General features: G+C 36.8%; 2 protein-coding genes across 3 annotated transcripts; both read right to left on the bottom strand.

Annotated features, from left to right (window-relative positions):
* Positions 1-4,823: 4,823 nt before the first annotated feature.
* LOC148954072 (uncharacterized) lies at positions 4,824-5,279 on the bottom strand. The gene has a single exon (XM_089086113.1). It carries the CDS (start codon positions 5,277-5,279, stop codon positions 4,824-4,826), a length of 456 nt encoding a protein of 151 aa, XP_088942239.1.
* Positions 5,280-33,159: 27,880 nt separating this feature from the next.
* LOC148954071 (uncharacterized) lies at positions 33,160-62,041 on the bottom strand. 2 transcript variants are annotated; one of them, XM_089085811.1, is made up of 5 exons: positions 61,914-62,041; positions 56,047-56,166; positions 54,389-54,591; positions 51,305-51,433; positions 33,160-34,022 (listed from the first exon to the last, which is right to left on the bottom strand). In XM_089085811.1, the coding sequence occupies exons 2-5, from the start codon at positions 56,139-56,141 to the stop codon at positions 33,820-33,822; spliced, it is 630 nt and encodes a 209-aa protein (XP_088941937.1). In that variant the 5' UTR covers positions 56,142-56,166; positions 61,914-62,041; the 3' UTR covers positions 33,160-33,819. The 2 variants fall into 2 exon arrangements, with proteins under 2 accessions (XP_088941937.1, XP_088941938.1); XM_089085812.1 differs by lacking the exon at positions 61,914-62,041 and adding an exon at positions 57,131-57,152.
* Positions 62,042-72,089: the final 10,048 nt, after the last annotated feature.

The raw sequence follows: 72,089 nt of genomic DNA, 5'->3' as shown, positions 1-72,089 counted from the left end.
GATCTGCGATGACCAGATCTGGTGCATCGACTGGTAACTTCTGGAAGGGTACTGAATGCCTCGTATTCTATCCTTCTCGGCGTAAAACACATAATTTTACGTTTCGCTAGTAATCTTAAACTGCAATACCTCAATGCATGTTATAATCGAAATGTTTTTTAGTTTTGGACGATTGTGTTGTTTCCTGTTTTTCCTGCTTAAAATGTTAGGAGTCTTAATTCACGTCTGAATGTTTACGGTTAAATAGTTTAAGAATTAGTTAAGTATAGTTCTGCTCATAGAGATTACTTAGTCAAGCCTCATAAGTTAGTTCAGAATTTGTTTTGATCCTCTGCCCTGAGTAAAAAATAACAGCAGGTGAATTCTCTGGATGTGATTTTTTGGCATAGGTTGTATTTCAGACTTCTTGCTTGAAATGTTGTTCTTAACTTGGACGAGGGCCTTTCATTCCAGAGAGAAAACTTTACAGACCAGTGATTTGTAGGTAAAATGATATCTACACCAGCGTTTTACTCTGTACAAAGCCGAGCACTCACAAAATGTAATTATATTCCACTCACTATATTTATCTTTACTTAACTATTATGACTTTTCAAGTGTTGTCAGATGTCTGATATAAATCAGGGAACCACTAAAGGTGACAAGGCGCAGTGGGTATTATTCTTCGAGCGACAATTTGCCAATCAGCTTGAAAAATATGCTAATCCGGAAGAATTGCATGTCCTGCCACCTCGGAAAGCACTAAAAGAGTGAAAATCTATCCTATCTGACAACACTGACTGGAATCTGACAAGTTACCTTAAAAAACATTTCTTTTTTCGCGGCTGCGGAAATGCTGACGTGTCAGCGCATAAAGGTTCTCTCAACGTCAACCCGCACTCTCAAGGCGGAGGAACCGGTGGTACTATTGAAGATGTTTCCTGTTCTCTCTTATCTGCAAATACAGGTCAACAAGTTGAATAACACTCATTTCAAAATAAAAGAAGAAAGTTGTTCAATTTCTTTGATTTCATAGGAGCAAAGGTGAAAAATTTTTGCAATATATTTATTAGCCAACAAAGAAAATGTCTTACTGAGGGAGAATTACCTGTACGCTTTTGACTGTTTGAGAATGCTGTGTTTGAATGGAATATATCATAATAGTTAGGTCGCAGGATGCTCTTTTTTTCTACGGGGTAAACACATGGCAAAAATCAATGCCTTGACCGGAACACGCTTCGAACGTTAATCTTGTATAAGTAAAAACGAATGTATGTCTGTTCAACTTGTTGAGTACACTCCTGCGGGGGTTTTGGGTATATTGCCTCCTCCCCCAAGGCCCTCTTGATCTTTCTTAATCTTTTATGCTGACAGAAACTAAATACCCTTGAGCACAAATACTTGAAAATGCTGTCGTTAATAATCATAACCTATTTTTCAAATGTTTTGTCGGGGTTTTTTTTATTTGGGGGGGGGGGAAGAATTTTTTACGGAGGTGGTCGGAAGGGAGAATATTCCGCGCGGGAATTTTTCAAATACTTTTAACTTTAAAAATACGATCTTCATAAATTCGCGTGGGAGAGAATTTTCCGTAGAGGGGGAGTTTTCTGGAGGGCAGAATTTCTGATAGGGGATTTTCCTTAAATTACTTTTCTTTTGAGATCCCAGCAACGCGCGGCGGGTAAGCTAGTTAATTAATAACAGAACGTGTAATTTCTGTCATAGGGTAACCTCTACCGCGGGTAACTACGGGAAAATTTTGCATCTAATGATGGATGGTGGACCATATGTTAGGACCCCCTCTTGGTTATCAAGCTCGTATTCTACCAGCCTAGCTAGTTTTGTGAATATAACCAAACCGTTATCAAACAAATAAGCCGGTTTTAATTCTATAAATTTAACTTTATTGTGGCCGAAGATATTGACAAAACTACTAATCAAATGGCTTGAGTGATCAGCATCAGTCCTCGGGGTCGATCTGCTATTTATTTCATCAATGACGTAAGGTTGTTTTTCATTCCAGAATTAAAAAAATAGCTTTTGAAATGGAATTGCAGTCCACCCTCTGGCCAAATCTCGTTGAGAAGAGTATAAGGTTCTTCAAAAATTAGGAGGCTCCTGTCTTTGTTTTACCCCTTTTTTGCCATTGAATTAACGACTGAAATGCTACATTTTTGAACATTTTAGCTTTATCCTCTGTCACGTAAACTCAAAATCCAGTCATTTTTCTTCTTGTCTGTATATTTTTAGGTAAATGGAGCTGTTCAAACTGTGGACGGAACTATGCTTGGAAACGGAACCTGCAAAAGCATGCCAAATATGAATGTGGTGGGAAAAAACACTTTGCCTGTGTGCGTTGTGGATGCGCTTATAGTCAGAGATGGAGTTTGAAAAGACATGTCAGGTCTTGTTATGGTTTAAATAGTAGCTAGAATTATTGTTGTATACATAAAATTTCCTGAATAAACTAATATATAGCTTAGCATAATATTTTTGAGAGGAGCCAGGTTCATGAAGTTTCACTAAAGGTTAATCTTTTAGAAATGATTTAGTTTTTTTTTCTTTGATCTAGGAGGCATGAGTAGTCTTTTTTTCTAATTCGTTGATAATACAAGCAAAGGCACCTGTAAAGTGGGGGAGGAAAGGGGGTCTTGAGGAAGATGATCGGGTTCTATGTTTCCCCTCGACCCTTTCCCTTTGGATGACTAACATCATACCAAAAGTGCAAAAATTTTCAGATTTGCCCTCCCTCTCCTCCTGGAAAACTTTGTGAGGGCGCTTGTGGCTATGAGAAGTCCCTCATAAAATTACTGCGTAAAATCGTGTTCCAAATATAGTTGAATTGACTGATTTTTTAGATTTTGTATGAACCTGTAAGAAATAAAATTGATTATCGCCTCTTGATTATTGAATATTTTTCAGGTAAATGGAGCTGTTTGGACTGTGGGCGAAATTATTCCTGGAAGCAAACTTTAATAAGACATGCTCGACATGAATGTGGGGGCAGGAAACAATTCGCATGTACACATTGTGGAAATACTTATAGTCAAAGATGCTATTTGGCAAAACATTTTAAGTTGTGTCACGGTCAAAGTAACAGCTAAAATATGTCTTCTGTCAAAGCAATTTATTTTTTTAGTTTTTTCCTTTTTAATAAACAATCTCAACATTCTGACTGGAATTCCCCAGTAACACTTTAGCTTTGTTTTTTTGTTGTTTTTTTTTCGTTTTGGGTTTTATCCCCATCGTAGTCAGATATTTATAGGCATGAATTCATAATGATTCAGAAATTACAGGTGTGAGATGGCTTGTATATGAAATTAATAGGCCCGTTCTTTTGCACTAAGATCTTATATCTAAGATCTCACATCTTTCTGCAAAGATTTCCGTTCTTTTAACTCATCTTTGTTTTAAGATCTTGCAGCTCGCTGATGTTAGCAAAACATGTGAAAGACGCCATCTTTCTGCCATATAGAACAATGATGAGAGGACTTTGATGATATACTCATCATTGTTCTTAGACCGCTGATCAGAGCAGAATGATGAAAGACTTTTGCAAAACAACGCTATAAGATGTAAGATCTTAGTGATAATATTTTACTTTTAAGCGTTCTTTGTCAAAAGATGTAAGATCTTAGCATAAAGATGAGTAAAAGAACGGCCCTAATTCTTGTTGATATTATGACATTGCCAAGTGCTGAAAACCGTGTATTGAGCAAGATTGTCCTATGTTCCCACATAGCCTTTATTTAACGTGTTGATCCCGGGGCTACTTGCTATCTGGTTGTAATCCGGCTTAATGCTTTCTGTAGCCTTGAAAAAGAGCTATTGATCACTGGCCCTCATTGTTGGAGTTTTTTCCAATTCATTTGACCCTAACGCTTTTAATGTTTGTTATAATAAGAAAATAACAGTGTGAAACGTTGCAACGTTAAAGTATAACTACCATTTTAGAATTATTAGCGATTAATTTAAACAATTTGAAGTGGACTCGTGGGATATGACTCACACCGAATAATAAGGCTTATACGTCTTGTTTAAGTTGGGAAGATTTCAATTATAGAATTCCAGTATAGGGTCATTGACTGAATGGAATGTATCAGTCGTAGAAGTTATGCCCTTGTAGAACCACCTGACGGAAACAGTAGTAACTTAGATGAATTTTGATGCATGGATTTCATCCCAGTCAACAATATCCTATTTTTATTATGTGACTTTGACGGTCCAAATCGTACAAATAGGGTTATATTGTATTGTTAGGTCGGGCCAATTTGGTGTAAGGAAAGAAGATGTAGCTATAATTAATACGGCATTATTATACAAATAGGGCTCAAGTTAACATGGTACTCACATGACAGCAAGACGGCTAAACTCTTTGATTACGTTATTTTTAAGCCGAAGATTGGTTTAATCAATTCAGGACACTTGGATATACCCTAGAAAGAGCGAGTAACAAGGCAGAAGGAAGTATCTTTTTCGACTCCAAATGAAGCTTTTTCGACGACTCCAAGAACTGTTCTTTTCAACTGTTGTACTGACCTTAACCCCGTTTTGTAAGCGAGCTGTTTTCACTGCCCTGGATACACTTCCTTCGAAAGGTTTTAGGGTCTGTCAGTTGAATGTTTATTCATATCTGTTGGATTTAGAAATTTCATCTCTTCTTTCCAATCGTAGTCAATGTTTGACCTAGAGTACATACGCATGCCCTTTCTTTTATTTATTTATTATTAATCAGAAATGGAATAAGGCATAGGCTTGTCTCATACAGCACAAACTGCATACCTTGAGCAACACTTATAAACAACGAAAACAAAAACGAAGATACCTTACAACAAATATACACTTCACGGTCCTAGGTACTCCCTTTCATAAAAAGAGGTCTCAACTAATGCTGTTTTGAAAGCCGCAACATTATTCACCAGAACTACTTGCTCGGGCAATGTGTTCCGTGATTTTACTGAATGATTTTCAAAGGAACTCTGTCCAACTTTCCTTGATACCCTTGGCTGGTACAATTTTAAAGAGTTCTGCCGCGTTGATGGATAATGACCGTACTCAAAGAAATCTTCCCAAGACACATGTTCTTTTATGATGCGGAAAGTATTGACAAGGTCCATTCTCTCACATCTGAATTGCAGAGATGGTGAGCTCAGGCTACTAAATCTCTGCTCATAAGGTAGGTATTTCAAATAGGGGACAAATTTGGACGCTTCTCTTTGCATCTTTTCAATCAACAGTGAATCAGACCTTCTTGTTGGATACCACACAGATGAGCAATATTCAACAATAGGGTGCACCATCGTCTTATACAATGTGGTAAAACTTCTCAGGTTAAACCTTCTGAAAGCTCATTTGACGCAAAGCAAATCATAGCAAATCTTTACGCGAAACAGCTGATGCTTGCTTGTCAAACCTCAGCTGATCATCAAAAATAATACCGAGATCCCTAATAGAGTTGACATGGTACACTGACACGTCACCAATCAAGTACCAGTATGCCACATCTTTTGCGAAGTAATGCATCACATGACATTTCTTCTGGTTAACAAACATAGAATTTAAATTACACCATTCGAACAATGCTTCCAAATCTCCCTGTAGAAGTGTCACATCAACTGGGGAGGTAACACCTCTGTATAGCTTTACATCGTCCGCAAACATTTCAATGGTTCTGTGTCGGATTACCTGCGGTAAATCATTTATAAATAAACAGAATAAAACTGGTCCCAGGCAGCTACCCTGAGGGACCCCACTTAGAACTCCACACCCTTCAGATAGTGCCTCACCAACCTTCACTTTCTGTGTCCGATTAGTTAGGTAATCCTTAACCCAAGTCATGCTTCTACATCCAACCCCATACTTTCGATAATTTTCGCAAGGTATGTCTCAAGAGCCTGATTAAGGCACAGGCGAATTATATGTAATTATAAATGGGTTCGGAAGCAGAGAAAATACTGCAGATCTAGTCTCTCCGGAAGTCGTATCAGCTTTAAGAGACCTAATGGATCTGTGAAACCTAGTTTGATTTGAACTGCTCGGTTTGTATTAACTGAACTCTACTTGTGAAGTTGGGTACTTGAAATTTTTAAGCCCCCCCCCCCGTTTTACTATGAAGTTTGAAAATTTAACGGCTCAGACTGTCTTTTACTGAGTACAGTACTGGAACTAAGTAAATAAAGGCGTCAAAGAGTTTCAGGTGTTGATATTTGACTTGACTCCTGAAATTTTTGTGGATTTGGTGAGAAACTTTTGGGAATCAACTCAAATATAAACTCCCGAAATCTTCTAAATTTACCTAGATGAAGTCTACCTTATTTTTAAGTGTTAAACGAAAAATTATGTGGAAAGTGGTTGACTATCCTATGTAAGTTTGTTCTAAAAGTGAATTTTTACCCTGCCATGTTATTCTCTGTAGATACTTTGAATGGACATAGCCAATCAGACATTAATAACACCTCTAGAACCAATCAACCCATTCACTCACGCAATTTGCCATAGATATTCCATCTTCTGCTTACATGTATCCATGCCTCCTTATTCAGAGCATTTCCTCAAAAATGGTTAGATCTATAGCCTAAATTAGGAAATTTCTAATAACCTATACTTATATTTTATTTGAAACCATTAAACAAATAAAAAATTAAGAATCGCCGGAGAAAGTTGTGAAAAACTTTTTTGTACAAAAAGAAAAAACAATGAGAATGTTGGTTTGAATTTTAGACTTACGGTGCAGTTTCCAAGAATGGAGGTTCAAGTATCATTTTTGGAGACTCGTGGTCTATAAACAAATAAGTACTACACGAATGAGGTTTGTGGATCACGTTCACAAACCTGTGTATGAACTGTGAGGCCCATACTCTGTAAATTCAGCCTTAGTTAAATTCTTGTAAAAATAGCGGATGATTAAGAGCAGCTAGCAAGGCGATAGCTTCCTTCAGACGATCGTATGCTCTAGGTTGTGGTGGTACATATCCTTCAAATAGTAGGTAATGTCTGCTTGCTTTGTTTTAATTATTCTTTGCTTTTAGTCCAAAAATGTCTTATCATTTTTTTTTCTGAAGGTATCCTGTTTCAAAGTTGATAAAATTATGAGCAAAAGTACTCGTAAGATGAAAGTAAACAGTCCCCCCTTACTCTTCTGGAAGACACAATTGAATGACATTACATGCGAAAAAATGTACCACATTTCTGGCAAAAAAAAAAAAATTTTTAAGCCTTTGCTCCTCGCCCCGTAACAATTCCCCAGGCCTGCAACTTCTCCCACCGGACAATTTTCTCTGGGTGCCTGTAATTACGAGGTGTCATTCCTCCAATCATTTGGTTGAAAGATACTTCAGTTCTATTTTAATTTGTGATTTTTCTCGAATGTTTCAGATAAGTTGAACTTTATTGTAAAAACAGTATCCATAGATATTATTAGTGATTGATTTCGTATTAACAGATCCTAGAGTACTGCGGAGGGATTATATACGTTGCATGGTTAAAAAGTGCTCGTACTCATTATTCATTTTTTTTTTTGTAATATAAAGATGTTAAAATAAGGGAACACTCCCTGTCTGGGCTCTTTTACCACTGTATGTCTTTATTATCAGCTTTACTCTTTGTTTACCAATTTCTTTATTGTTTTATTTCAGGTAAATGGAGCTGTTCAAACTGTGGGCGAAAATATTCTTGGAAGCAAAATTTAATAAGACATACTAAACATGAATGTGGGGGCAGAAAATTATTCGCCTGCTTGCGTTGCGGAAATTCTTATAGACAGAGATCTTATTTGGCAAGGCACTTTAAGCTGTGTCAAAATCAAAGTAACTGTTAAACTGTGCAATTTGTTGATATATATATGTTTCGTTCTCAATAAATATTCTTCTTATTTTGACTACAAATTTCAATAGTAACTGATTTTATCAAGGGGCTGACCACCAGGGGCGTGGCTAAGGAGAGAGAGGGGAGGTGACTCCCCCTCTCACCCCAAAGCTGTAAGGATATTTGGCGTCTTAATTTAGCTTATGTCTCCGCATTTGTTGGCACACTGGACGCTTTTGTCGCCACATTCTTTACCCCCCCCCAACTCAAAACCCTAGCTTCACCCCCGATGAGCATCCTCTGTCACCCGGTGCGAATCTTGATTGTTAGCAATCAATAGATTTACCAAGAATTTCCATTTTAGTTTGTTTTTACCAATGACAATCTAGGAAAAACATTTTGGAATGATTTTCAAGAGGACTCCCAATTTTAGAGTCAACAGAGAAAAGTTTTACAATTTCTAAGCAATCCCTACTTACTTTATTCTTTTTTGTTCAGCACTAGGAATAAAAAACTTGTTAGGGGTCCCTAATAAGAAAGTTTCTTTGACACCCAAATTTTATCTCCGGAAAAATAGTCTTCTTTTCCGGAAAATTTCTAGGGAGTTATTCTTGGTATTGAATAGTTTGATATCTTCTTATTGTTAAAAAAGGTGATTGTTTAGCCTTTTAATTATAGATGCCTGAAGCGAGTAGCAGTTTGAAATTTTCTACTAAGATAGATTTCGACGCCAATCTTCGGGGTTTCCAGAGTTTTTATTAATCACGAATTTTATCGAAGCCTATTTTCATTAACAAGGTTAATAATTCTTTTACAGTCTTGAAATGCAAAGACTTTGTTTTTCGTAAGAATACATGGCGTTTTCGTTGTCACTCGGGTGAAAAATAGAATATGAAATCTGGAACCATTAATTCAGGCGCAGTAATGTGAGGGCATGTTCATTGGCCAGTCTTTGGTCAGTTTTCGTTTCTGATTTATTAGAGCAGCTTTGGTCTCAAGTATGCTGATCGAGCGTATCCGACATACAATGTTTTTCTGTGTTACAAAATTCGGCAATTTTTGTAATCCTGTGACTATGAATATGTTTTTTTTTTCAAATGAAAGCGAAGAGCGATGTTAGAGCCTACAAAAGAAATAAATTATGCAAAGTATCAGAAGGTTTCGCACTGTTTAAGCCCCCGCTCTTAATGCTTAAGTTTGAACATATGCTATCAATCATAATCTCAATAAAGCATAAGCTAAGCATCTATAATAAAGGGTGGAAAAGCTGTTAACAGGTGGTATGCCTAAAGATGATATAGCCCTAATAGTGCTCACTGGCAAGAGTCACCTTTTATTTTTTTGTGGATCTTCAAAGGGATCTGTATGAGCCTTGCTGAGGTGCATTCTAAATTCTGATATATCAAACTTGCACTCTGCTATGACCACTTTCAACCTTCCTCCGTTTGTATTAAGCAATAATATCCAATACCAGTGCGATTGCGTATTGTCTGTTCGCATGCGTTGTAAGGCAGATATTGCAAATTGTACCATCTGTCTCAAATTTGAACCAACGGTGGCGTGGAATGGTCTTTGATTGGATGAAAGTGATTGCATGATATTAGTTTCAACTAATCAGAGGCGTTTCACTGACGTAAAGTTATTGAAAGTGCAAGCGGAATTTTGAACTTTTATTTATGACATAAATAGTGTCAAAGGGTCTCTGAAAGCAAATGAAAACCAACCTTTCATGAGTGAAGTCAGAATTCAATGCTACTGGCGGGTTTAAATTTGACGCAGATGGTTAAAACTTAGACAGGTGGCCAAAAGAGCGAGGGGGGCTACGGAAATGAGACCTGTGTACCACGTTAGCTATCCTAAATATATAGATAAACAAGGAATTGAATAGTCTTACTGAGACAAGGCCCAACAGATTTTCATTTAATCTTTCAACAGAGAGCCTTTTCTTAAAGTTTTTTTTTTTTTTTACATGAAATTTGTCTTTAGTGACATGAATTAGCACTGAAAGCTATGTAACCAGTGATAAGAAGGGGAAAGAGGACTTACCTATATAGCTGGTAAGTGTTCATAAATACCAGCCAATACCTTATCATCAGCATTTTAAATAATCGAGCACTGTTATACAAAGGATACCTGAAACTTGAATCCAGGCTAATGTTTCTCGTGGTGCAAACAGTCAGAAGGTTCAAAAGTAAAAGTGGTGACGAATTTTAAACGTAATCTTGGTAATTCTGCCCCGCTTTGTCTCAGGAATTGGAGAACTTTCATAAACATTTCCTTTTTATTCCCTCTTTTTTTTTGGGGGGGGGATAAGTAGGCTTCAAATTTTGTGTCTGGTGAAGGGGGTAAAAAAAAATTTTATCTTCACAAAAATTATATATGGTAAAATTTTTTCTCTATTTTATGCCTGTCGTCCACCTGGCTCTGCCACTAGTATGAAATTACCTGAGTAGCAGTACTGAGCTAGAACGGTTAATTATAAGGTTAACCGCATTCTAGGTCTTGCCTTTGATAAGTTACTAGCATTTCAGTGTTACCGGAATATTTTGACCCAATAATTTCTTAGGAGTGTTATGAGGTAAATGACACATTTTCAAAAAAAGGTCCAGGATATATATTTTCGTTTTGGAGTCGACAATTTGATCCAGGGGTACCTGTAGAGCTCATGTCCTATTCTGAGCGAAAAGTTATGATAACAAAATTCTTACTTCATTGCTATTAGACAATTTGTATTGACTGGCTATTCAAAGTCGCTTCGAGTTTGATTGTGTCCCAGCCCTTCTACCTCCTTAATTGCTGGATTTAGCCCTAGTCTACATATAAAAGTTTGCTGAATTTGTTGTTTTTGTTTTTTCAAATTAATATTGGGCTGACGGGACTGCCAATGTGAAGGCTACCATGGGCGCCATTTATGTACTCTGGCTTCAATATACTAAGAAATCTTGCTAAGTTTCACATAGACATGTGTGGTTTTGAATTCAAAATTTGGTCTATCCTTGTAGTCAAGCAATGGCTTTTCTTTAGTCTTTACCAAGACTTTTTTCTTTACCAAGCCTGATGGAACATCTTCAACATCCCAACAAGAAGTAGCCAACACGCTAAGTGAATTTTTTGCATGCATTGGAGAAGCAACCGTAGAGGAAGCTTATGGCCTTTCAACTGTCGTCAAGGATAATTACAAAAAAATACCTACCTTCGCCATCTTGCTCCTCTATGTTTCTGTCGCCAGTCACTGAGGACGAACTGCTGAAGATTGTTCAAGCCATGAAAACGGTCACTCCGAAGGTCCAGATGGGTCGTCAAATTACCTCATAAAGAAGACCATCGATTGCTATGTCGGTGTTATCGCACACATCGTCAATTCTTCATTAAAAGATGGCATCTTTCCTACTGTCTATGGAGGTTATACCCCTCCACAAAGGTAGCGACCCCAAGCTGCCTTCAAACTACCACCCTATCTCTATTCTCTCTGATTTTGCGAAAATTATGGAGCATTGCATCTACAACAGACTGATGAATTATCTGACTAAGTATAACTTCTTCCACAAGCATCAGTTTGGATTTAGGCCCGAGCACTCAACCGAATATTCTATATTGGTTTTGCTACAGTTTTTGAATGATGCGATGGACCGTGACGTGATACCAGCTACAATATTTGTGGATGTAAAAAAAGCGTTTGACACGATTTGTCATCTGATTGTTCTGGATAAGCTTGACAACTGCGGAATAAGTGGTAATGCTCTCTTACTCATCCAGTCTTACCACAGTGGTCGGAATCAATTTGTGGATGGAGGTGCAGTAAGATCGGTAAAAACGCCATGTTCTGAAAAGACAGTAGTACTACAAGGTTCAATTCTTGGACCACTACTATTTTTAATATACGCCAATGACCTTCTGGACACTATCACCGATGATAGACTTGCTCTACTATTCAAAGACGACACGGCTCATTCTGTCACAGGTACAGATGAATCACCCGTCAGAGAAAACCTCTGTTTTAGTCTAAAAAAGCTATTGCAGTGGCTTGCTGACGACCTCATGGAGTTAAACTCTTCGAAGACCCATTTTATCATCTTCTCTCGAATTTCACATGCCGTACCGTCGATTTCTCGACGGTACGAATTACCATTGCTAGGAAGGAGTCTTGTAAGTATCTAGGGCTAACAGTTGATGAAAATTTATCTTGGAAACTGCATCTTGATAGGCTAAGGATACAGCTAGGAAGGAATGTGGGGTTAGTGCGGTATCGAAAATTCCAGCTCCCTTTCCCTATTCTTAAGTCAGTTTATTCTTCTCTAATCCATTCTTATTTTAATTATTGTCCGATTGCTTATTTAAATACTTTCAAATCTCTAATTAAGCCCCTTCAACGTCTTCAAAATAATGCCCTTCGTATTTTGAAAGCACTCCTTCCTTTCCCTCCTTCCCTCCCCGATAAATCCCCTACTAAGAGCCTTTATACATTTTTAAGAATATTGCCAGTTGATCTAGTCCTTCCTGTACATTGTGTCCTTTTCAGACTAAAACAAATAAAAGAATTATTACCATTGGCTTTAAATTCTAGTAGCTTCTCTTTAGTTTCTTTTGTCCAGAATAATTACTGTTTAAGAAGAAGTTCAGCCAAATTACCATACCCTAGGATCCGAACTGAAAGATCCAGATTTTCTCCCAAAAATTCAATAATAAAGTTCTGGAATATTTATGAAAGTAATATAGATTCGCGTTTTTCTATTCCAGTTTCTAAAGCTAAATTCAAACTATATATAATAAGTAATTATAGATAATTATTTATTTATTTGAAGTCATGTAGGCCGGTGCTATTGTTGATAAATTTTTAATTATATGGTAATATTTTGACTTGAGGTGTGGGCTTTGGGTTTAGTGTGGTGTCTCACTTTTCTTGATTCCGAGTATATCTAAAGTATTATTATTTCTTTTCATCATTTGTTATTATTTTTTTTTTTTTTTTTTTTTTTTTAGGGTGCCTTTTTTCGAGTATAACTCACTGTTTAGGCACTCTCTGTAAATATTTTCTTTTGCATTGATTCATATTGTACAAGTGTTATTTTGTCTTGTAGTGATTTAATGAGAAATTAAAAGAACTTGAACTTGAACTAGTAAATTATTGTTCTTTATTCTTTTCATTTGGTTGACGAAAATCAGTACTTTACTGTTGTGATGACATTGAACTTACTAAATTAAAAAATCTAGGGCCTATATTTACGTCAATGTGAGCTGGGTGGAAGTCATCCGTCCCCCTGGATGTGTTCAAAGAAAGCATGTTTTTACATCCGCTCTTTTTGTCGAACTGGACGAAGAGCTCTAGCGCAACACTGTGGTGAGACCAGATTAGAACTGGATGGAAAATCTACATGTTTGTTGAACAAATGGCTGTTTTCACGAGAAAGGGAGGTGAACATAAATTTCAAATCCCATGCTCGCAAAAATAGGCCCCTAGTTTTGGTTTAGTTTTCGGCTATGCTCGCAAGCTAGATAATAAAATACAAACTATGCTTGTCTTTGCGCCTTTACCAAACTCTGTTTTGTGGTGAGACCAAAATGCCAATCGACAGGGGCGTCGTTTGGGGGTGGCAAGGGAGGGCAGTTGCCCCCCCCCCAAATAATGTGGAGAAAAAATATTATACATCCCATGCCCCTTGAATATCCAGATATGGAACTCTCTTGCCCCCCCCCCCAATAAAAATGCTGGAGATTCGCCCCTGCCAATCGACCATAATGGGAAAAACGAAGCTTGAAGAAATTGACAGCTTTATTAAAAGAATTTATTTATTAGCTACCTTTTTACCCAACTGCTATTCAAACGATCTAAATAGGTCACAACTTTAAGGAAAATTTGTATTTTCCCAGGGTTGTTTTATCGAACCTATGGTGACGCCATGACATCAAGAAGAGGATGTGGTTAGAAAACAAGCGACAATGAGAATCCATATATATACACGGCTACGCCTGCTGCGTAGCCGTGCCGGGGCCTGGTACTATATATATATATATATATATATGCCATGTTACCGTGAATGTCCGAAAGTCGACATTCACCGGTGAATGTGCGAAATACCTTGTTTTTCCTCCTTGGATTTAGTCAGCGTTGCCAGTCAGCTTTTGCAGTTTAATGCAAGGTTTGATGATGAGAGGTTAGGTTAGATTACGTTTGGTTAGGTTAGCTGAAGTTAGGTTTTTAACCCATTTCTGATATTTATAATCAAATTTAACATAATCTAACCTAACCTAAACTACCTAACCTAACCTAAACTAACATAATCTAAATATTTGTACCTTAAAAAGTACCTTTCAAGGCTTCAAACCCCCTGAAAGTGTCCCTATATGTTGAATTTTGCTTGGTGTGATTCTTAGAAGAGAAAATGGAAGCAATGTTTTAAATGCATTTATGTCTTTATAAAAAAAAGCAAAAACTGTTTACTTCAATCTTTACTTGCACTCGCAAGAGTTATGATAACATTAGGAATAAGCGTTAAAAGGTGCATCAAATGTTATGTTTGTCTCTTATCTAACGAATTCATCAAGAAAACCACAAATTTACCAAGATGGGGTTCCAAAGTTCTTTTCCGACACAGTTGAAATTTCTCTGTGATTCCTAAGGAATTCCCAATAGAAAATTGTGTCTGTTGCCACTTGTAGCTCATTAATATCTATCAAGTACTATGTACTATATGCGTCTGTTAACTCACAATGGAAATATCTTAACGAATTGTCGGGAATTAAAGTCATGGCCAAAACATGGGATTCCAATTTAAGTTTCTTCATTAAGTTCTTGATATTGTATGTTATAACTTGAAACTGTTCCTTATTTTGAAATCGTGTTCATTTCTTTTTGCTTTGATATTATCAATTGATAATTGTAAAAAGGGTCACTTTTAAGTTGCGCCACCCATAGAGAGAAAATTTTCGCCCAAAAGCTTAATAGCTTCGATATTTTTTTTACCAAAAGTTGAGGAGATGTATGCGGAAATAGGAAATCAAATAACATCTTAATTTGATTAGACCCAAAATGATTTCAATAGACTTTAAAAGCGGATAATTGTTGTTGCAGATCTGAAAGAATAGCCTTTGAAATGGAACTCCCAACAATGTTTAATAATTTGGTGGCATGTTGTAAAGGGGCAGTGTAACACTCATTCATTCATTTTTATTCTTTTGTTCTTTGTATTCTTAATCATGCGCTCGTGGCAGCCATAAAATATGTGGCAAAAATGCTGTTTTTGAATATTCTATTTTTTTCACTGTTTTGCAAGCCCCCCTCACTTGTTTTTTTTAGCTGTATTATCTTAGGTAGAAGGAGTTGTTCAAAGGTTGCTGGACAAAATTTGAAAAATGCCGATACTGTTGAAAAATCAATATTGAGATGTTTATCATTTTCGATAGTATGAAATTCACTTTTGAACTTCGTGACATTCATGTCGCTGAAACTAAAGTCGGTCCTTTGGTACCTGGGTAGGACCTCTCTGGATCTCAAGTTGGAACAGTTGCTTGCCAGCTCCGACACCTAAGGAATTCAAGGTGTCTAAAACTGGGGTGTCGATTACTATTTTCGGTGTCCAGGAAATTCAATAAAGTAATTTTAACGGCATGGTAGTATCTACGTACAGGGTACCAGTGCAATGATCCTGCCTAAAACCAGAAGCCAATAAAACAGACTGCTGCCCTTACAATAGAAGTCAAAAGTATAGATGGAAGAAAACTGGGGATTAATCTACGTTAACGTAGGACCTACACCCCTCACCTCTTAAGAATCAAGAACATAAGGTCCCAAGAATTACAAATTTATTTTTACTAAAAAGTAACCATGGCTATTGTACTTTGTATAAAAGGAGGTGCTACCATCTATTTTATTTATTGGTTTTCTTAAGGTACCAAAACAAGTAGGTTGCTATCGTCACTATAGATATTTTTTAGCCCCGAAATTAGCTAGCTACCATCCTAATGTTAGATTACAAGGACCACTGGCCAGGGTACCGAAGGTCAGTTTTTTGCGAGAATACATTTATATTATAAGATGTCCTAGCCGTCTTAGCCAAGAGGTTAGCACGCTAGACTTGAAATCCTTTGTCCGTGTGGACAAGGGTTCGAGTCCTGGTGTCGGTAGTTATTCGGTTTAGAACGGGGGTCAGTAACGTGACTAAGTTACTTCAGCCAAAGTCGACCCAGCTCTAAATGGGTACCTGGAGAAATCTGATAACGGTAAATAGGAAGGGTGTTCAAAAACACAGGATGGCTGCCCCCCCCCCATTGCACTTCCTGGCTGAAGGGCCGTAAAACAGAGATCAGTACCACTGGTAGGGACTTTAAAGTCCCATGTCATATTATTTACCTTTAAGATATGCTGAACCACCTTTTTGAAATAGAACCCTAAAACCCAAATAAAAATCTGAAAATTGACTGTCCATATTTGAGTTTTTATTGAATTTAGCTTCTTTTTTTTTTTTTTTTTTTTTTTGCCTGAAGAAAGATCATGGTTGCGTGGTTATTTGTTGTTGTTTTTTTTATTATTTTTACCCAGGTTGATCGTATCGAACCAGTGATCCTAGAAGATCGGCAGACGGCTCATTTGATCGGAAATCAAAAGTTCTAGTGACTAAAAAATATTGGAGGGCAGCTTGCCTCCCTCCCACGCCCCCTTTTCCCTAATGTTGTCCGATAAAAATTTCGAGATAGGCATTTTATTCAGCATAGTCGAAAGCTATAATAACTATGTCTTTGAGCATGACTTGACCACACAACTCCGGAGGAAGGGCTACGAGCTATCAACTTTGCCCATTGTTTGCATATATTATTGGTTATTGGGGAGTATACATATATTTTCGGGGGGGGGGGGCTTGTCTGTGGGGGAGGGGTATTTTCTACGGGAAGAATTTTTCGTTGGGAGGGAAGTTTTTGCGGGGTGAACTTTCCAGAGACAATTTTTACATGGGAGGAAATCACACTTTGGAACCTTGAATTATTCCAATTGCTGTTGAATAAATGTCTTTACCCTTGCTTAGAAAATCCAAGGTCACGATGGAAGCCTCTGCCCCTATGGAGCTCACACAAGCACAAATCAAGGTAAGATCAAGATAAGGCATCAGACTAGAACAGGCCTTCCAGATTAGCAAATACATTTATAAATTCTGCTCACGTTTTGGAACGTACCATAAACTGGGTGCAAAACTCATTAGACCGTTGAGAATGTAGAACCAATGGTTTAAAAGGAAAATTTCCATAGCCGTAAAGTCTTCTATGCCTACCATCCGAGAAGCATTTCAGCCGAGAGGCTACTCTCTGAATCCGTCCAGTTTATGTGAGATATTAGTCTGAAGCAGACTCTATGGACCAAATTTAAATTTGGTATGATTTCTCAATGGGAATATTTAACAGGAACATAACTTAAATTTGATGTTTCTATTTTTTCCCAGAACTTTCTGAAATTTCCCAAACAAAAGTCTCCATTACCTTCTGTCAAATTGGACTGTCAGATATTAGTTTTAGATGTCGACTATTGAATTAGAAAATATCCCAGTTAAAAAATTTAAATGGAAAACATTAAACGTTAGTTTGGAGGGGGGTTACTTGACCTATATGCGAGGCATATGAAATTTTAATCAAAAACTTGGTTTTGAATGTAGGTAGGGTCTTGTTACAATCAAAAGATACTTCTGAAGACCAAATCGGCTAATAATAAAATGAAAAAACAAACCAAAAAATAAAAGGATCGAAGATCCTAAAAATTTTCTAAAACGGATAAGGCCAATAGTAACAAATATCAAAATATTTTATTTGTTGTGAAAATTTTGGAAGCCTTACTAAAGCCAATTTTATTTTCATAGCCAGAAAAGTTTTACCACGTGATCACAGGTTTTACAGCATATATGTCTCGCTTACCTTCACGCCACTACACGGGACAAATATGTTCTTTTTTTACGTTACTGTGATGTTGCAAAAAATAAATAAAATACACAATTTTGTAAATTCATTCATTTCCATTGTAATAGTTTACTTTAAATGGAGTTCTTTATATCAGTTTTTCTTGTTTACCCACCTTACCCCAATAAGAAAATCATGATTGCCTTCCTAAAGGTTGACCTGTGTCCACTATAAATGTCTTTATTTTCATTTTCATACTATTTGTTTACTGACCCTTAACTATTGACTATTTTTCAGGTAAATGGAGCTGTGTAAACTGTGGTCGAAATTATTCTAGGAAGCAAACCTTAGTAAGACACGCTCGACATGAATGTGGGGGCAGAAGAAAGTTCGTCTGTATTTGTTGTGGCAATAAATATAGTCAAAGATGTAATTTAGCACGGCATATTAAGTTGTGTCACAATCTAAATAGCTGATAAACTTCTTTTTTTGTATATTTTGTGTGTTCGATAGAAGAAAGTCAACTCAGAAGTAAGTGGTTTTTATCTCTGGAATTGGTGTATTCCTTGACAACGGATTGACATAATTCTTTATGAATAGCTGAAATTCAAAACGCAAAATTTTGAACAAGTCGCAAGCTTAACATTTTGTGTTTTTTCTTTTTGCGGCAAGTAAATAGATAAAGGAAAAGAGTGATGAAAATCTAAAAAACAAAGGAAACAATTATTTTTGTGACCAGTGGCAGCTGCATTTATCTTTAGTATCTGCACTCTAGCTTAATTCGCCCTTTAATATATACTAAAATGTTTATAACACCTTAATGAGATTCCAGCTTTGGAGAAAATTGGTTTTAAGTTTGCCTTTTATGTTAAGCTCAAATCACAATCTGTTACAAACAGATAGAAGTTAAGTGGGGTATCTCCAGTACTGCCGATACCTCCTGGGTATTGGATGTGGGGGGTAAAATCCTGTGCCAGGAGTACATTTCTTTACCCCGTTCCCCTGCTCTGCATACTACCCTGATCTTTTTTTTTTATCTATACCAATGTAAATGAATATAGCAGATGGCTGTTGATATTGAAAGAAAAGAGCTGCATAACCCTGGCTCGTTCCTGCAAGTATATTTTTGGTAATGAAATCTAGTAAATTTAATTTTGGTTCTAAAAGTTTCTTTTTTAATTTGGTTGCGAGTAGTGTTCAACTATACTCTACAACTCAACCATGCTCTTCAACGATTCAACCAACGCAGTTAAAAGCGCTATATAAAATTCTGTAGTTTAAACTTGGAAGCTGTGTATATATGGATAATGTGCTCTTCGGATCTTGAACGTTTCTCTAAGATTTGAGATTCTACGTCTATTGTTCATAACATTGTTTTTGGAGCTCCTCAGAGAGTTTTTATAGACTTTAGTTATTTAATATATATATTTGAAGTTCTATTTTCCGTCTTAATTGTTTTCACCTTTTCCCCGTCAGTTGATTTATCGTTGTTATTTTAGTCATCTGCATTTGCCTCTCATATAAGTCTCTACGTGTTTTGCGGAATTCTCCTATTTGCATGGTAAAAATGCCAAATCTTTGATTTTTAATGAAAACATCAGCATCTACAAAAAATGACAATTCACCAGTGTATACCAGTCTACGGTATTTTTAAGAAAAATTATGTTTCACCACTGTCAAGTCTTTTACCTTACACCGTGCACTTTTGTCTTTTATATTCTACATATTGGCAGGGCTGACTGACACTCCTTGGGAGTGTTCTTGAGAGCCTGAAATTTTCATCGTAAGCTTGGAATCTTAGGAAAAGTATATATGTTAAATATTATAGTCAAAAAGTATGTTAAATCTATAAGTTATCATAGTTGAATATCCTGGGATTTTAATACAATCTTGCAATTTTTTGCAAGTGAATTTGCAAAAGTACCAAAGTCTTAGTTGCAGCCATACAAGGTGGTGCTCCTAAATTGACATGTTCGAGTGGGTCCATCGACCGCATATATATCATATATGGAGCTCATCCCAGCTGAACAAACCGATTAAGAGGCTGGAAAGAACATTTTTTTCAGTCGCCTTGTTCTTCCCAGTATTTGAGTGTCCTGTCCAGAAATGTAGTTTGAAGATAATATATAATGATTCCATGGGCTACAAAGAAATCACTGTCTGGATAATTGTGACTTTTAGTTTCTTTTCTGAGGAGCTGTGATTCTCTCGTAAGTGACATTAGATTTATTTTTTTTTATTTATTTTTTTTTAATATTGGGACGAAACTAAACCGAGGCTCGGACCTTAAAGGACCATTGCAGACTTTAGATCGCTCTGGTCGAGGTCAGGTTTTAGTTTTCAGTTAGCAGAAACTCCATTGGATATATCTGACAAAAATATAAAATTATGCTTAGAGTTTGACTCCTTTATGAATCTGTCCAAGCTTGTATTGTCGATGTAAGTACTATATCCCCTTGTGGTTCCACATCTGAAATATAACTCTCTTAAATCCATGGATGACCCAGTTCTTCTTAGAAGTTGAAGAAGAAGAAATAACCTTTGGAATCGCCTTCAATGCTTCAAAAACTATTGTGATATCTATTTTGATTCGGAAGGCTAAACCCCTTTATTGTGTTCAGGAATTTTTAACTGCGAAATAATCTGAATAACCTGAAGGTTGAAGATTGGTTGTAGCTCTTACAAGGGTGAGGGGATAGCAATCACGTCGTTACTATTCTTAAACGTTCCGACCCAGGTTAATCAAATTTGTATGCAGCAAATTCACACATTTGATTTTTTTGACATATTTTGGAAGACAATTGTAACTACGGCAAGATTTTCTATTGTGTGAAAACGACCTATATAGGTCACGTCTTCGGTAAAATTCGTTTAGAGCCTTAATTTTGGAAAAAAAAACATTTTTCGTATGAATGACATCAAGTTCGTTTTTCGAATTTTTCATTGGCATGTTTTTTCCATAGTTGAATTTTTTCCACATTTTTCAAATGAATGACATCACAGATATGTGGGATAGATATTACAAAAAATTGCTGAACATGAGTGTCTGTGCTAAATATTTTAAGAAGCACATTGGAATTTAATATGAAAAAGGTTTGCCGAATATAGTAAAATAAACTTAGGGTTTTAAAAATAATTGCTTTGTTTTCATTGAGCAAAGCTGAGTCCCCTGGTACTTCATAATAATTGCCACAAACGCACAGTAAAACTAAAGTTGGTTCTTTGATACTCAGGTAGGATCTCTGGACCTAAAGTCGGAGCTGCACCTTGCTAATTAAAACGCATCTAAAAATAGAATACCTACTGCTAATGTAAGTGCTCACATAAATCAACAAACAAGGTAGATCCAGACAGGATACTAGCGGAATCACTTAACAAGTCCCTTACGCTAGGGAAACAGATGTCATCTTTATATATAGAAGAAAACAGGGGAAACATTTGTGTTGATTTATATTCCCCTCGTACCCACCCCAAAAAAAACACAATATAAATTTGTTAGAAATAGAAATATATGTTAGCTTGAAAATATACTTTTTATACAGTGTTATAGTTTCATGTTATAAATAAATATTTTTAAAATAACAAATATTTTTAAATTTGAAAATGAATATTCTATTTATAGGCTATTAAACGGTACCAGAAACAGTCAGATACCATTCGGACCGTAGATCTCTTTGGGTCCTAAAATTAGCAAGCGAAGGCCCAATTTTACGGAGCAACGCTGTCTTTGCTCTTAGCTAACAATTGAAGGATTTCGCTTACTTACTTCATACTTACTCCTAAAACGAACAAACCGGTTTCTTCGTTAGTTTATTTCAGCTTAGCTTGAGACAAGACAAAGACAAGTGACGGAATCAAACAAATGTATGTAATAATGTATGTAAAAATGTATGTAATGTATGTATAATGTATTTATCGATAAGAAAATACTATTGTAGAGTTTGTGATGGCTTCAGTTATGTAGAAGCTCAAAAGTTTCACAGAATTTCCATCCATACAAACAATAATACTCCTTATCATCCAGCCGAAGTTCTTTTGTAGTAATATCAACAAGGACTTTTCACCAAAATTGCAATTCATCGCCAATTTTTTAAGTATATTCAAATTTTATCAAAAATTGAAATGGTACACATTTTAAAAGCAATTAACCAGGGATTTAATTGACTGGTACCTCAAATTATATCTTGTTTAGGCCTGAGTATGATTTGGAAAACAATCAGAAATTAAATAAAAAAGAGCTTTTCAACTGAAAGCAAGGAACAGATTTGAAACCTATTTGAACAGATTATTCTTTGTATGAAGGGGGCTGTCTCCTCCTTAGCTCCTTACTCGTTACTGTGAAGTTTGGCTTTTCCCCAAGTTTTTAAAGAAAATTTGGAATTGGAAGAAAACGATTTTTTAAAGCATTAAAAGTCTTTTGTTCAATGAGCAGGGTGTTGAGAAGGGGGCAGTCCCCCTTATAAACATAGCAATTTATGTTTGTTTTAAGTTTTCAACTTGCTCCTTACTTTAGTTGAAAAACTCTTTTTATTTGTTTATTAACATTTCATGAAACTGTAGTTTTATGAATACAATTCTTTTGGTAACGCGGAAAAAACGATCAATATTTCAGTGGTCTCTGTTTGGATTCCGATGAGTAATCAAACAGTTCGTGGTAACGCACTATAAGTAAGGAGTGACTCGGCTCAATAGTAACGAAAACTCTAAAAAAAAGAATTTTGATATCAATAAACATATCAGAAGAATTGGCTTATTATGCTGATTCCAAATACATAAGTTTCATTAAGTTTAGCATTACCTATCAAATGCTACGAGGCTGAGAAAATTTGTCTGATTTTCTAAAAAAGGGGGAAAGACCCCCATGAAGTCATAGAATTTTAATAAAAATCACACCATTAGATTCAGCGTATCAAACAACCGTACTGTAGAGATTTCAAGCACATATCTGCACAAATGTGGAATCTTGTAATTTTTGCCAGAAGAAAGATCACGGATGCGTGTTTATGAATGAGTGACTGAATGAATTTATTATAAACCCGTCAAGTTTAGACAAGAAACACAGACGGAGCAAAAATGAAAGAAAATAAGAAAATGAAAAACGAAAAGACGCTTCAACAGAAACAATAATGAAAAAGAAAGAAAAACAAGACACTTATACTTAACCTAACAAGGAGAAAAGAAAATTCATATTACTGATTAAAACTAATGGGCTAGTATGGGCCACCACTGATGAGTTTGACGATTATTATTGAATTTAACAATATGTTTTTCTGCCGCTTTCAGTGGATCCGTGATATTGTAAATCCTGATTATTTTTGTATTCCTGGTCCAAGGTGGGAGTCTGAGTAAATATTTTGGAAACCGGAAAAAAGGGCTGCAGATTTTATTTTTATCTGTTTGAGTAAATATTTTCCAAAAAGGTGTACAGTATAAAATGTGAGGGGTCGCAATCGCATTGTACAATGTGGCAAGGATGGATCTATTGAAACGAAGTTTGGCCTTGCTAAATGCCCTTTTTAAGTGACCAAAAAAATTGAAGGGCAACTGGGCCCCCTCCCACGCCACTTTTCCCAAAATCGTCCGATCAGAATTTTGAGATAACTTTTTCGGTCAGCATAGTTGAAAGGCCCCATAGCTGTCTTTGGAGATATAATGACCCTCTACAGCCCCTGAGGAAAGGTTTTTAAGTTATAAAATTTGTCCATTGTGTTATTTGTTATTGGGAAGTATGCATACATTTTTCAGGTGTGGAGGGGAGGAAGAATTTTCTGCTGGGAGAATTTTACACGGAGAGAGAAGTTTGCAGGGGGTGAACTTTTCAGAGGAAATTTTACACTGGGCGAATTGTCAAGAATTCCCATACGAGATTTCTTTAAATGTCTCGCCTTCTCTTTACTGATTCAATTTTACGCGTGGAGATGTTAAGCACAATTGTCCGGGGTAAATTTTCGCCAGGATTGAAATGTCCAGAGGATATTTCTATGGGAAGGGGAATTTTTCCGTGGAAGTGGAACAGGGTATCCTGGCGTTATTTGAAAAACGATCAGAAATTAAAAAAAAAAGTTTTTTCAACTGAAAGTAAGGAGCAACATTAAAACTTAAAACGAACAGAAATTATTACGTATATGAGGGGAGTTGTCCCCTCCTCAAAACCTCGCTCTCTACGCTAAAGTTTAATTAGAACAATAAGTAACTTTTTTTTAAAGTGCCCAAAAACTGTAGCGTGAAGAGCGACATATTGAGGAGGGGGCAACCCTCCTCATATAAGTAATAATTTTTGTTCGTTTTACGATTTAACGCTCCTCCTTACTTTAAGTTGAATTTTTTTTTATTTAATGAAGATTAGAGACAAACAATTTTATAAAGGCAATGGAAAAATTATTTCAATTAAAGTGAAACTATATAAAATAAAAAAATTAAGTAATTACAAATTAATATATAAAACAACAGCCTACTGACAAAAACTAAGATATAAACTCCCAGTATTCAGTTCTGTTAAGCAAAGGCGAAGCGTTCGACGGATATTGTTTAACAATATCAATAGTTTTGAACTTGGTTATCAAACCCCAAAATATTGAATGCCTTTAGACTCATTGTTTATAAAAAGTAAGGCATTATCAAAGTAGCTTGTTCAAAGTAAAACATTAAAACTAAGATTAAGAAAATCGAATAAATTTTTTAATTCAATATTTTGAATCTAATTTTGAATACCAAGTCAGTATATTTGACACCTTTATACTTCATAACTATACAAAATTAAATCTTTTTCAAAGTGACAGCTAAATAAATACAATCACCCCGTGAAAAAATGATAATAAAACATGAAAAACATATCTGTTCAGGGAGAAAATACTGAAATTCCCAGCATTCCATTTAGGGGGAATATTTCTGATTTTAGCGGCTTCATATATCAGCTCATGGGTACTCTTGCAATGCAAGCAAAAGGTGACGGCACATTTTTGCCAAAATTGTCCTTATTAAGTTGTTTTTCTTGTGTTTTTTTTAATTATATGAACTTTCTTGTGTACTAATAACTGCACTAATTACTAATAAACAAATGCATATTTAGGATCACCATAAAAAGCTGATTCTTTGATTGAGTGTTATCAATAGTTAGGCTCTTATACTCAGTGGCGGATCCAGGGCCTCCCCCAGCATAGTCTAAAGTAGTGTAATTTACTTAATTAGCCCAAGTTTGCGTTAATTAAACTTGCTCCTAACGCAAGTTTATTGGATAAACTTATTTTGCCCCCCCCCTCTCCCCCAAATTGTTTTTATGGGATAAGCCTGTTTTGCCCCCCCCCCCCTAAAAAATCCTAGATCCGTCCCTGCTTATACTTTCGTTATTGACAAGGATCGTTATTTACTTACCATTCATTACTACGAAGAATTTGTTTTTTTTGTTGTTCCAACCAAATCATAAAAGAAAAAATGTTTGATGAAAAATGGAAAGGGTCACTAAGTCACAAATTAGAACTTATGTTTTCCTTATTAAGGTCAAAATCTATTGGCAGGCAGCCAGCAATGGGGCAACATACATTTTTTCATTGGTTTTTACCTATTCTGCTCTCTTTCCTTTGGTTTCCTTATAATTACTTTATAGTCCCAAATTTCCAGGGGGCCATGCCCCCCCTGTCCCCTCCCGACACCCATGAACATAAATGTCTTTAAAAATTTAAGGTAAATCGGTAATTCTATCTTTAACGAAAAAGATCTCCGTATCAAGTTATGCAGTTTTTGATAGTAGCGGTTGCCAAACTAAAAGAAAGAAAGAATGTTGTTGAAGAATTAGCAAAAATTAAGCTAAAAATTAAGCTAAAAATACGCGGAACCCAAAAGGTTTAGCTTCTCATTGAAGGTAGATATGTCTTTGAGAAACGACAGATTGTTGAGGTTTGACCTATTATGGACGAAGGGTACTGTCAACTTTAACTAATCTGTTTTGATTGTTTATTTTCACGGTTGAATGTGGCAACACTGATGAAAATGAGATATTGCCCTAAAAATATAATGATTTCGAAACAGCCAAAAGAAAAATCTTAGAAAATCGCGATTTTCAGTTATGAATCGAGCTTAAATGAGTCAAGGGGATTTTTTTTACTTTTATTTAGACTTCCTCGGTATATTAAGCTGTCAGTGTTTTTAGAAGTTGAACTTTTTGTCATAGAAAGTTAGGACAACTTTATGTCTGCCTGGGGACAAGACTTATAAACCAGGGACTGTCCCACATCTCTTGGGATATTTGGTTGCCTCAGACATTTGTTGAAGTTTCGCAAAAGGAAATTCTGCTTTTAATTCATTCTGTATTTTGGGCAAAATGTATTCTACAGGTTTTGATGTGGCAACCTGAGTTAGGAGGATGAGTTGCAGCTAGCTATACCGTGGTGATATTATAACTATCAGCTATACTGAGACTTCAGGGTAAGTTTAGAGAAAGTGTATAATGATATTTTGACTTTTTTTCCAGGTAAATGGATCTGTCAAAGCTGTGGACGAAACTATTGCGAAAAAGGCTCACTAAGAAAGCATTTGATGTACGAATGTGGAGGTCGGAGGTTATTCAAGTGCACATATTGCCCTGCATCTTACAGCCAAAAGGGGAATTTACGCAGACACATTAAAAGTTCCCACGGTTTGGCACAATGACTTCTCAAAGTTGTGACTTTCATTATGAATTTTTCATTAATAATTTTACGTGATTTTTTCCTGTCTTTGATTTAGAAAAAAGCTTTAAGAGCAGTGGTGTGACATGGGGTTTCAAAACCCGGACTACTTTAATATATTATACCCTGCGTCTTCAAGTTTTGTATCATTCGAAAGTACTTGGTTTGTTAAAGCAGAGTTGCATTTGGTAAAGGCGTTGAGGCATAATAAGAGTAATTTTTCAAGCCATAGCTTCCATTCCATCAAACCCTAACTAAATACGCTACCTTAAAAATTATTTTTTGAGCTTCAACGTCTTAAGACCGTCATAAAGGAAAAGGACCCGAATTCTCCCAGGGGACTAGCCACCATCGAGGCCAGTCGTGAATTTGTAATTTGGCTGCAAAAACAGTGAAATCTTACGTCCATTTTGTCGGTGAGTTGTCAATCAAAGCGGCTGACACCACAGAGAACCCCCAAATTACTCAGGTTTTAATTCCTTATGGGTACTCTTTTTCATTTTTCTAGTAGGTATCCTAGAACATTTTTTGGTACTGCCCCTTTCTAAATTTTAAACAGAAAATTCTGCTCCATTTAATCGAAAAAATAAATTCACACTTTCTGATGACGTAAGTTTTATTAAAACTAAGCAGAAACCAGCACAAAACACGAGAAGCTAAATTGTTTTCTCAGATTTCTGGGAAATCAGGTGTCAGCTTTTTGTTTTGTCATTTATTCGAATCTATTATCAAAGCTCTACAAGTTATGGCAAGACCGCCCGATTAATTCTAAATAGTTTGACCGCAAAAAAAAACAACCAAAAAGTGGATTATGGACGAGATAGGGTGATCCTTTAAGGTACCGAGTCACCAAATAAATTATGATGAAAATTGGTTGATTATTCAACAGCAAAGCAAATGACAGGAATTTTAAGTGTTTTTCAAAATTTATTATAATATTAAATAATTAAAATTTATTTATGATAAATTTTAACTTTTTTGATTCGGTAATTTTTCATCTCTCAATATTTTTCAACCGGGGTCCCCTCCTTGCAACATAAACACTTTAAACAAAAATTTACAGGTGGTTGATCTATAAGAATTTTGGATTTAATTTGGTTGATCTTTAGGCAGATCGAGTTCCTTGGTATTATTTATTTTATAAATAAACTTCTATTTAACATCAACATGGATTGTTTCAGAATTTTCCTGTCTGCCAAAGATCAATCGGGCCTGGTTGTGCGCAAAGGATCCAACCCAGGCTTACCTTCAGGTGAGATTTAGTTATTATAGATACCTCTTCAGCAACTTATATATAACATTTCAAATTGCAGTAAACAGCAAAATTTAAATTATAATAAGCACATGATACCAAGTAAATCAAGTTATTTTTACATACATAAGCCAGGTAAATCAGATACGCCCAGTAGCGATTAAATGGCTAAAGTGAGCATTTTATACCAAGAAAAATCAGATTTTTCCAACCGGGAGAGCGGCCAAACATGGAACCAACTTTATATAAGAAATACTATAGCGATACCTCTTTATATAGATACCTCTTCAGCAACTTATATATAAAATTTCAAATTGCAGTAAACAGCAAAATTTAAATTATAGTAAGCACATGATACCAAATAAATCAAGTTATTTTTACATACATAAACCTCGTAAATCAGATACGCCCAGTAGCGATTAAATGGCCAAAGTGAGCATTTTATACCAAGAATAATCAGATTTTTCCAACCGGGAGAGAGGCTAAACATGGAACCAACTTTATATAAGAAATACTATAGCGACAAGCAGTTTGCTCAATGTTCAATGTAAGAGGTATAAATTGATAAAGAGAGGTATAAATTGATAAAGACAAAGAATGGGTAAATTCTTGTATCTGTGGGCGTAGAATTTAATTTTAAGTACTTCAGTAATTATGGAACCTAAATACTTTTCTACAAATATTTATTAGAAAAAGATGAAAAATTATGATGGAGAGAATATTATGTAGGATTCGGTAAAAAGGGGGCACAGTGTATTCCCCCAGAAACCTGACAATCTCCAAAAACGTGACGTTTTCGTAGAAGAAACCCGAGATGCCTGGGTATCCTCCGCAGTTCTGATCGCAAGTTTGTAAACAAGATCTTTAAAATTACCCCAGAAGCTGTTTTATCAGCTCTAAAGCATCCACGCTCTTCTTGACAGTAACACCATCCCTTCTCCCCGACAAATCCGAAGCCACATACACATGTCTCATGGAAGAGATCAGAGCCATTGAATCCACTCTCCCCCCCCCCCAAGTCAGTGATGGCAGAGTTTGAAACTGCGTCTATTAACATCTTAAAGTTGACGTTTCCTACAAAGGAGGTAAAATGTTTGTTTATTCCGCCTGTTTAAGAGTGTCAATTGAGAAGTTCAGGTGATTGGGCCCTAGAGGTTATAGTGGTAACCGAGTTTTTTCTGCAGGTTCGGATGATGCCATATTTGGCATTTCTTTCCATTAGTGACGTTGTGTCAGCTTTCAAAGATCTCCACGAGAAGCTTGCCAGGGATTTTGTCGAGTTAACAGAATACGAGTTAACAGAGGATACCTATATGGGTCGTCTAGGAAAGAGCCAAATAATGACCCCCCCGCCCTTTTGCTCCGGAACCTACGGAATTACCACAATTGATGCGCCTAGAGCTTCACCCGAACTAATAATTCGTGGAGATCTGGCACTCATGGATGCAAGGTTCCATTGGCTGTCATCATCCAAACTTCCGGAAGTTCTTGGAAATCCTAGAACATTAACAGGGGTCCATGAGCACTATTGTCCTTAGTTAGCTTATTGTCAATTTAATAGCGAATTTCCGGTATTTTACTGGCTCATTTTTTATTTATTGATTGATTAGGTAAATAGGACGATGAAAATAAATGACGCAACATCAATGAAAGAAGATAAGGCTCAGTTGGTAAAAAAAGGTAACTTTAATAGTGACATCACCCAAATCAGTAAGTAAAATTCATTATCCCCCCTCCCCCTTCTTTGAAAAATGATGCCTCTGATTAGAGAATAGTTAACTAAGTCAGGTGACTTGGGGACCAGGCGATTTCCCCTTGCAAAGACAGGATACGTCTGGGAAACAACTCCCAGTATTGCTAGAGATTCCCGTAGATTGTGAGACGTAGTAAAATTTTGTTAAAGCCAGACTTCTCCCATTTCACGTTCCTCTACAAATTGGTTCAACTCAGGTGGGAGGAAAGCCTAAACCATTTGGTACTTGCAACTCCAAGTAATAGTTACCCCCGGCCCCCTTCTTTGAAGAATAGGGACCCCACTTAACAATTTATATTGAAAATGTTGTGCATACCGCTATTCAAATTCATTTAATTCAAAAACAAGACATAGCTCTCGTGGGCAAAGCCCAAATATGATGTCTCTTAGTCATAAATAGCAAAATAAAGTTGTCTGATAAAACTTCATCAGGGTAAATAAACTAAAGGAAAAAAACACTTGAGATTGAGAATAAAATTGTCTGATATAACTTCGTCAGGATAAAATAAATTAAACAATAATAACACTAGAGATCATTGTAATATTTCACAAAGCTTGACAAAAAGCTTTTACTGCAGCGCATGGTGTTACAGTGGACTGGGGTTAGTTTCGGAACCTTCTGAGCCACTTCCCTGGGGGGACGAGATCTTATAGGGACAATAGGTGGGGGAATGAATGATCGGTAGATGGGATGTTGAAGGAGGGAGGAGCCAAATCTTTGGCATAATTTTTCTCGGCGGGAAGAAAGGGATTCAAGTTTAAATTCCTTGAGGTAAAAGGAGTAAGGTAGAGGGGAACCGCCATAAATGATTTGCAGTCATCTCTTCTGAACTCGTTCTGTTTTATCAATTTCATCCTGGGTAAGGGCAAAGTGCCAAACCGGACAAGCATATTCAACTAAGGGGCGGATGAAAGTGTGAAATATTAGTTTCAGCTTGTCCTTAGGAACTCGAAATTTTTTCAGTGTTTTTAGCATTTGGATTGCGCCGTTAGCTTTTTTTACTATTGATCCATACCCACTGTATCACCGTAACACTGAAACTCACACAGCACCTTCAATAATTATTTCTTTCATCATACTTGTTTTTGCTTTTTAACCCTATTCCCCCCTTAAAATTCGAATCCTCGGAATGTGCGACTGGGGATTCTGAACAATGTCCTGGCAATTTTCCTTTTTAAAGTTAAATGGATAAGAGTCGAAAACAAGCATTTTGTTAGTGCCCCTATGGCAGTATTGGGAGCATGAATGTGGAGATGGACGGCTGTTTCATGTCTGCCTTCTTTTATGCATCTTCTAGTGAATGTGGTATATTATACACATATGCTAGAACCCATCATGGTTTTACAAAGTGACTTTTCAGAATCCAATTTTATTATTAATTGTTGAAAACATCTTAGTGTAATCAGTTGACACCAGGTTTACGGAGCAAGATTCGTGATATGGTTAGCGAAGCCAGGTATGCTTTTCGTGTTATTTGCGACTAGCAGAAACGGCCAGAACGACATTTGCGAGAAGAAAAGACTTGGCTAGACTTCGAAAGTTAAGTGTTCTTGGGTCGTGGTTTTAGCACCGAAGTCAAACTATTAAATTCACTGGGTTTACAACAACCTGCAAATTTCACTTTTTCTTTAATTCTATTGACTGAATGGAATGAATATTACTTTTGAAAATCTTACGGAATCATAACTGAGGCCCAATTACTAATACCAATTTATTGAGATGAGGACAACAGAAACGTAGTCAATTTAAAAAAAAAACATGCTTTTTCAGGTGATATTTGCTATTTGTTTAACTCACCTGTCTCATAAGTTAGCTTTACTCCCATCGTAAAATAGCGACTGGCATTTTTTCCGTTAAGACACGGTTTGTCGTGGCCCCCCCCCCAACCATCTCTGATCGTCATAACACAATCACTGAAGTGCCTTGGTCAATGGAAAGCTTGTTAAAAAACGCATGAAGCAAAAAAAAAAAAACATAAAAAACCCTATATCAACCGTCTTTTTTTGTACGACTTGAACATTAAATGACTGAGTTTTGCTCGGGTTCAATAGAAAGCTAGCTTTATTTTTTTTTTTTTAGCAGCTTAATGTACATTCCTTTTCAGGAGACGGCGCCAGTAGCTGAGTTTTCATGAGCCCCTCACGAAACTTCACATTCAGAATCTACAGAAAGGGGAAAACGTTTCGTTTGCAGTCATTTCGAAACTCACTGCAGCTCCCAGCCGCCTGAGGCTAACACAGGCACACACGCTCCTCCTCCACACCAATCTATTCAAAATTCGATCTTTACACCCTCCCAGGAAGTTCCCATTTCCCTTAAATCATTCCTAACATCCTCCCACCCCAACCGGGGACGGGTTTGGCCCTAGACAGTTGGTCGAAAAAGGCAATCTGTCATCCTTCATCTGCATAGCGTGCCATGGCCATCCCAACCTTTCTCTCATTATAGCCATAGAAAGTGGAATTGAACAACACTTTTCGAACAGCCAACTGTTTGAGATATGGTCAGTCAGTCTTGAAACAATTACCATTTAGGGATTGAAATAAAAGTTTTCAAGCAGTATTGCAGAATTCAAGCAGTTTCCATCAATATCTATCTCTTTTCTTATCGATTCAAGATATGCAACCTTTTATGGTGGGTGCAATATGCAATTCTGAAGTTACCTCCAAAAGAGGAAAGGGGCAGACAGCTAGTTAAAGAATCATGTAGAGAATACGACCAAATACACATTGGCAATTACCCCTTCTTTTTCAATTTTGAATATACATTCTACTTTTTCGCTGTTAAAGTTAGTTTTCGGTTATATCCCGTGCCAATTTTCTTTTTGAATGTTTTTAAAATTTGATAGAGGAGCTATCTACAAAACTTTTTCAGACGAAACCTTTTTTTTAGAGATTCCAAATTTGCGACGCTTTATAGGAAAGTTCTATTTCGAATACCCCCCCCTCCTTCCTATCTTCATTGATTCCTCGAAGACATTTTCGGCAATTTCCCTCACCCCCCCCCCTCTCTTATAAGACCAAATAAAATCCGACAGGAAATGTTTTAGGTCCAATGCATGTATGATTTCCAAGATATTGACTTATCAGGGTTTACGGTGACACTCTTTTTTTTTGTAATTTCACAAGCTTTCAGTTCCTCTGACTAAATGCACTTTATTCCACCTTGTGGGTTAAATTAACATAAAATGCTATAATTTATTACTAAGTTATTTAGGGGAACACACGGGACCGCCCTCCCCAAGCATGGACACAAGTTCCAGTTACCAATGTCTGAAATAGTATGTAAATATTACTACTCAGCTCATTGTGCTTAAAAGGCTCGGGTTTCTAGTTCTTTTGATTAAGGAAAGTAACATATTTTTTATTAATTCGAATGCCTTGGCCATAGGCTTGTGCGGTAGCAACTGAGGGCGTGTTCACTTCTGAGTGATGTTGGACTTACTAAACTAACAAACGCTCAGAAATAGTACACTTCTCCGCAAATTCCAACTTGAGATTAAAATCGACGGGACAGTTAAGATAAAGCAGGAAATAATGAAATTTTCAAGAAGATAAAAAAATTGAAAGCTATGCCAAGGAGAATGTCAACTTTAACCACAACTTATACACAGAGCCGCCGCATCAAACAAAACAACCAATCATATTTTTTCAACTTGAATATTACATTTTGCCTTCTTCTAAACAAAACGTCTAAACTGAAATTTGTGATACATATTATTTTCCTTTACATCAAACTTACCCAAATGTTGGCTGGCTTCAGCCAGTAGTGTATACAGCATAACTACGTTAACTAGTTGATGCTTTAAGGATGAAACTAACAGAACAAACCATTCTATGCTATATAATGTATTAAGGTGCTGTAAATAAAACAACAATTTAAAAGATTCAGAAACCACGGCTGCTGCGCACACACCCTGTATAGACACGGATCACTTATCAATAATACCGAAGCAGATTCCAGTCAAAATGAAAAAAAAAAAATTGTTCGAGCCAAGTTCTGACAGAAAAGGTTTGTCAAGCGAAACCGCACAACCAACGTTCGTAAATAAAACTTAATTAGTATTGTCTGATTTAAAGCAAATTCTGTGAAATCTTCCCCAAAATTTATGGAGAAAAACTATTTTGAACATCTTAAAAAAAAAAAAATTAAACAATATATTTTTCTAGTACATGAGCGAAAAGGTGTTATTCATTTCACAGTTTCACCAGCTGGATAATTCTTGTTTCCAACTATAGTCCAATACAGTAATGAATCGAATATAACCCCACCCCCCTCCGGTCCGATTTTTCCCCAGGGCATTATTAAATTTGACTGTGAAAACAGAATTCTATTTCTGTCAAAACCGAGATTAAATACTTGCGCGTCAGTAACAATGCCAGATCTCATTTTTATTACAAAAAGCATAGAAACAGCTCAAATTTTACCGCTTTTCAAACAAATTGATTTTCTCGTCTTACGAGGTTTGCACGCAACAGCCACACAAAGAACTTTATTCTCTAGGAGGGGCTGTGCAATCTCTGGCAATATGCCCACTCAACTGGCAGATGTAACATTTTCGATCTTCTGCCATTGTACACTCACGAGACACATGGCCTGGCTTTCCACAATTGTAACAAGCGCGCCCTTCATTGCTCCTGGCTTGAGGACAATCACGAGCTATGTGGCCAGATTCGTTGCAGTTGTAGCAGGTGGCTGTAAAGAATGAATAAATTGAATAACAAAAACACAAATTGCACTGAACGGATAATTGTTAAATACAGATTACTTGATACAGTAGAAAATGCAGCCCTTACATTTTTTGGGTTTTAAAACACGTTTCCCTTATATTTTTTACTATTGTCCTTAGCAATTGCATGAGCTTTACTACAGTGCTGGAAGTTGCTATATGATATGGTTAGATCTAGTCTCCTGTTAAAACCTAATCTCCCAGACAGGAGAAGATGGGGGGGGGGGAGAATATGATAGGGGATATAAGGTATTCAGTCACATTATCCCTCCCCACCCGCCAAAGTCCCAAGGATTTTAATATTTTTCCTACAATTCGCCAACTAGTGTAATTTTTGGACAAGATTCCAATACATTCCAAGATATTGTCTCTTCTTTACAATAAATTCCTCAGTACGTCCATGTAGTTATTAGATTTTTTTTCCCTAGAGGATCAGAGGGCTTCTTAGAGAGCATCCCCAAGGAATGTGTGGTTATCACGATGATATTTTTTTCTCCTAGCTTTTCAAACAGTTCATTGAAATAAACAGTAAGTTAAGAGCACTGAGGCTCACTAGTAACCGAAACTCTAAGAAACAGAGTCTTGATAGGAATGAAATAAAAAAACAATTTTTTTTAACTGAAAGTAAGGAACGACGTTAAAATTTAAAACGAACAGAAATTATTCCGTATATGAAATGGACTGTCCACTCCTCAACGCCTCGCTCTTTACGCTGAAGTTTTTTATTGTTAAAAAAATAGAGTTGTGAAAAAGTCAAACTTTGGCATAAAGAGCGAGGCGTTGTGGAGGGGACAGCCCCTTTCTTATACGGAATAATTTCTGTTCATTTTAAGTTTTAACGTGGCTCCTTACTTTCAAGTTAAAAAAGAACTTGGTTTTTTATTTAATTTTCAACGTTTTTGAAATAATGTAGGTTTTGATTTTGGCTCACCGCACATGAATAATTCAAAAAAAAATTTGCATATTAATTTTACTTTTATTTGGTTAAATGGCTTTCCCGAAAGTTGTTTAATTTTATTTACGAACGTTTTTATTAGTGATAAATATACGTAACTTACGAATTAACTTACATAACGAACTTTCATATATTTTTAATACGTATATTAGGGTGTTTGCCCCCTAGCCAATACCTCGCTCTTTACGGTAAAGTTCGAATTTTGTTACAATTCTTGGTACAAAAGGCCGTTAATTAGAATAAATAACTCTTATGAAAGTATAAAAAATCTTTGGCTTAAAGAGCGAGGTATTGACTAGGGGGCGAACCCAATCATATACGTAATATTTTCTTCTCGTTTTAAGTTTTGATGTTGCTCCTTACTTCCAGTTGAAAACTTGTTTTTTTTTATTTTCTGATCTTTTTTTAATCATGCTGGGAAATCCGGCGCCCCCTTCATAGCAATGTCCCTTCCCCCACGGAAAGATCCTCCCACAAAACCCCCCAACCCCCCTAAAAATGTATGTATACTTCCCAACAACCAATACTATATGTTCACATTGGGTGAAATTCAGAACTTTCAGCCCTCCCCCGGGGACTTTGGGGGAGTAAGTCATCCTAAAAGACATAGTTATCATATTTTCGACCATGGTGAACAAAAGGACTTTCTCAAAATTTTGATCGGGTAACTTTGAGAAAAAATGAACTTGGGAGGGGGTCTAGTTGCCCTCCATTTTTTTGGTCACTTAAAAAGGGCACTAGGACATTTAATTTCCGTTCCAATGAGCCCTCCCACGATATTCTAGGACCACTGGATCGATACGATCACCCCTGAAAAAACAAACCAAAAACATAACAACAACAATAAAAACACATATCCGTGATCTTTCTTCTGGCAAAAAATACAACATTCCACATTTTTGCAGACAGGAGCTTGAAACCTCTACAGTAAGGTTCTCTTATACACTGAAACTGATGGTGTGATTTTCATTAAGGTTCTATAACTTTTAGGGGGTCTTTCCCCCTTTTTTCAAAAATCAGCCAAATTTTCTCAGGCACGTAACTTTTGATAGGTAGGACTAAACTTAATGAAACTTAAAATCTGATTCTTTTGATGTATCTATTGGTATCAAAATCCGGTTTTTCAAGAGTTTCGGTTACTATTGAGCCGGGTCGCTCCTTACTTACAGTTCGTTACCATGAATTGTTTGATCGATACATCAAAAGAATCGAATTTTGATACTTATTCAAAATATATCAAATTCATAAAGTTTAATGTTAACCATCAACAGTTACGAGCCTGAGAAAATCTATCCAATTTTCGACAAAGGGGGAAAACACAAAAAAAAAAATCAATTGATCTTAATGAAAATCAAAACATCAGATTCATCATGTAAGAGAACCCTACTATATGGGTTTCAAGCTCCTATATAGAAAAAATGTGGAATTTTGCATTTTTGCGAGATCACGGGATGCGCGTTTATTAATATTTTTCCCCAAGGGTGATCGTATCGAACCAGTGATCCTTGAGGATTAGGAAAGGGCTCATTTGATCAGAAATACAAAGTTCTAGTGTCCTTTTCAAGTGACCAAAAATATTGGAGGGCAGCTATCCCCCCCCACTTTTTCCCCAAAGTCACCTGATCGGAATTTTGAGATAGTCATTTGTTCAACATAGTCGAAAGATCTAGTATCTATGTATTTGAGGATGAACTGATCCCCTCCCCCAAGTCCCCGAGGAAGGGTTGCAAGCAATGAAATTTGTTTAGATACAGTATTGGCTATTGGGAAGCAAGGCCGTACCCAGGGGGTTAGGGGGGTTTGAATCCCCCCCCCGAGATGTTTGTTTGTCTCGTAAAAACGTGACAGAAATGGATATAAACAAATTTTGTATGCGTTTTTTGAGGTTTTTTGTGTACCCCCACCCCCCCCCAAAAAAAAAACCTGAGTACAGCCTTGTTGGGAAGTGTTCAGATATTTTTCGTGGGGTTTTTGCTGGTGGGGGGATTATGGGGAAGGATCTTTCCATGAAGGAATTTTTGATGTGGGATGGGGGGGGGGGGGGGTAATTTCTCGACATTATTTAAAAACGACCAGAAATTAAAAAAAAAAAATTCAACTGAAATCAAGGAGCAACATTAAAACTTAAAACGAACAGAAATTATGACGAATATAAGGGGTTGTCCCCTCCTCAATACCTCGCTCTTTACGCTATTTTTTTTAGAACTTAAAAAATCTTATTATTCCAATATTTGTTCTTGAATAATTGGAACAAAAGTCAAAATTTAGCTTAAAGAGCGAGGTATTGAGGAGGAGACAACCCCCTCATATAGGCCTACATAATAATTTCTGTTCGTTTTAAGTTTTAATGTTGTTCCTTACTTTCAGTTGAAAAAAATTTTTTTTTTTTTGTTTAATTACTAGCAGGAACAATGTCCAAGGCTGCTCTCGAGCAACGGCGTCTTGGGGGGGGGGGTAGTTTTCCCCCAATAATGTGGAGGAAAAAATTATTATATATCACATGCACCTTGACTATCCAGATATGAACCCCTCGCCCCCCCCCCCAATAAAAATGCTGGAGATTCGCCCCTGCTCTCGAGCTGTCAGGAACTGAAAAGTAGACAGTTTACTGATGCCTATCACGCAGTAACACGAATGCTAGAACAAAAAACGAATTCGAGTTTTAACCAAGCGAACTTAAAATGATTGGTCATTCATTATTAGTGACAAAAAAAAACAAAAAAACAAACAAACAACAACAACAACGCGGGTCTGGCAGCATTTCACGATTTCTTTTTCACCCAGTAACTAAATACTGTCACAATAAATAAAGTTGACAGCCAGTAGTCCCACTGTGGTGTTATACAAGACCATAGCCATGATTTTTGTGGGGTACAAAAAAAAAAAAAAAAAAAAAAAAAAAAAAAAAAAAAACAACTTCAAAATGCATCAAAAAGTTGTTTACATTCCTTTTTGTTACTTTTTCACGAGGCGGACGAAAATTTAAGGAGGGAGGGGAGGTTTAAACCCGGTAATCCATATGAATACGGCATTAGTGTCGTACCATAAATTTTATTAATAGTCTAGGACGCATAGTGGATTTCATACTCAAAGTTAAACAAAATAATGACCGCGAATATATAGACAGCGGGTACCATCTGTTCCCATCTAATTTTGTATCACCAAGAATGTAAAGAATAATCATAATTAAAGTTCCACGGGGGGATTTTAGATTGCCGAATTCATTCAATGTAGAAGTGTTTTGTTAAAGACAAAAAAACTGTTGTTAAATTTGTCTTTATTATTTTAAAAACGTGCTTTCAACAAAACTATAATGCTACAGCACTAAAATAAATAAATAAAGCGGATATCCGACAAAAATAACAAACAAATAGAATCCAAAAATTAGCAGAGTTAACAAATTAAAAACCAAAAAACATGATTTTAAAAGCGAGTCACTTTTTAATTTTGTTTTTGTTACAAATAGCGGTGCTGAACTGGAATATGATCACTTTTTAAAGAAAAAATACACAACATTACGACCTCACAGATGGCAGATGAGAGCTGCGCTCATAAAGAGAAAGTAGTTTCTCAGGTTCAGCGGCTTTTAGTTCTTTGATATACATTAAGTAAATTTTGAAATAAATAGTCCTGCAAGCAATAAAAAAAAGAAATCAAAAACGTCTCATGCCATGGTCGTAGGCAGCAACTTGTCCAGAGGGGGCAGCCAATTCTGTGATGGAGAGGAGGGAGCATATAAATGCTTCCCGAGGTTCTTTGAATATAGGTCTTTAGAAACTCGTCATTCTATATTTCGCTACAACTCGACCTTTAAAATTTCCCATTTTGTACTTCCCTCAATACTATAATGCAATAGACCCACTATCCTACTTCCAATTTCCAGAAAACATAAACACCATAAAAGTACATTACGGCTGGATAACAACTTTTTGTTCTAAGAATTCAATTCAAAAATTTAAAGTTGGGCAAATTCAATATCAAAATTGATATGATACCGGCCCACATTTAGCCAAAGCAAATAATCTCAATGTAAAAACCTATGGTCAATTCTGGTGGATTATAAAAGCTTTGACAGATGGCAGTGTATGTTTTTAAAATTTCTAGACTTGATTTACCAAAAATATCAGATTGGATCACGTTTTATGGTGATTAAATCTGGAATTTTGTTGAATTTTTGTCTGAAGGCCTACACCTATTAACGAATATTAGAAAAGCCGTACACACGTTGTATTCTCTTATTATTTGCCTGTCTTTTGGCAGCTTCCGAGACGTGCCATCTTCACCGGTTTGCTAATAGCATTTTTCCATCCCGCGGGATAGCAAACTCCCACGTTCAGCCACAACACCTAGGCTAGGTTCGGCATGCCATACCAAGGTGACTATGCTTGTAAAAACGGGCCATGCTTGTAGAAGCTGTGTAAAAAACATATTTCAAGGCTGAAGGCAAGCTCACAACTTGATTAGTCCTGGCGTTGTTTAACCTTGTCAGACCAGTAGGTGAACTGAAATTCTATTTTTTCCTGTTGAATTTAATTCAAGATAAAATGCTTTAAAATAAAACGGAAGAGAAAGGAAATAAAGAAGAATGGGATCCAGAAGAAAAGAAAACAGCCTTTTTTTCTGTCTTAGTCGACAAAAAGTCAGTCGGATTCTCTGGAAGTGCCATGAGTGTCCCCAAAGGAACACTGCAAGACTACATGGAAAAAATAGTTGAGAAGCAAAGTTGACAAAGTTGAGAAGCTGAATATCCCTCTACAAAGTCTGGAACCGAGTTTCTTTACACCCTGTCACAATACATGATAAATACTTACAGAAGAACAAGAAAAGGACTAAAAACTTACTTGAAAATGATAGCTAATATGCATTTCGACAGTACTCCCTTAGAAGCGCGTAAATTTGCTTACACTTATGCCATTATTAAGAGTATAAAAGTACCGGATAGAAGAAAATTCAGTGGTATTGGAGACAGTGGAGGAATTCCAGGTAAAGATTAGTACTGTGGTTTTATGGATAGCCTTAAAACTCTATCAGCAAGAACACCAGAAGGCACAAGCTTATGACGGGCGACTGATTTCAACCATCACAGTGTAGGAGCTTTCTTTAACAACCTGGAGCGAGGTCTAGATAAACACATGTTCAGACCACAAGGCATTTGGAATGTTGACGAATCGGGTCTGAAAACATCCACAAGCCTGGTAAGATCATTGCACAGCAAGACAAAAAGTAGGGAAGGTCACGTCAGCAGAAAGAGGTCAGTTGACCACGATTTGTGCTGGTGTTAATGCATTGGGAACACAGTCCCTCCTCTACTTGTTTCCCTAGGAAAACAGTGTCCGGAAATTACACTCAAGGGAGTTTTACTAGGAACCAGCAAGATCGGTTCAGAAAATACTTCTAGTTGGATGACTGCCTCTCATTCTTTGCTTTACTTGCAACATTTTATCAATCAAGTCAAACCCTCCAAACAGTCACCTGTACTTCTGAAAACAGACGACCAGATCAGCCCTTACACCATTGAATTGCTTGATCTAGCTAAAAATAATGGTGTTGTACTTCTAACTGTCTCTCCCCGCACTACTCACAAACTACAGCCTCTAGAAAGGATAGCCTGGGGCGCCTAAGGGCCTATTACAATCAGGAAGTCCCAAGTTTTTTGACTGCCCATAAATGTAAAACTATATCAGTGTATAACATTGCTGAGCTGTTGGGGAAAGCATATGGAAAGGCTTTGCCTCCTAAGAATAAAATGTGGATTCAGAGCATGTGGGGTCTACCCCACCAACGGAGATGTTTTCAAGGATTATGACATATGTCTCACATAGAATGCCTACCAAATCTAGTGACGCACTTACCAGGGAATTTTCTATGCCCAGCTCAAGACCTGTGCGACATTTAGACTCCTTCCTTAATATATACCCCGAAACGGACGCAGCACAGACTCTGTCTCTAAATGAGAAACGAAGGTCAGCATTTATATTCTCACACCAGTGGAAAGGGGCTTTATGGGGAATTTTTTTTAGAAATCGACCCCTCCCCCCAAACACATATACAGCCTCCAAAAATAATAGGCTCTGGATAAGATATTTACACCATACACATACTCTTTGATTTACCACTGTCGAAGAAAGCTTATGACGAATGAGTCCTTCCTGAATGCAACGAATATTCATTTCGTTAGGCAACCTATAAATTTCAATTATCTAGCCCAACAATTTCCCGATTTAGCCTAAAACCTCTGCACTACTTTTATCTTTATTTTTATTACAAATTAATATATGACAAAATATTTATTTTGCTGCAACAATCTTTTCACCTCTGCATACAAAGACCAGAGAAATATCTGAGAGAAATTCGTTCGCGAGTCAACTAAATCCGCGAACCTTCACAGAAACTTAGTATTATTTAAGTTGTTTAGTTAAGTATATCTTCATGTCCAAAATAAAAGGACATTATTATTCGCATTTTCATACTTTTATAGGAGAGCAAAAATATTTTTAATTGAACCTCTTGCGTTAACAGTGTTTGTTAAAAGACTTAAGTGAAATAAAATATCCAAACATCACACTGTTGCAACTGAATAATGTGGCTTCATTTGGTTATTAAATAAAAAACAAGTTTTTTTAAACTAAAACTAAGAAGCGACATTAAAACTAAAACGAACAGAAATTACTCCGTATATGAAAGGTCCCCTCCTCAACGCCTCGCTCTTTACGCTAAATTTGTTTATTGCTTTAGAAAATAAAATCGTGAGACAGAGTCAAACTTTAGCGTAAAGAGCGAGGCGTTGAGGAGGGGACAGCCCCTTAATATACGGAGCAATTTCTGTTCGTTTTAAGTTTTAATGTCGCTCCTTACTTTCAGTTAAAAAAAAACTTGCTTTTTTATTTAATTTCTGAACGTTTTGGAATTAAAAAAGCTTTGATTTTGGCTCACCGTATATGAATAATTAAAACAAAATTTGCATGTAAATTTTACTTTTTTTTTGCTAAATAACTTTCTCGAAATTTTGACCTGACGTAACTTGCGAATTAACTTACGTAACGAACTTCTATAATCGTATATTTTTATTACGTAAATTAGGGAGTTCGCCCCCTAGTGAATACCTCACTCTTTACGCTAAAGTTCAAATTTTGTTCCAATTCTATAAGAATGACCCCTTAATCACAAAGGCCGTTAATTAGAATAAATAGCTCTGATGAAAGTACAAAAAAACTCAAGCGTAAAGATCGAAGTAATGACTAGGAGGCGAACCCAATCATATTATTAATAATTTCTGTTCGTTTTAAGTTTTGATGCTGCTCCTTACTTTCAGTTGAAAAAATTGTTTTTCTTTTTATTTAATTTCTGATCGTTTTTTTTTAAAATAATGCTTGGAAATCTGGCGTCCCTTCATAGCCATGTCCCTTCCCCCATGGAAAGATCCTTCCACGTAGCCCCCCCCCCAACTACCAGAAAAAACTCCCCCTGAAAACGTCTGTATACTTCCCAATAACCAATACTATATGTAAACATTGGGCAAAGTTCATAAAAAAGCAAAGTTCACTTAAAAAGGGCACTAGAACTTTTAATTTCCGTTCAAATGAGCCGTCCCGTGATATTCCAGAACCACTGGGTTAATACGATCACCCCTGGAAAAAAAACACAACAAAAATAAAAAAATAAACACGCATCCTTGATCTTTCTTCTGGCAAAAAATATGAAATTCCACATTTTTGCAGATAGGAGCTTGAAACGTCTTTGGTAGGGTTTTCTGATACGCTGAATCTGATGGTGTGATTTTCATTTCAGTTTTATGTCTTTTAGGGGGTGCTTCTCCCTTTTTTGAAAATAAGGCAAATTTTCTCAGGCGCGTAACTTTTGGTGGGTAAGACTAAACTTGATGAAACTTATATATTTGAAATCAGCATAAAAATCTGATTCTTTTGATGTATCTATTGGTATCAAAATACCGTTTTTCAGAGTTTCGGTTACTATTAAGCCGGGTCACTCCTTACTTACAGTTCGCTACCATGAACTGTTTGATCAATAAGACAGATGACTTATCAAGCACAATAAAGTCCATATAAAGAGTACTAAGTATTACCAAAACTGGAATATAGTGCTTAGCAACAATGAACTATCCCAAAAGAAACCAGAAGTATTCACCACACATAAGCCTACAGAAATTACCAACAACGATTACTACTTTTAAACTACCAGCAAATCAATGCAGCATTAAGTCACCTGAGCTACGTAAACTCCTCCTCCATCCCATTCTATTTTAAGCCTCCCTCTTTACACCCTCCCAAGAAGTTCCTATTTCCCTTATACATCCCCCCCCCCCAATTCGAGGACGATCTGCTTTTTGCTTGACCCTTTTTTGTCAGAGAAGTAGGCAACCTGCCATCCTTCATTTGTAGAGCGTGTCCTAGCCACCTCAACCTTTCTCTCAGTATAGTCCAAAAAAGCGGGATAGAACAACATTTTCCGTACAGTTTACTGTTTGAAATACGGTCAGTTAGACGGGTACCCAAAACAATCCGTAGATAATTTTTCTGGAAAACATCTAATAAATCCAGCTCCGTCTTTCGGAGCGCCAACGTTTCAGAACCATACTTGACCACTGTCATCGCTGTATTTTTCAATAATCTTGGTTCGCAGACTTATCTTCCTATTCTTAAAAAACTTTTTCGACTGTGTAAAAACATCCTGGGCCTTGGCTATTCTATTTTTAGCATCTTCACAAAATGTTCGCCCATCTCTCTTTAGTTCTTTCCTAATGATATATTGTGGTCCCATCCCTATCTTTAATTCCGACAAGCTCCATCTCAATTTTTTAACACGTTAATACAATATTTAACTATTATGCCCTCAGGCTGCATCTTCTAGATGTTCAGCCATTTCATCCGTGACTTCTACTTTAATCAATGCTTTCTTTACTGTCTTTACATCCCTCTTATTTTCATATGGTTTATTACTTTAATATTTCTTGTACAACCTCCTGCCCCTCTCTACTAAACTTAAAAGCATTTTCGCTAATATTTCTGGTTTTGTTTCTGTTTTATTCTCCCTAACAGCCCCTGCTAGTTCACAAAATACTCGTATTTTCCTAAAATTATTCCATCCATTTTCTACGTTGTCAAATTTTAGACTCTCTAGTTTAATATTCAACTGTTCCTAGAAAGTCTCCCTTAAATTTTCATCCTTGGGTCTACCGACGTCATAACTTCCCGGAAGGTAGTTACCCTTCCTAAATTTCACCTATAGATTAACCCTAGACACTAACAGATGGTAATCTTTGTTTATAACATCAATAACAGCACTCCTATATACTCTAGCATCTTGAATCGATCCTTTTGTTACTCTTAGAAAATAATATGAAGTTCTAATTAAATATCTCCGAACAATCTTTGTCATAGTAAGACAACACTAGAATTAGACCCCGACGCCCCACCGGCGCATGCATCAAACGCCACAAACGAGGCCTGGTCGACCGCCGCCGAATTGTCGTAACGCCGCCGGCCGAGGTGGCGGCGTTCCGCTGACTTTGGGGCTTTTCTTTTCTCGTGTGGTTAAGGATTTCGATTTTCCTGCTTAGAAATCAAGTGCGGTTTTCCAATTAAACAAACAAGTGCGCACACAAATAGCTTGTATGAATTCTTTGTGCTTCCAGGGTTTGTTTTTATTCAGCATTAGTTCTTTTGGCGCATCCATTGAATAGACAATTGCCTTTCGAACAGACACTAAATCATTTTCCAGGTAGGGACTTGAGATTTAAGGACCTCTCTATTTCAAGGCACCTTGATAGAGCAAAGAATCAATATTTCTTGAGTTCATGCCATAGGCAGGTGTTTATAAATACTATTCAGTGACATAGCAGCGTTGCTTGAAAAGGGAGGTTCTGAAAATTCCCAAGTTCCTGACTGTTAAATTCTAAATTTAACATCGACGACAATTAATTTTTCCCTACTTACTCTGTCTAAATTTTCATTAGTTTTAAAAAGTATTTCATTAGTTTGAATATTTCACCTATATACAATGGTAACTATTTTAAATGCTCAGACAGTTAATATTAAGAGGCTTAATTGTAAATTACAAATTTTTTAGCTTGAGTCTAATCTTAGAAAATAGGCTACTGCCCAATCTAGGACAAAGGATCATGAAATTGAAGAATCTAAATCATGGACAGATTCAATCACTGACATGATTTGTGAAAAAGAGTAATCATATTTAAATAGGCTAGGCTATAAGATTGTAGTCAACCAACTCTGACTATCTGCATCAGTTCCAAGATTAAGAACCTGCTGTCCTTATTTAGGGAAGATACATTTTAATCAAAACATCTGTCCAATACCAGATCCTCTTTCATGTAGTAGATATGATCTGGCTGTTCCAGCCACTTACACAAATTAATTATCCCACCACTCATAGTCGTCACACTGACCTCTGCAGTAGGTTGTACCTTCTCCCTAATGCCCCTCATAGATGACTTACAAAGTTGCCAACAACAACAACCCAAATCAAAACTAAGTTCGCATTCCTTTTCATTATCTTACTCAAGAGAACTGCCTGAGTTGTCATCAACAGTCACTCTCTGAACCTTTTCAGTTTCATTTTCACCCAAAGTGCTGTCTTCTCACCAAATCTCTTCAAAGCCTGCTTCTTTGTTTCGCTTGCTTTTATTGCTTTATTTTTTCTTTCCCACCTCTTCTTTGCCTCCCTTGTAGCAAAGGCAGCTTCAATCTTGGCATTCACTGATGTATCAGTGAGCACTTTTGTTCTGCCCTTCTTTCTTTCTTGAAGCTTTTTTGTTTTCTTTTTGGTGTTGGGATGTAGTTTTACTTTTTCTGATGTGGCTATCCTATTTCATAGTGGCTGCAAAATTACACGGCTTGCTGATAACATTTGGGTGATAGGATGGTAGTGCAGGTAGGGATGGGGCTGGAGTTAGAACCTCTGATGAGCTTGGCAATTTGCCACCAGCTTCATGGGCTAAAAAAATATTTGGTTGGTCTGTACTTAAAAGCACAGATCTTCGTTATAAAATAATCAGGATTGAAAGGGATTATACCTTTCAAATCCCTTCTGGATGTTTGATGGTTTGAAAGGAAGGGGAAAGATTCTCCTACGAACCCAGCTGTGATGTAAGTGGTGACAGTTCTTCTCGATGGTGATGGTTGCTCGATGAAAAAAATACTACTAATTTTGATAATGAATTCTGTAAGGAATACATAGCTGTTACAATGCAAGGGTTCTGAAATGCCACAGCCATTTCGTTTATACCAGATTTTTACTTCTCTTGAAGAATAATGAAAAAGACCGGCGTCCAGCCTGCGACTCGCGCAGTTTCTAACTCGTGAGTAGGCACAAATCTGTTGTAAATTAAAGCTGAGATTGGAGAAAGACTTATCAAAACATAAATGTTTGCGGTCAACAATGACCGCGCCAGCGTCGCGCTGCCGACATTTCACCGGCGTCGGCGCTAAAAGAATTTTGGCGGCACGCCACCGGTGTGGTTTTTCCCCACCTCCACCGGTCTTCCCTTATCGGCGTGGTCCCGGGGTATAACTAGAGTCATATAAAACGCGTCCCATTATAATTTCGTCAGCTCCTCAGGCAAAGTGGGATTTAGTGACACATGTCTAAATTGATCAACTCCTAGTTAAACCTTGATAATGTAATGAACACAGAGATAAAATCGACAAGATCTAAAAACAAACCTGAAAATGTTTGGGGCTGATTTTAACTAAATTAACAACCCCAAAAATATAGAACATACAACGTAGGTTATATTTTTGGATAAGATTTACTAAAACTTCGGACTCCTCTAAAAGACTTATTATTACTGTTACGTCAACTACTCTGCCACAATGGTGATAAGTTAGCCCAATGTCTAAAACAGAATGGCTAATACTGCTACTAACAATTGACTGCAGTACCAAGCCACCTGAGGCCAACACAGTTGCGCACACTCCTCTACCTCAATCTATTCCAAGCTTAACTATTTACCCCCCCCCCCCATGAAGATCCGATTTCCTTTAAATTCTTCCTTGCGATTTCTTCCCGCCCCATTCAGCGGTGACCTGCTTTATGTTTGGCCAAAGATAGTTGCCCGAAAAGCACAATTTTTGACAATCTATCATTCTTCATAAACATGGTCTGACCATTTTAACCTAACTGAATGACTCCTTAGTTGAAACATATAATGGAAAGGGAGATAACTTGACTGAATAAGAGTTTTGTCCCAGCAGGGTTGGTATACCAACCTCCTAAGTAGTAAATATGCCTCTACCAAACCAAACCCTTTTCTAAAGATTTAATAGAGGTACCAGGCTTGCCCCTTAGGCATGCGTTCCAGCGCCGACAAGTTTCAGGCGAGCCAGCGAGCACCTGGACTAAGCCAAGTAAATTAAACAAAACAGCCCATGCTATTGAATATTTTTTTTTTTACTTAAACGCTCTAATTAATTAGATCATGTTTTTGCCCAATATAAACTAAATTCGTCATTTCAGAAATTAAATAGATAGCTCAGCGAGGCTTGCAAGATTTATTAGTTACAATTTTCCTAATATTATTTTCCGTCTCAAACTGGGATACTACTTAATTCACTAATAGTAAATCATAGCTTTAAACTCAATAAGCAAATACTAAATTATGAACTACCCCCCCCCCCAAAAAAAACCTACAAACAGACAAAACGCACACAAACAAGGCTGGAATAACTCCATCGTCCCTAAAAATTGCGAAAATTCAATTGATTACATTTATTATTTTTTCTATTTATTTCGCGAATCACAACATCGGATTTGACATATCAGAGAACCCCATAGAAGAGGTTTCAAGCTCCTATCTATAAAAATGTGGAATTTTGTGCTTTTGCCAGAAGAAAGATCACGGATGCGTGTTAATTTGTTGTTGTTTTTTTTTTTGCTTTTTTCTCCCAGGGATGATTTTATCGAACCAATTGTCCAAGAAGATCAGGAGAGGGCCCATTTGAATGGAAATCAAAAGTTCTAATGCCCTTTTTAAGTGACCAAAAAGATTGGAGGACAAGTATCCACCTTCCCACGTCCCTCCCTCCCAAAGACATCTGATCGAAATTTTTAAATAGCCATTTGATCCAACATTGTTGAATGGTTTAATAACTATGCTTTGGGATATGGCCTGTCTCCAGAGTCCCGGGGAAAGGGCTTTAAGTTATGCAATTTACCCACTATACATATACTGTATTTGTTATTGAGGAATATACGAAATTTTCTGCGGGAGGGGGGATTCTCCACGGGGAGGGTTTTTTTAACAGGGAGAAAAGCTTCAAAAAGGAGATTTTACACGAGAGAGGGTGGGGAATGGAAGAGGATTTCCTGGTATGATTTAAAAAACAGAAAGAAATTAAATTAGAGAAAAACAAGTTTCTTCAACTGAAAGTAAGGAGCAACATTAGCATTTACAATGAACAAAAACTATTTTATATATGAGGGGGACTGCCCCAATCCTCGTTCTTTACGTTAAAGCTTGACTTTTTATTACAATTCTTTAAGTAAGACTGATCAAACACAAGGGTAGTTGAATTTGAATAAGAAGAATTTTCTCAGAGCTTTAAGACTTTAGCGCAAAGAACAAGAGTTGAGGAAGGGATAGACCCCTTCACATATGGAATTATTTCTGTTCGTTTTACATTTTAATATTGTTCCTTACATAAAAGAGAGGGTAGACTGAGACTAAACTGCAGGCCTGATTTGTTGGACACAGTTTTGGCAAAAAAAGTTTTGATGAGCTGAAGATAATAAAAGAACATTAAATAATTTCCTTCTTGAAAGAGTCACTACCATAGATTCTGGGTATACTGAAAAAAGGGTGAAACACAACTAAAATATGCTTCATCGACAGCTTAAAATTTAAATCACATTTTTTTTTACTTAATTAAATTGGCACAACAGTCAAATTAATTGGTTCCCTTATTGTGTTATGTGAGCTACAGAATTTATTTTCTTTTGTTAATAGTTTTCTTGTGCCTATTGAGGAAAATAAAAAGTATAACAATGTGAAAAAATTGTTACTTCACCACAAAATCCTACTTTTCAAAGCTAAATTGGCTTTACTTGCAGGGCCTTCGCTTCTTATCTGTGCACTTTATGCAACAATTTTCCGACTTGTATCGAGTTGTTATTTGGAATAACAAAGTTTCTTATTTGGAATATCATTGCTTCTAATTTAGCAAATACCACTAAAAGTTAAACGGAAGAAACCTAACATATTTGTCTTACCGCTTCGAAATTTCAGTTCATCAGCTTGGTTTAAACAAGGATAATTAAAAAAAAAGAAGCTGCAAATAAGGCCGTTGACCATCTCAGAGCTATCGGCCTCGCTAAATGTTTTAAAAGCAAAAGCATAGTTATTTTCCTAGGACAGGGATATGCCTGGTTAATCAAATAATCGTCATATTGCAAGCAAATCTCACTTTTCAATTAAATTGGAATCGAATTGTAATAGATTTTCTTAGATTTAAAATAAATCATATAGAATGAAAATCGTCTCGTTTCTTGTAATTAATTGGCCAATTTAAACAAAAGTCAAACACTTAGCGTTAAAAGAAAAAGAAAAAATCAAAATTTGGCAAGAACAGGAGAAGAAATATCTTCTTCTAGCTTTGCGAGCAAGGGACCTCTTAAGCGTCTTTGCCTCGTTGGCCGGTGTTCAGCACAGCAGGCAAGACTTTGAATCAGCAATAGATAATATTGACAGCTATCAAATTGTTAAAACTTTTATGCTTGAAATAGAATTTTTAGAATAAGCACTGTTCTTCTTAACACAGTAGAAAAATTTCGTAATCGAATGGTAACTGATTGAGAAACGTATGGTAGCTACTGATTTAATCGTAGCTGCTTGAAAATGGGGTAGTTTAATTGGTCAATTGACCAATTCAAACAAACTTTAATTGCACATCTCTGAGTGGAAGTATACCCTGTGAAGTCTGCCATCACAAAAGAGAGGCACCCAACCAGCCGAAGTGGAATAAATACCCCCAAAAAAATAGCCAAGATGGTTTATGAGAAGAGAACATGGCTGGAATATTATATTAAAGAAGATTACGCTATATGTCTTTGCTATCGACAACTTTCTATTACAGAAAATCACGGTACTACTTCTGATAATGTAATGTCTGAACAAAAGAAAAAAAAACTGAAAAGAGTTATTTGAAGAGATTGAAAGACGAAACTTGAGAAGCTCATATCAAAGCAAACCACGACTGGATTAATTACAAAGCATCTGAATCAATGGCTACAACTCTACTCAAATCAAAAGGAAGCCGTAGCGGAAAATCGCTTAACCACATCAATGAAAGTGGCATTTGCTCTACCATGCCAAGGACTCTCATTTTGAGACCATAATGAACAGAGTCTCTCATAGTCAAGGTAGTTTTACAAAAATTGCTAAAGTGCTGACAGAAGAAAATCCAGATCTTCAAGAGAAACTAAGACGTCGTTATGAAAGTCATTTGAGTACTAACTACCAAAATAGTCTTATTAGCAGGCTGGCTGACCTCTTGTGTGAACAAACAAGATGCTCAATTGAGAAAATTTGGAAATATGCACAGACGAAGCAGAGACCAGTCTAAGAGAGAGCAACTTAGTTTTATTGTTTGGTTTAGTGGCAGTAATGCTAAATCTTCGAGGAGACATTTGGAAGTGCTCATCTTTAAAAAATTAGAGGCAGCTTTTGTCCCATTCAAAAACAATCTACAATGTTGTTTAAAAGAACGGACTTGGGTAGAGCACCTGTGTGGCTCGCTTTGTAGTCGACCGAGTAACTTAGGAGCTGGGACAAAGTTTGGAGAAAACACGTTGGCAATCTAAGGTTTAGACCCAAGCTGAAGGACTTTCTTGTACTATCAGTCAACGAGCTGACCTTTGAGTCAGAACAAACCTTGGCAAAATCTATTTCACAGAGTATGAAACCAGAATGCCCGTCAAAAGCTGTTGTTTACTACTACACGAACAAAGGAGTCTTTTCTACCATCTCAGAGGCTTTTGAACTTTCTAATGCCCTCGACAAGCCTGCGGCCCAGAAGCAACGACGTTCCCATTAGAATAGTGGTTATTCACTTATGCTTGGGCTTAGCTTAGCCCTGTTCGAAATCCTAAATTTCCCTAATTTTTGGGCACTTCTTCTTCAAAAGAACCAAATAAGACTGATTCTTGTATCCCCCCCCCCCCAAAAAAATAACTGTACACACACCTGATATCAGATATTTAACTGCTTTTTTTTAAGCCCTAATTCAATGTTAGCATCGCATTACAGAGACTGCGTCTTACCTTGATCACTGGGTTTATCACATTCTCTGGCAATATGTCCAGGCTGACTACATCTATAACAAACATCTTCCAAGGATTCACAATCCTTTGCGAAGTGCCCAAAACGATTACATTTGTAACACTTAACATCTAAGTAAAGAAAACAATTAACGTACTGAATATATAGGAATTTTAAGAATTTCCTTCCTAAATTTGTCATGCCCAAGACTAAAGCATTTTTCGAAACCACTAGCTGATTTTTATGAAATGGTCGCATTTACATGGGCATATTTACTTCATTTAAAGTTGGGGAATGTAGCCAAGAGTAAGCCAAAGAATTCCCTAGTACCTGTTGTTTTAAGACTAGCTTTACCAACTATATGCTAGTTGAAGCAACATTATTTAACTAAACATTGAAGAGCCTGGTCTTTTCTCATTTATGTCCTTGAACAAGAACTGCTGCTTCTGCTGAAACCTTATTTTCAGTTAACTACGAAATCTTGTCTCTAAAATCTGCAGCCAGCCTACTGATAGTTACTCACAACATTTTCCCTCCATAAGATCCAGGTTATTAACCTCCGAGAAACAGAGAGCTAACTTGTACAATAAATGTTGTCACAAAAGAAACTTTTGTTCTTTTTAGTTGCTTGAAAAAAGAAGAAAAAAAAAAAAAAAAACAACACATGATAATTAAATTTATTGCATGCTCATCCAAATAAGAAGTATACAATCATAATCAGCATTTTGGAACAACGCACTTGGAAAATCCCCATTCGAAAACAATGATTCACACATATACACGAGGAGGCTTTGGCAGCCTTTTTTTTACCTTCCTCTGCTTGCTTCAATTGGAAGGTACATTTGCATGCTTATCATTTAAACAGCAAAATCCCAATAAAAACTTTCATAATACCACACATAATGTGGAACTACAGACAAGGTAGTTAAGACCATGATATTTTTGGGAGAGACACCTCCCCTTGATATGAGACAGTTTTTCACTCATATTCATGGGAGTCTTTTATGCACAACAAGCGAAAAAGTTACAATAATTATTATAAATGCAAAATTCTTCAGTTGCAAATCTAAATTCTGACCAAATCCTACCTATATTCTAACACAACCCCTGAGAATTAGTTAAGCAAAGAGGAAATAAAAGGAGAAAAGGGTAGAAATTTGAGGGATGTTAAAAAAAAAATAACGCTGCTTCTAGAGCTTCTGTTTAAATTTTTTTACCTTATTTCTGCAGGACAGGAATTTTGATTATCAGTTATGTATTGTACGTTTTTTTTTGCCGTCACTTACCGAAAAGTTGGACCTAGACTACCTTTGTAAATCCAAAGGCACAGGTTTTCTAGCCTTTTTCTTTAAATGAGAATGATCAACTGTTTCAACTATAACGACTTTGATATTCTCGACTATTGTACCTATATTGTTTTTATTAAGATTTAGTGCTGAAAAGCAACCCTAGATGGCAAATATTTTTTTTTTAGAATTTAGTCTTTTTCACTTAGTTTTTCTTCACTTTGGTAACAACTTTACTAAGACTGCCTAGTAATAGTTAGATTTAAAACAACGCCTGAAATAACAATCAAGACGTCACAATAAATAGTCTAAAAATAAAACTATCCATTTATTCAATACAGAGCCATCAAATAGTAATTTGAAAAAATTGGCAAGATTCTTATAATAAAAAGTAGACACAAAGGATCAAACAAGAGGGGATCTATTGGGCTCATAAGTCCCATTTTCAGTGCACCACCTAATTTAGGTGATTCATAAAACTATGATTCTGGCTGCTCAGTTTCCAGCAGTTCGGTTTGGATACTGTTGATCTTACTATTGGGCAGTCCCCTATACCATCCCACTGGCTGATCTCTGGTAGAAGTCATTCAATACGTAGATATTAAAATATCTTGAATGAAAGTATGATCTATGCTTCTGATCCCTTGTCCTGTGCCAATCCTGCTAAAACTCCAAAGTCAGCATGCAGAAGCAATGCCTATACTGTCTAAAGCCTGCTGATGAGATTTTGCTTATTGCAAAAGCTACCAAGTCAATGCAAATAAACTAGATAGAGAATCCATATTTTTCATTTCCTGAACACACCTAATTTATTTCTTCTGAGACAGAGGCATCTCCTGAATTAATAGATAAGAAAATTAGAGAAAAATTCACAGCAAGCCTTTCCACCAATTCTAATTTATAGTTTAAATAAACAACAATCCTTCAAAATAAATGATGTAAGGAAATGACAATCTATGCTAAAAGGAATATTTAGAATTAACTTCAATTCTATAGAATTGGATTTCATCAATACACAATACATTTGGTCTTTATTGACTGACCGTATCCACAGGACATGCAGACAAGTTGGCAACTGAGATTGTTCATATTATATGGGCTTTGCCTGATGGGGAAGCCCACTGGAATTGTAATGGATCTGACCGAAATTTTTGGGTTGACTCATGACAGACAATGTCAACTGGACTTGTAGGCAAAATAGGGGACTGAGATATTTTCCAACACTTGAGTTTTGCCTATTGGGATAGCCCAGTAAAATCGCAGCAGGGCAACCAAGATTCTTAGGTTGACTCATGACTGACAGTGTCCACTGAATTTGTAGGCAAGAGGGCAGCTGCAATTGTATTCTGATACATTGGCTACAAAAAGAATGTATGAAACGATAATGCGAAATTCCAAGAAGACAAAAAATACCATTTACAAGTCCCATTATATATAATACAGCATACAGTTTTCGAAAATGAAAATATTCAGGATTATACTTAATAAATAATATATTACTATTAGAAAAAAAAATATTAAATATTCAAGCAAATAAAGATGGTGGTTACTCAAAGCATAAAAGGGACTCGGGAAATGAATAGCTTATAGTTGAGTTTTATATTTTATAGGTTAGTTAGTTAAAGGTGTGCTTAGTGAGACATCAATTTCTAGCCATCATGACCTTGTATAACTAGGCCTACTTATAAAAGTGGACGCAAAGTAATGATTGGTTGATAAAGATTATGACTGGACACTGATGTCCAGCTAAGCCCACATGTGAACTGGACTCAAACTGAGCTTATGTCTACAAATTTGTACCTGAAGATCTTCCGCCTCCATTTCCTCTTCCAAAAGGTCTGTCTCTGTCACTTCTTCCATATGGTCTATCTCTATCATTTCTCCCATACGGTCTATCTCTGTCACTTCTTCCGCCATACCTTCTGCCTGAATCCCCATTTTCAGGACATTCTCGAGCAAAATGACCACTTCGATTGCATCTGTAGCAAACACTTGGGCCATCACTTCAAAAAATAATCAAATTTCAATTTAAACAAACAATTGAGAAACTGAATACTCAAAAACGGCCAATTCGAGGTATCAATCTTATTTTTAGGGAAATTATTTGAGCATAGAAATATACTTCAATAGAAAGGTATTTCAGTAACAAGTCCAATAGTCCCTACAGACAGACAAAAGAGAGGGTCTTTACCGCATTTTCTTACCACAAATCCCACAGGACTTCAACTGATGACATCAATGGCATAACCCTGAAAGTCTTAGATTGGTCATTGTTATCCCTATGATTATGGATGAAGAACTTATGATAATATAACTTGATTTCAGATTTGGGAACTTGATTTTACACAGATCTATAAAAGTTAGGAGAGATCAGGGGATTTCTCAAAGGGCAGGAATGTGGTAATTGAAAAACACATCTAGGGGCCTTCTCTATAGATAGATTTTGCCTTTTGTTAGTTTTTTCGAAAACTTTTTTTCAAATCAACATGTCCTCAATGGAGTCTTGGTAAGAGTGGTTTCCTCTTTCCTACCCCCTTGTTTGCATACATACCCTGCATATTTTTTTTTTAGCTACTTTCTTCTGACAAGTTACAAGAATTATTTTCAGTAGCACGTTTTTGAAGTAGAATTATTTTTGAAGCCCCTCTCCATGCTTGAACTCCCTCACTTAGAGTATAAAGAACTATGTATAATCAAAATAAATGTCTTATTAGGAACTTACGCCCACATTCAAATAAATGTCTCTTAAATTCCGATTAAAAAAAAATGCACACACAATGAGAAAAATGATCACTGTGCAAGTAAATAGCAATTGAAACTTAAAACGCGCATTAGAGGGGTATGGCCCCAACCCTCAAACTAGTGTTTTAAGTAAAGGGAAAAGTATATCCCAATACACTTAAGATTGAAGGTTTCATCATTAGTAACCCTCTAAGGAGTCATCAATTTTTCTTATTTTAAGGTTTAGCTGACTGTACTTGCAGGCAAAATGATCAAGAGGATCCTTTGGACTGCTCTTTTATTTTGTAATTTACCCCTCCCCCATCCCCACGATTGATTCAAAAGGTCTCTCAAGAATATTGATGGCCTAAAATACCTCTTATCCCCCCTAAGAGTCAGGCTTATTGGCACCCATATTTATGTTGATAGGCTGTCTCTCCATCTCACCAGTTCTTATCATGAAACAAAAACCATACCAAATCATTTTCAGTTTTTTTGTCTGATTTTTATACTTCAATTTGCATCTTTTAGTGTAAAAAAGTTTGAATTTTAAAACAAAAAAAGAATTTAAATAGCATCTTAAAAACCTACAAACATACTTGATCTAAAATCAGGACCAACTTCCTTAATAAACTAATTGTAGTTAATCTCATTTGATTAACTTATGCATATGAAAATGAATAGATTTGATGCCAGTTTACAGAATATACAGCAAAACGACTCTTTCCTCCTCTTACCTTCTGTTGCTCCTGTTCCATCTAGAACTGTCTCTATCTCCACTTCGGCTCCGGCCACTTCTCTCTCTGTCATAATCTCGACTTGGGCTTCTCATTTTGCTACTTCACCACCTCAGTAAACTGTCAAATTTACAAATTTTTAGGATTTAATAGCCAAACAACTATGGAGATAAGTAGTATCTTTCACATTAACCATAAACATCATTAAGTGTCTAATAAAAAACTAATAAAAAATACACTTTTTTTTACATTCAAAACACTTAGGGACTTCTTACTTCCTATTAAGCAATGGGTCATACATCTGAAATTAAACATTTATTAAAATTTTGTATTATTTTATCTTTCATCAGGGAGAATCTTGGAGCAGTTTCAAACACACATGGCAAAATATTTGTTTTGCTGTCATAAATAAAAACACATACACAGGGGGAGTTTTTTTTTTTACAAAAATTTAAAAGAACCCACCTTCCTACAAAACTATGGCCTCAAGACGCCTTTCTTCCATGAAAGAACTCTTAGGTGTACATTTAAATATAAAACCTAGATAATTCCTAACACTTACCAGCTCTGTTGACCAGGTTATGAGGATTACTAATGAAAACGTAATCATAACAGGAGATTCTAATCTACTGCAAGTGCAATGGACAGAGGGTTATGCCTTACAAGAAAAAGTTGGTTATATTAACAAATTTCTTTCATGCCTACAAGATCATTCATTGTACCAGACAGTTGATTTTTCAACTAGGTATTGAGATGGGCAAACCCTGATAGTTCTTGACCTTGTATTAGTAAGAGACCCAAAGACAATTGTTAACATCAAGCCTGAACCACCCTTTGGAGTGAGTGATCATATTACAATTGCTTGCTGGCTTAGGTTGTTTCCAAAGAAAAATCAGCATGTAAGACATGTGTATACAAATTACAACCAAGTTCAGCAAGAATTATCAAGACAAGATTGGCCATTCATTGAGAATGCAGGTGCTCCTGAGTCATGGATTAAAATGAAAGAGATTCTTGTATCACCTTGGGACAAGCATACAACAATTACATGGATCCATAAGCCAAGAACTCTTCCTTTTCTCACCTGTGATATTAAACTGGCAATCTGAAAAAAGAAAAAGGAGTGGAAGATATATAAAGATATGCCAACACAGGTAAATTATGATAGATTTAAGCAACTCTGTAATAAGGCTTGATAGCTTTCGCAAAAACTTTTCTGTTGATGAAGCATCTATTACTAGTCCTAAACAAATACCAGAGACACTGAACTATCTGTTTCTAAAAGTCTTCACTACCCCAGATAGAGATCTACTTCCCAATCAAACTAAGTATACAGTTGGTAAAGCAATGTCACCAATTACTGTCAGTAAAGACAACATTGAGGCTAGACTGAAAAATCTTAACCAGATTAAATCTGTAGGGCCTGACAGAATACACCCTTGGAAACTAAAGAAAGTTCATGCAGAATTGGCCTTGCATCTCTCAGCACTTTTCCAAAAATTCCTGGATACAAAGCCTCAGGACTGGCAGAAAGCTAATATTGCCCCTATCCATAAAGGTGGCAGTCAATTAGACCCATCAAATTACCACCCTATTAGCATTACATCTGTTCTTGGAAAAATGCTGGAAAGAATAGTAAATACTGCCATTGTCAGACACCTCACCTCCAACACCAGACACCAGCACAGATTTAGATCAGGATAATCCATTGATACAAATCTGATAGACACACAATTTTGTCACAGAGCTCCTAGATAAAGGAAACCCAGTAGACCTCATTTTCTAGATTTTGCCAAAACATTTGACAAAGCATGTCATTGTCAACTACAGACAAAATTACTTGTAATTGGGGTAAGCCAGGAGGTTGTTGAGTGGGTGATGGCATTCCTGAAAGATAGAAGGCAGAGCATAAAGGTGCATGGAGAAAACTGTCAGGTATTTTCCTCAGATAGTACTGAAGTGGAAAGTTGAGTCCCACAGGGAACAATCCTTGGTCCAACATTAGTCAACATCTATACCAACAATGCCCCCACAAGCTGTCAAAAATAAAATGAACCTGTATGCTGATGATTTGAAAATCATCAGGCCTGCAAAAACAACCAAAGAGCAAGCCTTATTACAAGCTGACCTAAACAAACTCTCTGATTGGGCAACAAGCCCTGGCAATTACTTTGGGACTCACCTGATCAGTCAGCACACATTCTTAGGTGAATACAGGATCATCCTATTGCTTGCAAGTGCCATTTAAGGTAATTTTCATCTAGAATGCTTAAATCATCAGTAATAGTTTTAGGACAGGTTATTTTCAGAGATAGCCTGTGCAAAAGAGAGCAATAACAAACAATCAAGAGTCATGTTGGCACTGGCAGGATTTTAATCCTTAATCTGTTGGGGAAAGGTGATTTGAGTATTGCACTTCCCACAGGTTCAATCTACCACAAAAATTTTAAAGCCAGTAGTTACTGAGGAGAACTTCTCTGGATAAAACACACCCAGTTTTAGTCTCCTGACCTTTTGGCATGTGATCAAAACACCTGCCTTGGATTGTTCAAGTTTCTTGCTGACAACATTGCCATAGTCACATGATGCCACCAAAGAACCCCAGAAAATCAACATTGCATTGGATAGAACTTTGAGAGCCATTCAGCACAATCAATGTGATGAATGGCTTTGCACAAAGTGCCTCTTGAACTCAGATGTGGAATATGACATATTCAATAAAATGAATCATAGATTGGGAAGTGTCTGGGTGTGCCCCATGTGTAAGGCCAGTAGTGCGAAACAAAGTGTCCAAGATATCCAAAAGGCTGCATTGAATGAGCACCAAGAGGAAATATAAGACATGTTTGGCTCACTCAGGCCAGACATGAGTACATCCTCAGACTTCCTGAAAACCAAAATTCAAGATCTCAAGGAGAGTGTCAAAACAACCTGCTATGTGGACATAGCAGGTTGTGTTGTTTCTGAGAAATTGGAAGCCAATGTTTGCAAAATTGTCAGGCAAGAACAAAATATATATAACAGACACCTGAACCCCATTGCACATAGCACACAACCTCAGGCAGATAATGCACATTTCATATGAGAATTTCTAGAGAAAGAGTTTAATGTTGGTAATACAAGGTGCATCCAAAAAGTAATTAGACTTACTCTATAAGCAGGAATTTATTCATCCAATTTTAATAACACCTCAAAATTCTTCAGAATAGTTCCCTTGGGCATCAATGCACTGCTGCCAGTACAATTTCCATGATTCATAGGCTCCCTCAAAGTCAGCTTCCAAAATGCCTTTTAAAGAGTTGGTTATGGCCTTCTGGATGACAGCAACATCATCAAAATGGCAAATATACCATATATCTCTTGGGCAAAACTGCTTCAGAGACTCTTGTGTTGATTGAGCAGGCCTATGGAGACCATGCCATGTCAAAAGCCCAGGTTTTTTGTTGGCACAAGGGCTTCAAAGACAGGCGGGAGACAGCAGGACAAAGATTGATCTGGATGCCCTTCAACAAGTTCATCAGATGAAAATATGTCAAAAGATAAAGGACTCTTGGACTCCAACCATCAGTTGACTCTGCAATTCATAGCAGAAGAACTCAACATGTGCAAGTTGACAGTACACAACACTGTAACCAAGAATCTCAACATGAGAAAAGTTTATGTAAAATTGGTGCCAAAAGTGCTGAGTGATGAACAGAAACAACAGCAAGATGACCTGTGCCATGAAATGGTGAAGGTTCTGGAAGGTGAAGCAGACTTTTTAGATGCCGTAATAACAGGCAACAAAACATGGGTCTTCTAATATGACCCTGAGACCAAATGCTAGAGTTCAGAGTGGCACACAAAGGGGTCTCCACACCCCAAGAAGGCAAAGTGAAAGGTGAAGACCATGTTGATTGTATTTTTTGACAGCCATGGGGTGGTACACAGCAAGTTTGTGCCTCAAGGACAAACTGTCAACACTACTTTCTACAAAGATGTCCTGCACTGAAACAAGAAGAGGAGACAACCAGAGATTGGTGATCAATGGAAGCTCCACCACAACAATGCTTTGAGCCACACCATCTTCCATGTGATGTTGTGCCTGGCCTAGATAAGGGTTTCAACTTTACCACAGCCTCCGTATAGCCATGGGCATAGGTAACATATTGTCTAGGGGGGGCAGTTGATAGTGTGATGGAGGGCCTTTCATCAACTGCTTTTTCAGCCATATCTAATGTAAATTTGAAGGTCTAGGGGGGGACAGCTGCCCCCCTCCCTATGCCCATGCATATAGCCCTGATTTAAGTCCAGCAGACTTTTTTCTGTTTAAAGTGAATATACCATTCAATGCCCTTTTTTATGCTCTTTATAAATATAATAATCATTTTGTCAGAAATGAATTTTAGCCCCCACCCCTATATATACCAATTCAGGGTATATATTTGCACATTCGGGGGGTGAGGGAGAGTTTAAACTTAACTCTCATATACATCATAAATAAAATTTACCCCCATCCCCCTACTTTGCAAATATATACCCTGAATTGGCATATATAGGGGTGGGGGCTAAAATTCATTTCCAACAAAAATGATCAGGCCTATTATATTCATAAGGAGCATAAAAAAAGGCATTGAGTGGTATATTCACTTTAGTTGTAACTCAATAATATGATTTGGTAAACATTTACCTTCATTTCTGACAAAAATGATTATTATATTCATAAAGAGCATAAAAAAAGGCACTGAGTGGTATATTCACTTTATTTGTAACTCAATAATATGATTTGGTAAAAATTTACTGGAGGGTCTATCTTGGAAAGGGGTTAGGTTAAGAAAATGAAACTTTCAGGGATGGGTCTACAGGCTAAAGTATGTCCTGGGAAGATATTTTGAAGTACCCACCTCCACTCCTCTCTCTAGAGGTTCCTGACCTTTAAAAATATGTGAGTTATAGGCTTAGAAATGACACCTTGCAAAATAGATCTTCTGCTTAAATGAAGCACAACAAAATTGTTTTCAGCTTCACAACTTGGCTCAATCCCAATTTATAAGGTTTTAAAGATATGCAAATACATTTCCTAAATTTTGAAAATAAACTATTTATATGTCTTAAAATTCTGCTCAAATAACTGAAATTGCCTTTTCAGAGCTAAAGCCAGAGAAATAGAAACTGATAACTGAAAATTAAGGTAAAATGTTGTTTTGTCAAAATTTCAATGGGTATAGACCTGTCATGTAGGCAAATTTCATGACCCTCTAGAGGGAGAAGGAGTGGAGGTAGGTACTTCAAAATACCTTCCTGGGACATACTTTAACCTGTAGACCCATCCCTGAAAGTCTCATTTTCCTAACCTAACCCCTTCCCAAGATAGCCAAAAGTAGCTAAAGTAGACTTTTACCAAATATTTAGAAGAAGTGGGAGAAAAACATAAAGTAGGCTATAAGCTACTCTAGTGAGATCACCTTGTCCCTATGTCAGCAATGGAATCTTGTCATATTTAGGCTACCTTGTCTACTGGAGGTATTACTTTAGCAATTGCTGTATTTGGATAGTGTTAAAACATACTCCACACCAAGTGGTAGTCTAGGGCTTAGGCTATGCCCATTTTAAGCTAACAAATTAGCCTAGCCTAGGCAAGCCAAAATTATCTAGCTTAGGTTATGCCTAAATGTCTTGTAGCATAATAAATATATTATTAAACACCTCTGATTTAGCACAGTCTTTCACACCAAACTAGATTACAAAGTGCATAATTAGGCTAGTGAAATTCTACATCCCCCTCAAAAAACAAAAACGATTTATATAAACTAGCATCACACAGGCTAGCCACACAAAGTCTTTTGAATGAGCATATTGCCAATCAATAATTTTATGAGACAATTTACCTTTAAGTATATAAAAATGGAGATTGTTGGCCAAAACTTTGGGATATGGATTTCTAATGATTGATAAATACGATGTACGATGAATCTTGGAACCATATTTGATATTTTAAGATGTCTCTCTGAACGTCCAAACTTTTGGAAGAAGCCACAGACAAATAAGAACCAAAAATATGGTGCCTCTGCAAAGACACAGCTGCAAAATTCTTAGACATCCTGAAATGACATAATCCGCCTCATATTTGGTTTTAGGTAATCTAAAATTAGTAAGTTTCTGCTGAAAGGGAGAGGGAGTGACTTATCAACAATAAATGGAAGAAGATTTCTTCTAATTAATTCAATGATGTACTAACAATGAAAATAATAATTTATTCATCATTCACTATACTTGTATAGTCAGTTATTGGTGATACCACAACACACATGGGGAATATGTAATCAGTTCTCTAATTAGCTTTAGAATGAATTTCTCCTTTTGCATGCGTCATAGCAGTGCATATGGTCCACTAGTAACAACTGAATAGCTGCAACTTCATAGGGACCCCAGTCCTTAGCAACAGAAAATACAATAGCGTTGCAGTACAAAATATTTCTATCAAAAGCCAAAGATTGGTTTAAAAGTTGAATTCAACTCTACCTGTAAGGCTGTAAGTAATTACAGCCAGTCCCAAGCATGGATAAGGAAGAAGGGTTTGGCAGTGGTCTACCAGCCTGCTCCTGGAAAAAATGTAATCTATAGAAACATCCACAGATTACCATCCACGGATTACCCAGAATTGACGACCTTGGAACGCTACAGACATGATTTTTTAAAGCAAACTGCCCCGTGAAACTTGGTTTCTTAAATGTCAGAACCTTGGCCCAGCTATCAAAAACATATCAGGTTATAAAAGAAATGCATAATTATGACCTCGATATACTAGCGTTCTCTAAGGTCTGTTGGACTGCAGCATGCAAACAAAACCTGGATATGGGATATACTATCCTGTACAGTGAACTCGAAAAGAAGAAAGTAGCGGGTGTGGTCATAATGCTCTTAAAAACAGCCTCGAAAGCTTTGACAAAATGGATTCCATTAATGAAAGGATCATCACAGCCCAATTTGCAGATAAAAATATAAAGCTAACTGTAGTGTCATGCTACGCACCTAAAAACGACGTGGCGAAGGATAGCTTCCCAGGGCTAGAACATAATTTGCACTTTGCTGAAAAAAATACAGATGAATGTGCATTTAAAGTTTAATATACATATGCTAATATTTATTCCTTAAAATGTTATTAATGATTATTTGATTTATTAAAGTTATAAAAAACATTTAAAAAAAATTTCAGTAAATTGCAAATTATGTTCTAGGCTTAGGAATGCATAGAGGTTTTGAGCCCTACTCATGCTAATTTCTGCTCGTTTTGAGTTTGACTCGATTATTTTTTGTAATTTCTGTTCGTTTTGGGTTCATTTATTTATCGAGGCTGACTTGTGGTAGTTTTATGCTTGGTAGATTATTTAATTTTATTTTTGCTTTAATGGAGTTCTTTACTTTTCCTTGAAAAACTTGCTTTGTGGAAAAAGTTTTTAAAATTAATTCCTGTTCGTTTTATATTGACATAGCCTTTTCAGGGAAAAGTAAAATAATAGTTTAAATCTTTTCGGTTTTCTTTAAGAATTTATAGTTTGGCCTTCTATTTGTATGCTGGAGAAAATTTTTCAACAACTTTTAACAACATACACCCTTTTAAAAATCTGGACACAAATAGAAGTGTTTAATTTAGTTTTATACCTTCTCTAGTTGACCTGAAATAGAAAACTTGATACCATTCGCAAAAAAAATCTATCTATGCTCTATGACAGCTTGGATACACTTACACTCTTTTGATATAGTTAAATTTTAAGGGCAGAAGTAGTAATAGAATAAGCCTCAAAAGTTTGAACATAATACCCTCAGTCGTTCTTGGGATACTGCTGAGATGCCTTATTGGCAATTAGCATTAACACAGTGCTTTTTTATTTAATCTTAATGCAGCGTTTAGTTTTTAAACATAAATGGCAAATTGCATAACTGTGGGGAGTTGACCAACGCAATAGCCTTAGAGATACAGTTACAAGACCATTCAGCTATGGTAAACAAAATAGCTATATTAAATTTTGATTGGAAGTATTTGGAAAATTATGAGCTAAAGAGGAGGGCTGATTGTGACTCTTAAAAACGGTACTAGAATTTTGAATTTCCAAGCATATTAGGTCCTTTAAAATATCAATGATACTCAAAATATTTATCGGATGCATTTGGGAAAAAAGGGCGTGGGGGGGCTGGTTACCCTCCGATTTCTTTTGACGCTTAAAAAGTGAACTAGAGCTTTCAATTTCCAATCAAGTGAGCCATGTGTGAAGTTTATGCGAACATTCCTTCCATGTTCCATAAGAACCACATGTGCCTATAGGGTATAACTTATAACCTTTACCCTAAATACTTTGAAGGGAATGGCCCACACAAAAATATAAGTTCCAAAGCTTTCAACTGTATTGAACAAAATGGTTAACACAAAAATTTAATTGGATATGAGTGGGGAAATGGTGGATGTGGAAGGGGTTTTAGTTGCCTTCCAATCACTTTTGACTATTCAAAAGGGCAATAACCATTTAAATTTCCAATCGCATGAGTCCTTTTTGAAGTTTCTACGACGAGGCTTTCTATAAAAACCTTATATGCCCCCAGGGCACAACTTACAACCCTTGCCCTGAGGGCTGGGGGGGGTTGTCATCCTCAAATACCTAACGTCAAGAATTTTCAACTACGTTGAACAAAAGGGCTATCTCAAAATTTTGATTGGATGTGTTTGGGGAAAAGGTGAGCGTGTGAGGGGGGCTAGTTGCCCTCCAATTACTTTTGACTATTAAAAAGGGCACTAGCCCATTGAATTTCCAATCGAATGAGCCCTTTTTGAAGTTTCTACGACAAAGCTTTCTACAAAAAGCTTATACGCCCCCAGGGCATAACTTACAACCCTTGCCCTGAGGGCTGTGGGGGGAGTGTCCTCCTCAAAAACATAATTTCTATGTGGAAATCAACTACGTGGAACAAAATGTCTATCTGAAAATTTTCATTGGATGTGTTAGGCGAAATGGTGGGCATGGAAGGGGTGTTAGTTGCCTTCCAATCACTTCTGACCCTGAGAAAGGGCACTAGAACTCTCGATTTCCAATCGAATGAGCCCCCTCCAAAGTTTACACGACGACTCCTTCCATACGAAGTGCCTCTGGGGAAAAAAATAATAATAATAAACAATAAAACATTGGAACGGTATGGCCTTTACTATAAGCAACGCTATAGCGTTGCCTCCGATTCCAGATTTATTATTCCAGATTTGTACAGCTCAATCTCTGGTTCCTAATAGTTTTCTTTCCGGTAGTGTCACGCCTATACTTAAACAAGGTAAAGACCCAGTTTCATGCTCGAATTACAGACCGATTAGTGTATCCTGCTTTATGAGTAAGATTTTTGAGCATATGCTTTTGCCTGAAATAACTTCTAAGTGCGATTTTTCGTCTTTTCAATTAGGATTTAGAAGAGGGGTTGGTTGCCCCCAGGCGCATCATGTGCTCAGCCGGTTGTTAAAGGAAGCTTTTGCCCAGAAGCGTTCATTGTATTGCTGCACAGTAGACATTCCCGGGGCTTTTGATAATGTTGTTCACGCCCAGGCCTTGCATTCCCTTGCTTGTTCCGGAGTCAATTATTCAGTTATTTCTACATTGCGATATTGGTATGATAATTCTTATGTGCGTATTAAGTGGCTGTCAAATATTTCTGATTCGGTAGCTGTTAGAAAAGGCGTTAGACAGGGAGGAGTTTTATTTTCTTATATATTTAAATGTGTCCTCGCTACTTGTTTAAAACATCTATCTCCTACTGTTTTTTCGTGATATTTGTCTAAGTTAAATTGCATACGCCGACGATGTTCTTTTAGTTAGTTTTTCTCGTCGAGGGCTGGCTCAGAACTTCCGTAAGCTGTCTGCTCTACTTAGTGATATTGGCCTATCTGTTAATATGGGAAAGTGTGAGTTTATGTGTTTTAATAGTAGCATTTCTGTATCTCCATTAAACCTCGGTTCGATTTCATTACCTTGTTTGGATAAAGTCAAGTGGCTTGGTATATCGTTTTGCCCGTCCATTTCCGAAACTTGCTCTGAGTTGGTTACTAATGCATTAAATAATATTCGTGTGTCATATGGTAAGATATCTCCAAATAGAGGGCGTTATAACCGAAAGGGCCTAGCTCGGCTTTATAATAGTTTTTACTCTCCAGGAGTAAATTTTCTATCTGGATTCCACCACTTACTGAGGAAAAAAGATTTACGGAGACTTATAAGTGGTTACTTTAGACATTGTAAATATTTGATGTATTTACCCGGCCGTTTTAAAAATATAAATGTTGTATCCCCTTATGGTGTCATTGATGCTTGCGTGCGACAGGCCAGTGTGTCTTCTAATATGATTATTAATACTAGTAATTTTGTTTCTCTCACTTACCCCATAGTTTGTTTTTTTCATCGTGATATCGGTTAATTTGTATTTTTTTTTGTTGTTGTTTGATTTCGTAATGATGTTGTTATTTTTTCTTTTATATTTTCCATTACTCCGCAGTGTCATTTATAATGTTCATATGTGGGTCATAAATAAATTATTATTATTATACTCTAGGCCTTACAAGTTGTTGCAATTGAAGTAGCAGTTGGAGCAGTTTAGTAGCAGTAGTATTATAAAGAAAAGCAGCAGTGGTATTAGTGTTAGTAGTGACATGCATAAATTACCTTTTTGTCAATTGATCTTCCCCTTTCAGTATTCTCTTAAAGTTTCAACTTAATGCCCAAATCAATTCTTGAGATACGCCCTTTTGACAGTCTGCATAAGCATAGTGTGTTTTGAATTAGTTCAAATTCCCCCTAAATATTCAGTCAAATTTTCACCTTCATACGTGTAGCCTTACTACTATCATAGTAGTAGGAACAGTAGTAGCAGTAATAGTGTATAATTATTAGTAGTACCGTAACAGTAGTAGCACCAGTATTAATAGCAGTAGTAACAGGTACATTTTGCCTTTTGGTCAACTGAACATCCCACTCTTAAGTTTCGATTTAGTTCAAATTTCCCCACAACGTTTCCTCAGATATTTTTTTTTCATTATCCTCAGAGTTAGTAGTACTCGCTACAGAAATATTAGTTTTAGTGATAGCCGTGGTAGTAGCAATAGTACTTGTGGTAGCAGTAGAAGCTGCAGTAGTAGCATGTAAATATTTCCTTTTTGGTCAATTGATCATTTCCCTTATTGTTTCTTGAAAATTCCAAATTAATATACTCATTCACTCCTGAGTTACACCCTTTTGACAACTCATATGCACATAACATGTTATGATTTAGTTAAAAACTCTCCTCAAAATTCTCTGAAACTCATCTTAATGTCCCTCGTATTTGGGAAAAGTAGAAGTCAAACATGCATACGTTTTCTCAATAACATATACTATATATATAAAGAATGAACAGATTGCATAATTTGCAGCCCTTGCTCAGTGGCCCGGGGCGGGGGAGGACATCCCCAAACATATAAATTTTGAGTTTTTGAACAACGCTGAAAAAAATTGATGTCTCAGAAATTTGTTTGGATATTTGTTATGGAAAATGATGGGCGTTGGGGGTTGGGGGGGGGGGGCGGTTAATTTCTCTCAAATCACTTTGACTCTTGAAAAGGGCAGCATAACTTCCAATTTGAAATCTAATGAGACTCATCTGAATTTAATACGATCACCCATTCCATAAGAGCCTTATATGTCCCCAGGGCATTACTTAAAGCCCTAGCCCCATGGCTTTGGGGGGTTGTTCCAACCCTGGAGGCATTTTATACGTTCTTTGGACTATTCTAAACAAAATTGTCATCGAACAATTTCAATCAGATACATTTGGTGTAAAGAGGGGTAGTTGGGGGGAGGGGGGGCTATTTGACCTCCATCCTATTGACTCTTAAAAGGAAACTAGAACTTCCAATTTCAACCAAATGACCCACTTCTAAAGTTAATACAATCAACCCTTTCATAAGAACCTTAAATGCCCAAAGGACATAGCCTACAACCCTCGTCATCAGGATTTGGTGTTCTAAATTAACATCAAAAGCCTTGTTATACGATCTTTGGACTATTTTGAATAAAAGGACTGTCTCAAAATATGTATTGGATGCATGTCGAAAAAAACACAACGTGTTTGTCTGTGTATGGGGGGGGGGGGCGGGGAGCTGCACTCTGATCCCTTTGAATCTTTAAAAGGGCACTAGAACTTCTAATTACCAATCCAATGAGTCTCCCCCAAAGCATATACGATCACCTTTTCTATAAAAGCCTTTAATACCCCCAGGGCACAACTTACAACCCTTGGGGGAGGGTGGTTAGTCTTCCTCACAGACACAATTTCCGGACCCTTTAACTACGATGAAATGAATCATTTTCTCTAAATTTTGATTGGAGGTGTTAACGGAAATGATGAGCGTGCGGGGGGGGGGGGCTGAATGCTCTTAAATCACTGTTACCTTTGAAAAGCGCTCTATAACTGCCGACTTCAAATAGAGTAAGCCCCAGCTAAACTTTATTCGACCACCCATTCCGTAAGAACTATATATGCCCTCATGATATAAATTACAACCCTATCGTCAGGGTGGTGGGGGGAGGTAGTGTCAATTCTAGGGGCAATATTATATGTTCTTTGAACTATTTTAAACAAAATGGCTATCTCATAATTTCAATCAGATGCATTTGGTAATAAGAGGGGTTGTCGACAAAGGGAGGTGGGGGCTATATGCCCTCCATCACTTTTGACGCTTAAAAACGAACTAGAACCTCCAATTTTCAACTAAATGAGCCTCTTCTAAAGTGAAACAACCATCCCTTCCATAAAACCTTAAATGCCCCGCTGCATAACTTATTACCTTTGCCCCCAGTGTCTGGTGGTTTGTATCAGCCCCAAAAATCTTATTAATATTTGGACTATTTTGAATAAAATGTTTGTCTAAAATTTTTTTATTCGATGTACTTCGGGAAAATACGACCTGTTGGGGGGGGGGGGAGGGTAGCTGCCCTCAGATTACTTTGACTCTTAAAAAGGACACTAGAAATTCAGATTACCAATCCAATGAGTTCCCTCCGAAGTATATACGACCGCTAACTCTATAAAAACCTTATATACCCCCGGGGCATAACTTATAACCATTGCCCTGAAAGCTGAGGGGCGGGAGTGTCTTCCCCAATGACATAATTTCCAGACCCTTTGACTACAATGAAAAAATTTGCTATCTCCAAATTTTGATTGGACATATTTGGGAAAATGATGAGCGTGGGGTGGGGGGGGGGGGGCTGGTTGCTCTCAAATCACTTTTGACTCTTAAAAAGGGCATTGTAAATTCCAATGTCATATCAAATGAGCTCCATCTGAAGTTTATACGACCATCCATTCCATGAAAACCTTATATGCCCCCCAGGGCGTGACTTACAGCCTTATTCCCAGGGCACTAGGGCGTTGTGTCAACCCTAGAGGCATTGTTATATATTCTTTGGACTATTTTGAGCAAATCGTTATCTCAAAATTTTAACCAGATTCGTTTGGTGAAGACGGTTAGTCAGAGGGGGGGGATAGCTGCCCTCCATTACTTTTGATTCTTAAAAGGGAACTAGAACCTCCTTTTTTCAACCAAATGAGCCACCTCTAAAGTTTATACAACCATCCCTTCTATAAAACCTTAAATACCCCTGCGCCATAATTTAAAACCCTTGCCCCCAGGATCTGAGGGTTTGTTTCAACCCCAAAATCCTTGTTATATGATATTTAGACTATTTTGAATACAATGGCTATCTCAAAATTTCTGTTAGATGCATTTCGGGGCAATATGACGTGTGTGTGTGGGGGGGGGGGAGCTGCCCTCCGAAAACTTTGACTCTTACAAATAGCACTAGAGCTTCTGGTTGCCAATTTGATGAGCCCACTCTGAAGTTAATATGACCACGCTTTCTATAAAAACCTTATGTGCCCCCAAGGCATAACTTACAACCCTTGTCCTGAGGGCTGGTGGGGGGGATTTATCATCCTCAAAGACATAATTTCCAGATCTTTCAAATACGCTGAACAAAATAACTATCTCAAAATTTTGGTTGGGAGTGTTTTAGGAAATTTTGGCCGGGGGGGGGGGGATTTGCCCTCCGATCACTTTCGACTAATAAAAAAGGCACTAGTCCTCTCAATTTCCAATCAAATGAGCTCTTTTTGAGGTTTCTACGACAACGCTTTCTATAAAAACCTTGTATTCCCCATGGGAATAACTTACAATCCTTGTCCGGAGGGCTGTGGGGGGGAGGGGGTTGTCATCTTCAAAGACATAATTTCTAGACTTTTCAACTACGTTGAACAAAATGGCTATATCAAAACTTTGATCAGAAATGTTTGGAGAAACGATGGGCGTGGGGACGGGGGGGAGTTGCCCTTCGATTACTTTTGAATATCAAAAGGGGGCACTAGCCCTTTCAATTTCCAATCGAATGAGCCCTTTTTGAAGTTTCCACGACAACACTTTCAATAAGAACCTTATTTGCCCCCAAGGCCTAATTTACAACCCTCGCCCCGAGGGCTGTGGGGGAGGAGGGGGTTGTCATCATCAAAGATATAATTTCCGGATCTTTCAACTACGTTGAACAAAATGGATATCTCAAAAGTTTGATTGGATGCGTTTGGGGAAAGGGTGGGCGTAGGAGGGGGATTAGTTGCCCTCCAATCACTTTTAACTATTAAAAAAGGCACTAGCCGTTTCAATTTCTAATCGAATGAACCCTTTTTGAAGTTTCTACGACAACTCCTTCGACACAAAGTGCCCTGGTTTAAGCCCCCCCCCCAAAAAAAAATAAAATAATCTATTGTGCCAACATCGTTCTTTACTTAGGCAGTGCTATTACCGTTCTACATAAAAATGTACCAGTGTATCGTTCTATATATAAATTTTGCTGAGATACAATAGATATTTTTATGTTTTATAAAATAATTTTGGACACTTTGAATTGAGAATTTGTTTAACATCATTTCTAATTGAATCGTTCTGTAATCTGCCCAATATATCTAATATCATATAGAAGTAATTATATACAGGTTTGTCACTAGCCTTTGACCTCTAGAGAGGGGTGGGGCGTCCAAAATGTGCCGACGAATTCGGGTAGGTGCTGACGACAATCGACATTTTTTACTTCGTTTTTTATGTGTTAAATAATGCTTATTGGTAGTGGAAAATGGTCATATCTTGTAGAGAAAAACTCAGGTATAAAAGCAAAATCAAGACAAAGAAAATATGCTAAACTAAGTCTACACGGCTTTTCCACTTTCCAAGTTTCTACAAGTAGATTGAGGTCAATTTTTCCAGTAGGTTTTTTTTCTGAAAATATGAGTGTGAGGTGGTCAAGTCAATCGTTTTACATAGTTAACCTCAATCTATTTTTAACGGTTTTCATTTTGCTAAATATTCGTTCACCTTCGGCCGATGTCACTGGAATAGTTTTTGTAAAAGTGAATGCTCTGTAAACAAAAGACAATCCTCATCTGTTCTGTTTCGCTAGAGAGAACAACTCGGCAAATTCAATGACGCTACCAGCGCTTTTGTAAATCTCCTCATAAAGTTCCGTTTCCGATTGGAACGCTTGAACAGGTATTTCCGCTATTGGAAACGAAGAACAGAAACAGTAGCACTGTGAAGAATTAAGGTTTGCCAGACAATCGAATACAGTAAGGACTAGCACTTTGGTCTCTTTATATGGAAGTGCTAACTTATCACTAGCTACTGCTAAAACTTTTTTGAACTCCATTATGTAAAATGTCAAAAGGGCCATTGGCAAGGCTTTGATTGTCATCTCTTCATCAACGAATCTTCTAGGAGGCGGTCGGTGATGAAATCGTCTATGTTCACCCTCTAGCCACGAGCAGAACTCTAGACCTGACATGCTATTTTCAGCAGATCCATCTTCTACCAAAATTATTCGTTTGGCCATACTAATTGATACTGTAATTTGACCAGTGAATTCACTATCATTGCTCATAGACTCTTTGTTGACAGTTACCGTGGTGTTCATTATGCGGCACGCACCAACGATATCTAGCTCCATAGCTGGTAG

This window comes from Artemia sp. Qi Xiang Cuo, chromosome 3 (assembly GCF_049724085.1).
Source record: "Artemia sp. Qi Xiang Cuo chromosome 3, ASM4972408v1, whole genome shotgun sequence".
Classification (NCBI taxonomy): Eukaryota; Metazoa; Arthropoda; class Branchiopoda; order Anostraca; family Artemiidae; genus Artemia; species Artemia sp. Qi Xiang Cuo.
Note: the sequence above shows the minus strand (reverse complement) of the source record. Positions and strands in the feature narration are given on the sequence as shown.

Bases quoted from the DNA above. Each gene is read 5' to 3' on its own strand.
- LOC148954072 (XM_089086113.1), bottom strand. From the start codon at position 5,279: ATGGTGCACCCTATTGTTGAATATTGCTCATCTGTGTGGTATCCAACA.
- LOC148954071 (XM_089085811.1), bottom strand. From the start codon at position 56,141: ATGAGAAGCCCAAGTCGAGATTATGACAGAGAGAGAAGTGGCCGGAGC. The intron at 51,434-54,388 runs GTACAAATTTGT...TTCTTTACTTAG, and splicing joins TGGAGGCGGAAGATCTTCAG to ATGTTAAGTGTTACAAATGT. The intron at 34,023-51,304 runs GTAAGACGCAGT...CATTCTTTACAG, and splicing joins TGATAAACCCAGTGATCAAG to CCACCTGCTACAACTGCAAC.